Raw genomic sequence first — 70619 nt, 5'->3', positions numbered from 1 at the left:
CCTACGTCTCCTGCTTTGGCAGGTGAATTCTTTATCACTGAGCCACCTAGGAAGCTCCAGCTATTAAATGTGAGAGATTTATCATTCCTCCCATTGTTAAAGTAGCAATTCAGTTTCATAACCTAATAGACCTCAGTATTGGATATCATTTCTGCTTACATTTTCATGTAAATATAGGTGTCCTTAAGCAAAAACAGAAGTTGCCTGGGATCTCAGCTTGTCCATCATTAGTTACATAATATTTCACAGTGAAATTTCTCATCTAAAAATGTATGAATTAGTTAATGGCAGGATGTTTGCAGCTCAGGTTGTATAGCTCATATGGTATGCAATATGGATACATGTTCATATGTTAGCAATGCTGTACAATAAATCAAACACAATATGGAGTGAATTGTGGAATAGAATTTATTAAGAAACAGGTAAGTAAGACTCCTGCATCTAGGAAGACACACAAAGTGGTCTTAAGGAAGAAAGCAAGTTACAGGATCCCTGAGTACACTGATAAAGAAAATATGTTTATGAAGATTATGGTCAATTGCAGAAACCTATGAAAATGTTATGAGGATTTTTTTCGTAAATTATTTAGAATGACTAGGAAGTAGATCCTGACATCAGAGTTAATACCCAGACAAACACCATATCAAGGATGCATGAAGTTGATATATTATCCTCATACAGGGAAGGAAGAGATAGGGGGAAGCCATTTTCACTCCATTCAGCTGACTCACAAGCTTTTAAACCACAGATGAGTAACTGAAATTCTGGTAGAACATGCTAGTTGTCGGCAAAGTCTAGTAAGTGATTTTGTCCACACAATAGCAAGCTAGTTAACAAATGATGTTGTGTGGGGATGGGGAAACTTTGGTGAAGTGATCAGCAACAGGAAGGCTGGCAGCAGCTGGACACACAGCTAGGGCGACAGCAGGTGGTCTGACAGCAGACAGGGCGGCTACAAGGCTGGCAGCAGCTGGATCCACATTCCTGGGCTTGGCTCCCAAGGAGGCAGCAGCACGTGGGGTGGTAGCAGATTCTGTGGCAGTACACAGGAGCACAGCAAGCTGGCTGACAGCAAGGCTGGCTGCACCTGGACCCACTGAAGGTTTGTCCACAGCTGCTGGACCCACAGCAGGTGGGCTGGCAGCAGGTGGTCACACAAGTAGGCTTGCAGCAGGTGGTCCTACAGCAGGTGGTTTCACTAGTTTGATAGCAAGTTGGGGGGCAGGAGGGCTGGCAGCAGATGGTCTCACAGCAGGTGGGCTGACAGCAGGGTTTGCTGCAACAGGTGGGCTGGCAGCAGGAGGTCACACAAGTAGGTCTGCAGCAGGTGGTCCTGCAACAGGTGGTTTGACAGCAAGCTGGGGGGCAGCAGGGCTTGCAGCAGCTGGACTCACAGCAAGTGGTCCTGCAGCTAGTGGGCTGACAGCAGGTGGGCTGGCAGCACGGGGAGCAGCACGAGTGGGTCATTGTGTCTGTGATGAGGATGGACTCCTGTGAGTTTCTCAGATTCTGCTCACTCCTCCTGTTCTGGGGCTTTTATATCCTGGACCCCCAATGTTGGGACCAATAAGCAGGACTTTCCTCGTTGTTCTTTATGTTATTGTTGCAGTTTTTATAATTGTCATGGAGGAAGTTGCTTTCTTAGTGTTTTATAGAGAGGCCTCTGTAAATTAGTGTTTGATCTTTTCCTTAATTGGGTCTAGTACTTAAGAATCTTTCCTAGAAATGAAAAAGTCAGGAATCATCACCAGCAGCATTTCTGGTCCTGTGACATCATCTGGTCATGGGGAGTTCCTGCTGGCTCTGTGACGGTCAGAATAGTTCTCCTTTCTCAGCTTTGTTCCTTTGGCTCTACTTAGACTGGGACCTGCCTCCAAAGGGTCATGATGCTGATGCATTCTGTGATGAATGAAGCCTGCCTGAATTCAAGCCCGTCTCTGACAAAGTCAGAGTTAAGACTTCCACATGTATTTGTATATATCTGTATTTGGAAACTAGTTTGAAGTGTTTCCCAGTTTTATCAGGGTCATCTGAATAGAGGATGGTTGGCACATTGTTTTTCAAATGAAAATCAGTGCCAAAACTGGAATAGAGGCAAAAACTGAATCCTATTTTCTCAAACAGCATCCCTTCCTTACTGTTTCAGTGCTATTTTCTAGTTAGGTTAATGACCTCTGGTGAGACATACCAACTTGAATATACTTTCTTCTATAATTTGTGACAAGCAGGTTAGATAGGAGAATAACAAAGGTATGTTTGAATCTGTAAATTTATATATTCTGACAAATGTTGAATCTCAGCCACAATTTCTTAAAGCTTTTAGGCCCCATTTTCTCTCTTTTAGATGTATATGTTAGAGTATAATTGCCATGTAATGGGGAAACATATAGTCAACAGCAGTAGAAAGGATAAAATGATAATGTAATTCCAATGGCAGAAAAAAGGAAAAAATTTAAATTTGTGTGGAACCACAAAATATCCAATGCAATATTGAAAAAGAACAAAGCTTGAAGCATCATTTTCCTTGATTCCAAACAGTATTACAAAGCTCTATTAAACAAAACAGTATGGATTGGAAAAAACCAGCACTTAGATCAATGAAGTAGAATAAAGAGGCCAGAAATAAGTCCACACATTATATGACTTACTAATTTATTACAAAGGAGCCAAGAATATATTAATGCAATAAGGAAATTGCAATCTTTTAAACAAATAGTGGTGGGAAAACTGGGCAGCATGTGCCAAAGAATGAAACTGGACTCCTCTCATACACCATCCACAAAAATTAGCTCTAAATGGATTAAAGACCTGAACTTAAGACCTGAGATTATAAAACTCCTGGAAGAGAAAATAGATAGTAAGCTCTTTGACACTGGTCTTAGTGTTGACTTTTTGGATTTGACACCAAAATAAAGGCAGCAGATCTAAAAGTGGGAATAATTAAATAGTTTATGCCTAGAAAAGGAAACTATCAACAAAATGAAAAGGAAACCTATTGAACTGAGAGAAAATATTTTCAAATCATATTTCATAAAGGGTTGATATTCAAAATATATAACTCAATAACTCACATGACACAACTCACATGACTCAATAGCAAAATTGAAACAACCTCATTTAAAATGGGCAGAGGTTCTAAAGACATACTTTTCCAAAGAAGACATGCAAATGGCCATCAGATACATGAAAAGGTATTTAATATCACTAATCAACAGGAATGCAAATCAAAACCACAATGAGATATCAGTTCATACCAGATTTAGCATGTCTATCATAAAAGTGTCAAGACATACAAAGTTTTAATGAGAATATGACAAAAGGGAACCCCTTTCCCTGTTAGTTGAAATGGGAATTGGTGCAGCCACTATGAAAAAAAAATGGAGTTCCCTCAAAATTAAAAATAGGACATGGGGAGAATAGAATATGATCTAAATATTCTACTTCTTGGCATTTATCTGAAGAAAACAAAAACACTGACTCAAAAAGATTTATACAGCCACATGTTCATTATAGCATTGTTTACACTAGCCAAGACATGGAAACAACCAAAGTGTCTGTCAATGGATGAATGGGTAAAGAAAACATGGAACATATCATATAATGGAGTGTTATTCAGTGATGAATAGAGGGATATCTTCCCATTTATGACAATGTGAAAGGACCTTGAGGGCATTAAGCTAAATGAAATAAGTTAGAGACAAATACCATGTGATTTCACTTGTATATGGAATCTTAAAAAATTTTTTCTAAAACTGAGCTCATAGATAGAACAGATCAATGGTAGCCAGAGGTGGGAGGTGGGGTGGGTGAAATAGGTAAATGGGATCACAAGGTACAGGCTTCCAGTTATAAAATAAATGCATGGGGAATGTGATGTACTGCATAATGACCATAGTGAGTAACACTGAAATCTTTGAAAGTTGCTAGAAAAGTAGATTTTAAAAGCTCTCATGCAAGAAAAAAGACTTTGTAGTTATCAATTGTGACAGATGTTAATGTTAACCAGACTTACTGCAGTGGTAACTTTGCAACATCTACGAATATCAAATTATTATGTTGAACACCTATAAATAATATAATGCCGTGTCAATTAAAGCTCAGTTTAAAAAAAAACAAACAAGGATAGATACATATCAGTAGAATTCAGAAGTTTCATATCAGGAGAGTACACAACACTACTGTAGTGAAATATTGAAACACTTTTATTGTTTCTACCCCTGTTGACTCTCTGCTTTCCCTATGACATGGCAATTACACTCTTACATATGTACCTAAAAGAGAGACAATAGGGCAGAAAAAACTCTAAGAAATTATGGCTGACACATTTGACATTTATTGAAATCTATAAGTCTATAAAGTTGTCATCCTATCTACCTATTTGTCACAAATTATAAAAGAAAGTATGTGCAAGTCGTGATGTCTCATCAGAGGTGATTGATCCAGCTAAAAATAGTTACGGGACATTAATGAATTGATATCTGAAAACAGGGTACAGCTTTGGTGCCGAATTACTAGTGAAGAACAATGTGCCAACATCTTCTACCTAAATGTACCTAATAAAGCTGGGAAATATTTTAGGTCAGTCACTACTGATTTGAAAGACATGTATATAGATACACGTGATCGTCTTGAATCTCAGACTTCGCCTGACATCACACTTGGACTTTAGCTGACTTCATTCATCACAGAATGCATCAGCATCCAGCAAGTCTCAACCTAAGTGGACTCAAAGGAACAAAGAAAAGATGACTGTTCTGACCCTTGCCGAGGCAGGAATAACTATCCCATGACCTGATGATGTCACAAGACCAGGGATCCTGTTGGGATCATTCCTTATTCTTTTTCCCTTCTGGAAAAGGTTCTTAAGTACTAGTCCTAATTAAAAAGAAGATCAAACACTAATTTACAGAGGCCTCAAAACACGAAAGAAATCATTTCCTCTTGGATAATTTCCCATTGACTACAAAAACAACATACACAACAAGGAAAGTCTTGCTTATTGGTCCCAACACTGGGGGTCCAGTGTATAAAAAGCCCCAGAACAGAAACAGTCATCAGAATCTGAGAAACTCACTTCTAACCAGAAGTCCACACTCCACCAGTGACAAAATGACTCACTCCTGCTGCTCCCCGTGCTGCCAGCCCACCTGCTGTGAGCCCAGCTGCTGCCGGCCTTGCTGCCCCCCAACTTGCTATCAGACTAGTGAAAACACCTGCTGTAGGACCACCTGCTGCAAACCCACGTGTGTGACCACCTGCTGTCAGCCCACCTGTGGTGGGTCCAGCTGCTGCCAGCCTTGCTGTCACCCTGCCTGCTGTCAGACCACCTGCTGCAGGACCACCTGCCTCAAGCCTATTTGTGTGACCACCTGCTGCCAGCCCACCTGCTGTGAGGCCAGCTGCTGCCGGCCTTGCTGCCCCCCAACTTGCTATCAGACTAGTGAAAACACCTGCTGTAGGACCACCTGCTGCAAACCTACCTGTGTGACCACCTGCTGTCAGCCCACCTGTGGTGGGTCCAGCTGCTGCCAGCCTTGCTGTCGCCCTGCCTGCTGTCAGACCACCTGCTGCAGGACCACCTGCCTCAAGCCTACTTGTGTGACCACCTGCTGCCAGCCCACCTGCTGTGGGTCCAGCAGCTGTGGACAAACCTGCAGTGGGTCCAGGTGCTCTCAGCCTTGCTGCCAGCCAGCTTGCTGTGCACCCGTGTACTGCCACAGAACCTGCTACCACCCCACATGCTACTGCCTGCCTGGGTGCCAAGACCAGAGCTGTGGATCCAGCTGCTGCCAGCCTTGCAGCCGCCCTGTCTGCTGCCAGACCACCTGCTGCAGGACCACCTGCTGCCGCCCTAGCTGTGTGTCCAGCTGCTGCCAGCCTTCCTGCTGCTGATCACCTTGCCAAGGAGCCACTGTCCCTATACAACACCTTCTGCTAATTGACTTGCTACCTGGGGACAAACAAAATCACTTCTTAGACTCTGCTGACAACTGGCATGCTCTACCAGAATTTCAGTTACTCATCTCCTTGCTTAAGAGCTTGTGAATTAGCTTCCTCCAATTGTCTTCCTCTGGTGTAGGAGGACCATGTGCCAACTGCCTGCATCTGTGATAAGGAAGCATGTCTTGGTTTTGACTCTGAAAATAGGATTGACCATCTAGTTCTTCTGAGTAACTTAAGAAAACGAGATCTCAGAATGTTTCTATAGGTTTCTGCAGCCTATCATAATCTTTATAATCATATTTTCTCTTTTGCTATCCTCATAGTTCTTGTATCATGCTTTCTCCTTTTATGATCACTTGGAGGTTTACCCATATGTTTCTCAATAAATGGTGTACCACAATTCTTCTATATGTGTTTGATTTATTGCACCACCTTCCTGACATAGAAATTTATATATCATATGCCTACGAGCATCATATTAGCCCCCTTCCTAATTATTATCTCATTATTAAAAAGCCATTTCATTGTGTAGTGTGATTTACCTAATAATAAATAGACTCATCCAGGATGAAGTCTTCTGTTCCTGTTCAAGGGCACTTACATTTACATCCCAAGGAACTATTAATAGATGTCTGAACCTCAGTGACTATGTCCTTGGCAAGCTATAGTTGCTGTCATTGTTCATGTGGTTATCTACAGCTGGGCCTGGACACACCATGAGATACTCCAAGGAAATTATGCTCAGACTATTTCTCCCTGCCCTCTATCTTTTCACAATAATTATCCCTCAGCAATTAGTAACTCCTGTCTCTGCCCACTGGTCTATCTAGATGAGGAGTCCAAAATGACCAGGTGACAGTTTAAACATAGACTATATTCCCTAAAAAATGTGACTTTTATAGTATTAAGCCCTTCTATCCAGGAGAGTGTAGATCCATGGGGAGGGGAAGAACAGATTCCCATATATGTCACCGTGAGTTAAAGTGAGAGGGTTCACTGCCACTTCACTTTCTGAAACCATGTATACTACCTTTGTGGATATACATGGTACTACCTATTTGGGAACCACATAGTGGCCATTAGGTCGAAGTATGTACTGTATTCAGAAACAACATATCAACCTCGTGTGTTGTCATCTCTAAGTTGGTTCTTACTGCAGTCTACAAGACCATCTAATTTTCCATGGGCCAGCCATCTCTTGATGAAACTGAAAGAGGCTCAATACTCTTGGCTTAAAACTCAACATTCAGAAAACTAAGCTCATGGCATCTGGTCTCATCACTTCATGGCAAATAGATGGGGAAACACTGGAAACATTGAGAGACTATTTTGGGGGGCTCCAAAATCACTGCAGATGGTGACTGCAGCCATGAAATTGAAAGACGCATGCTCCTTGAAAGAAAAGTTATGACCAACCTAGACAGTATATTAAAAAGGAGAGAGTTACTTGTCAACAAAGGTTCATCTAGTCAAAGTTATGGTTTTTCCAGTAGTTATGGATAGATGTGAAAGTTGGACTATAAAGAAAGCTGAGCCCCGAAGAATCGATGCTTTTGAACTGTGGTGTTGGAGAAGACTCTTGAGAGTCCCTTGGACTGCAAGGAGATCCAACCAATCCATGCTAAAGGAAATCAGTCTTGACTATTCATTGAAAGGACTGATGCTGATGCTGAAACTCCAATACTTTGGCCACCTGATGTGAAGAACTGACTCATGAAAGGACCCTGAAGCTGGGAAAGATTGAAGGCAGGAGAAGGGGATGACAGAGGATGAGATGGTTGGATGGCATCACCGACTCAATGGACATGAGTTTGAGTAAGCTCCAGGAGTTGGTGATGGACAGGGAAGCCTGGTGTGCTGCAGTCCATGCAGCCACAAAGAGTCAGACATGACTGAGTGACTGAACTGAACTGAACGAGAGAATTCTAATTTTCCATGGGTCAGTTATCTCTGTCATGTGATGTATGGTAGAACAAGTCGATCTCATGTTCATTTGCCTCTTGTTGATCTTGTTCATTAAAAAGTGGGTCTGTGGGTCCCAAGTTTTACTATTCAGAATCCTATGTCAATATTACTATAAGCTGATGGATAGTACTGTTGATAGGAACAACAATCCAAGTTTATAACATGGAATCTTAGTAAAGAAGAATTGCTGTCTTTTCCATGCACATGTAATCTAAGAGGAAAACTAACTTGCTTTCAAGTTAGATGGCTAGATTTCCTGAGGGATATTATTCTCTGCTTCTGACAAGCAGCATATACAGCAGTGCCTGCCGTGGTCAGAGCAAGCCTGTGCTGTTGGTCCACACAAATCTTCCATCCGTGCCACCATGGACTCTGTTCCTTCTCTCTTGTATAAGTATTGATGTACCTAGTGATAGAGATGGGATAAGCTATCCCAAACTTGCAGCTGTCCAGTGTCTCCTTTGTGGTAAACACTCTGGAGGTCATTGATGTGGGACACAGTGGGAAACACTTTCTGCCCTCACACGTACCTCCATCTAAATAATTCTCCAAATCCCTTTACTTGCTCCTCCCTTGGCTCAATCCAATCAGTCAGTCCTTTTACCACTTGCAGATAGGCAAAAAGCATCATTTCCTCAAAAAAAAAAAATATATATATATATATACACACACACATATATATATATATATATATATATATATATATATATATATATAATGGACATGCGTACTGACTCACTCTTCACTGTGAGTATTTTCTCTCTCCACTACCCTTGCACAGCAGAAGTGTCATCTGTCATAGTCAAAATTCTCCATTTGGCTTAAAAGCTTCTACTGAAGTTAACAGGTGATGAAATTTAAGATATTGAATGCTCATATATTATGACCAATTTGATTTTGTAGAAATCAAATGGAATTGGGATGGTAATTATTTTAAATATTATTTTTAATTAGAGGATAATTACAATATTGCAATGGTTTCCACCATACATCAACATGAATCAGCCATAAGTATATATATGAAAGAGGAAACAGACAGAACAGGCTCCATCTTGAAAGTAGGCCTCTATCTTGGGCCGGACTGTGGACTTTGAGCTATATGACCAGTATCTATAGAAACGACATACCAACTGGAAAAGCAGACCCCCTGAATGGAAGAGCCCCAGGGTTCATACCTAGACTCTCTGTTGCATAAAAGAATACCCTAGTTATCTGTGTAGCCAAATAGAATCATAAATTCTATTATGCTTATTAGGGTATGTCCACAGGCCTATTGATAATTGTCTACTGTTAACTACATAGGCTTAAGGTATATGAATCACAGGTTAACTTTGACTGTTTCTTTCTTTTCCTTTGTTCAGACTAGTTTCAGGGAATTTGGGGAGGTGGGTTTGGGCATGTACACTTAGGGTATATATGGTTTCTTTTTTTTTTTTTTCCATTTATTTTTATTAGTTGGAGGCTAATTACTTTACATCATTGTATATATGGTTTTCACAAAAACTGGTCGAGGTCCTTGGCTAAGAGGAGATGCTACCTTGGGCCCGCTGGTGTAATAAACTGCACTCCACTATCTGCATTGTCCTTCTGAGTTTGTTTCCAGGAAGGTGTGGCTACAACACATACATCCCTTCCTCCTAAACCACCTTCCCACCTCCTTCTCCATCCCACCCCTCTAGGTCATCACAGAGTACCAGCTTTGGGTTCTGCATCGTACTACAAATTCCCACTGGTTATCCACTTTATGGGCTTCCTGGAGGCTCAGACGGTAAAGAATCTGCCTGCAATGCAGGAGACCTGGGTTCAAACCCTGGGTAGGAAGATCCCCTGAAAAGGGAATGACTCCAGTGTCCAGAGAATTCCATGAACAGAAGAGCCTGGAGGGCTACAGTTCATGGGGTCTCAAAGAGTCAGACATGGCTGAGTGACTAACACACACACACACACACATATACACACATTCACTTCATATATGGTAACGTATATGTTTCGATGCTACTTTCTGGAGTCATGCCACCCTCTCCCACCTGCACTGTGACTATACATCTGTTCATTATGTCTGTATTTCCTTTGCTGCCCTGCAAATAGGATCATCAGTACCATCTTTCTAGATTCTATATATACACATTAATTTGTGATATTTGTCTTTCTCTTTCTGACTTACTTCACTCGTATAATAGGCTCAAAGTTCATCTGCTGCATTAGAATGGATTCAAATGTGTTCCTTTCTACAGCTGAGTAATATTCCATTGTATATGGAATGTACACAATTATGTACCACTGTTGTAGCCATGCATTCTGAGAAACAAACTCACTCAGAAGGACAATACAGATAGTGGAGTGCAGTTTATTACACTGGTGGGCCCAAGGCAAAGTCTCCTCTTAGCCAAGAACCCTGACCAGTTTTTGTGAAAACCTTATATACCCTAAGTGTATGTGCCCAAACCCACCTCCCCATATTCCCTGAAACTAGTCTGAACAAAGGAAAAGAAAGATACAATCCAAGTTAACCCGTGATTCATATGCCTTAAGCCTAGGTAGTTAACAGTAGACAATTATCAATAGGCCTGTTGTCATACCCCAATAAGCATAATAGAATTTCTGATTCTATTCAGTTACACAGATAATTAGGGTATTCTTTTATGCAACAGAGAGTCTAGGTACGAGCCCAGGGGCTCTTCCATCCAGGGGGCCTGGTTTTCCGGTTGGTATGTCATTTCTATAGATACTGGGCATATAGCTCAAAGTCCACAGTCCGGCCCAAGATGGAGTCCTGCTTTCAAGATGGAGCCTGTTCTGTCTGTTTCCTCTTTCACCACAATTTCTTTATCCATTCATCTGTTGATAGATATTTAGGTTGCTTCCATGTCCTTGCAATTGTAAATTAGTGCTGCAATGAACATTGGGGCAGATGTGTTTTTTCAGTTAAGGTTTCCTGAGGGCATATGTCCAAGCAGCTCAATACCAGAAAACCAAACAACCCAATCAAAAAGTGACCAGAAGAACTAAACAAGTGAAATGTTGTTCCTAAACCATGAAAGACGACAGGATTCTTGGCCTCTGGAGAAGAATTCAATCCGGGGCCGGTGACGAGGTTTGATTGCTCAGAGCTTTTGTTTCATAAAGTTTTGTTAAAGTATAAAAGAGATAGAGAAAGCTTCTGTCATAGACATCAGAAAGGAGCAGAGAGAATGCCCCCTGCTAGTCTTTAGCTGGATATTACATAGCTACTAACAGTCTGCTAATCAGAGAAAGGAAATGTCTCAAAACTCAGAGAATGGCACCAGGCCCCTCACCCACCGCATGCATTTTGAGATAACATTGGCACCAGGTGAGTCATCCCGGGCCATAAAACGATTGACATGAATCTTGAAGAAAGGCAGTTTTCCAAGCAAATATATAGTTTCATTAACATAGATTAGGAGAACAATGTATGAGTAAAACATACTGGCTTGTCAAGTTGGTTCTGAGTCTTAGGTGGAACTGACTTGAAGACAGAGTCTAGGGTAAATGCATAGTACATTAACATAGCTTAAGACAAACATCTCCATAAGAAAAATGCCTTGGTCAGCTCAAGGTTTGAGAAAAGTTAAGTTCAGGTGGAATCAGGTGTCATCATGGCAACACAGAATTTTAAGAGAAATCTCTTTTTAAATTTGTATCGAGAAGAGGGAAAAAAATCTTAACACTTGTTGTTTGCTTCCTCCTGCCCCTTAAGAGAGAGATAAAAAAATGTCTGACATTTGCAGCCTACTTCCTCCATTTGGAGACCGCTGGCCTTCCTGCCTGTTACCCTCTCACAAGCATTTCTCTAAAGAAGACATAAAGATGGCTAATAAACACATGAAAAGTTGCTCAACATCGTTCATTATTAGAGAAATGCAAATTAAAACTACAATGAGTATCATCTCACACCACTAATGTTGGGACCAATAAGCAGGACTTTCCTGGTTGTTCTTTATGTTATTGTAATAGTTTAGGGTAATTGTCATGGAGGAAGTTGCTTTCTTAGTGTTTTATAGAGAGGCTTCTGTAAATTAATATTTGATCTTTTCCTTAATTGGGTCTAGTACTTAAGAATCTTTCCTAGAAAGGAAGAAGTCAGGAATCATCACCAGCAGCATTTCTGGTCCTGTGACATCATCTGGTCATGGGGTAGTTCCTGCTGGCTCTGTGAAAGTCAGAACTGTTCTCCCTTCTCAGCTTTTCTCCTTTGGCTCTGCTTAGATTGGGATGTGCCTCTAAAGGGTGGGGATGCTGATGCTTTCTGTGATGAATGAAGCCTGCTTGAGTCCAACGCTGATCCCTAGAAACTTGTGTTCAAGTCTTCCACATCCGTCCATATCTGGGACAACTTACTCAATATGTTTCCCAGTTTTATCAGAGACATTTAGGTAGAGAATGGTTTGCACAATGGTTTTCATGAGAAAATCAGCACCAAAGCAGGAGACTAGAAGCAGGCATAGAAGCAGTACACTGGATTTCAGATAGCATCAACCAATTAATATTCCATCCCTATTTTGTAGCTGGGTCAGTGATCTGGGGTGAGACCTCCAACTTATGCATAGATTTTTTTAAATTGATGCAAATATAATGATAGCCAAGGTATATTTGAATTTGGTAATTTACATATTTTAACAGATGTTGAATGCATGAGATATAATTACTTAAATTTTTTCCTGTGTAATTCTCTCCCTCTCTCTCCTCTAGTTACAAATGTAGGAGTGTAATTGTCATGTCATAGGGAAAGAATTTGGGCTTCCCTGATAGCTCAGTTGGTAAAGAATCTGCCTGCAATGAAGGAGACCCTGGTTCAATTCCTGGGTTGGGAAGATCCACTGAAGAAGGGATATGCTACCCACTCCAGTATTCTTAGGCTTCCCTTGTGGTTCAGCTGGTAAAGAATCTGCCTGCAATGCAGGAGACCTGGGTTCAATCCCTGAGTTGGGAAGATTCCTGGAGAAGGGAAAGGCTACCCACTCCAGTATTCTGGCCTAGAGAATTCCAGGTACTGTATTGTCTATGGGATCACAAAGAGTTGGACAAGACTGAGCTACATCCACACACAGAGGGAAAGAATATAGTCAACAATATTAAAAAAGAATAAAACAGTATTTTAACATTTCACTACCAGCAGAATTATATGCTCTCCTGTCTATTATAAGCTTTCTGAATTCTACTGGTATGTGTCTATCTTATTTTTATAAATTGAGGTATAATTGTCATAATACATTATATTAGTTTCAAGTGTAAATCATAAGGATTTGATATTTGTATATATTGCACAATGATCACCACAATAAGTCTAGTTAAACTCCATCACCAACTACAGTTACAATTTTTTTTTGAGTGATGAGAACTTTTAATATTTACTCTCTTAGCAACTTTCAAATATGCAATAGAGTGTTATTAACTATAGTCACTACTGTACATTACCTTCCTCATGAGTTTATTTATAACTGGAAGCTTGTACTTTTAACTCACTTTACCCATTTTGCCCACCCTCCACCACCCCACTCCAACTCTGGCTACCATTAATGTGTCCTCTCCATCTGTAAGCTCAGGTTTTTGTTTTTTGGGGTTCTTTTTCATTCCAAATATAAGTGAGATTATATAGTATTTGTCTTTCTCTGTCTGACTTGTTTCACTTAGCATAAAGTATTCCAGGTACATTTTTATTGTCACAAATGGGAAAACAGCTTATATTTTACTGCTGAATTGTATTCCATTGCATAATACATAACATATTTTCTTCATTCATCCATTGATGGACACTTTTGTTGTTTCCATATCTTGCCTATCGTAAATAATGCTGCAATGAACATGTGGGTTCTTATATTGTTCCCAGTTAGTGTTTTATTTTCTTCAGATCAATACCCAGAATTGGAATTGCTGGATTGGATGGTAGTTCTTCTTTTAATTTTTGAGGAACAGGCATAATCTTTCTCATAGTGGCTGCACCAATTTATGCTCCCACAAACAGCCCATAAGAGTTCTTGTTTTCTCCACATTCTCACCAAGACTTGATGTAGCTCATCTTCCTGATTATAGTCATGCAAAACCATGAGGTAATAAATCATCATGGTTTTGAGTTGCATTTCCCTGATGTTTAGTAATGTTGAGCAACTTTCTAGTAACTGTTGGCCATCTGTATGTCTTATAAGAAAAAAAAAATGTCTATTCTGAACGTCTGCCCATTTTTTCAGTCAGATTGTTTTTGGGTTTTTTTTTGCTATTGGGTAAAGAGAGTTCTTTATGTATTTTAATATCAATCCTTATCATGTATATGATTTGCAAGTATTTCCCCCCAATCAGTAGGCTGCATTTTCATTTTGTTCACTGTTCACTTTACTGTGTGGAAGCTTTTTTTCTTTTTGCCATACCAAGTGGCTTTTGGAATCTTAATTCCTGGACCAGGGATTCAACCCAGGCCCCTGGCTGTGAAGCACAGAGTCACACTCAGTAGACCACCAGGGAATTCCCGTTTTTTGGTTTGATGTAGTCCCACTTTACTTTTGACCTTTGTTTTTAGTGTCTTTTTAAATTTTTTTTTAAAGCACCAAGACCAATGTTAAGGTCTATGTTTCCTCCAGAAATTTTATGGTTTCAGATTCATCTTTAATCCATTTTGAGTTTTATTTTCTTTTTGCCAGTGTTGGTCTTCATTGCTGTGTGCAGATTTTCTCTAGTTGTGGTGAGTGAGAGCTACTCTCTAGTGGAGGTGTGCAGGCTTCTCACTGTGGTGGCATCTCTTTGCAGAGCACAGACTCGAGAGTGCAGGGGCTTCAGGAGATGTGGCAGGTGAGCATATTTGCTCTGAGGCATGTGAAATATTCCCAGACTAGGGATCAAACCCATGTCCCCTGCACTGGCAGGTGGATTCTTGACCACTAGACCACCAGGGAAGTCCATTTTGAGTTAATTTTTGTGTATGGTGTAAGATAATAGTTCAGTTTTACTCTTTTGCAAGTGGCTGTCAGTTTTTTCAACACCATGTATTGAAAAGATTTTCTTTTCATCATTGTATATTCCTAGTTCCTTTGCTATAAATTAATTGGCTGTAGAATGTATGGATTTATGTCTGGGCTCTCTATTTTGTTCCATTATGTATGTGTGTTTTTATGCCAAACCATACAGTGTTATTTACTATAGTTTTGTAACACACTTTGCCATCAGTGAGCATTATGTCTCCAGCTTTGTTCTTCTTTATCAAGATTGCTTTGGTTATCTGAGTTTTCTATGTTTCCATACACATATTATACTTTTTTTTCTTATTTTGGTGAAAATGCCATTGGATTTTTAATAGGGATTGCAGTGAATCTGTAAATTCCTTTAGGTAGTAAGGGTATTTCAACAATATTAATTATTCTAACCCCTGAGCAAAAAATTTGTTTGTATTTTCTTCAATTTCTTTCACCAATGTAATATTATTATAGTTTACAGTGTTTACACTGTAGTTTGCAATGTTCTTTCATTTCTGATTTTATTAAATTTGACTCTTCTCTTTTTCTTAGTGAGCCTAGATAAAGTTTTTAGTTTGCTTACCTTTTTTAAAATAAAAACAGCTTTTAGTTTTGTTGATCTTTGCTCTTGGTTTCCCCCTCCCCCTTTTTAGTCTCTGTTTCATTTATTTCCACTATGATCTTTATTTCCTTGCTTCTACTCACTTTGGACTTCCTTTGTTCTTTATCTAGTTCCTTGAGTATTAACTTAGGTAGTTTATTTGAAATGGTTTTGTTTCTCAATCATTCATTGCTATGAGCTTCTCTTTTAGAACTTCTGTTTCTGCCCCCCATAAATTCTGGTATGCTGTAATTCCATTATTATTTGTCTCAAGGTATTTTAAAATTTCTCTTTTGATTTCTTCTTTGATTCATTGGTTGTTCAGTTGCATTTTATTTAATCTCCACACCGTGAATTTTCCAGTTTTCTTTCTAATGTTGGATACTACTGTGGCTTCCAAGTACACTTTTTATAGTTTCAATCTTTTTAAACTTATTATGAGTTTGTTTAGTGAGCCAACATATGATCTATCCTGAAGAATGTAAAATGTGTGTTTGAGAAGAATATGTATTATGTTGCTCTTGAAAGCAATATTCTATATATGTCTGTTAAGATGGATTTATATATGGTGTCATTTAAGGCCAATATTCCCCTGTTTATTTTTTGGTCTGGATGATCTATCCAGTGGTGAAATTAATGTCCTCAAGTGGAATATTAATGTCCTCAACTATTATCATATACCTGTCTACTTCTTCATTAAGTCTGTAAATATTTGCATTATATTAATATATTTAGGTTATCCAATAGCATAAACATTTTGACCACAAAATTCCATAAGCAATTCTATAATTAGTGTTTTCCAACAAAAATGCAAATATATAAAAATTATGTAAGTAAATATATATTTATATGTAATATTTATTTATATATTTATCAAAAGACATACAGAAATGTTTTTAGTTAAACTAGTTTAACATCTTTACTTTTTCAATAGTCTCAAACTGCAAACTATAGATATATGATATAATATTTTTGGATGGAAAGCATTTTATAGCTGCAATTTAGAATGCAGGGAGCTTTTTTTTGGTCCTTAGGTGTTGTCCAGCCACTCATGCATTCATCTTCATCAAATATTTGTAAGCATCCAGTGTGAGAAAGAATATCATCTAAAGAAATGTTCTTTGACCTGAGAATGTGATGACCGAGTAGAAAGAATTAAGTATCTTCCTGCAAAATATATTATGCACCAAAGAAGTCTCTGAATGGATTCTTGCATACTCAGAAATCTGCTCTGATTCACACACCCCTCTCGTTGAGCATAATAATTTTATCTATTCCATAAACTAATATGCCAATTTATTAACCACAATTGGGCTTCCCTGGTGGCTCAGCTAGTAAAGAACCCACCTGCCAATGCAGGAGACACAAGATACATGGGTTCAATCCCTGAGTCAGGAAGATCCCATGGAGAAGAAAATGGCAATCTACTCCAGTGTTCTTGCCTGGAAAATGCCGTGGGCAGAGGAGCTAGAAGGCTATAGTCCATGGGGTTGCAGAGAGTTGGACACAACTGAGCACACATGTGCACACAAACACATTAATCATAATTATAACTATAATAACTATAGTTTTGACAGTCTATTAGATCGGTCATTTCTCTGTGCAGGAATATCTAAAAGGAAAGTCAAGTAGTAACTAGAAGTTTATTTTGTGAGAACAAAGAATCAAAATAAGTATTAGGAACAACAAAATGTTGAGTAGTATCCCATGTACTCATGTCAAACACGTGGTCTTTCCTAAGGGACTGGAAAACTCAGGAGCAGGGCCCCTCGCACCTGTGCATTGTCAAACCTTGTATGTGTGCCTTTCCTGACTCTGAACTTCCATGGCCAACTATCCCATCCCCATTTAAGAAACACACATTCATTTTTCAAATCCTCTTCAAGCTTGAAGAAATTCTGCTAGTCTTGATATCACATTTTCTCTCTAAAGTGTCTTTGTATAAACTGGTTCTAATCTATTTATGTCTGTAAATGCAACTTTAGAGGTGAAATCCTGTCAACTGCAGTTGATATGACTATGTGTGGAAAAAAATTTTTTTAAAGCCCGTCTATTGATAAATGTTTAGAAATAATTAGGAAGTTTGGTTATAATATCAACACACATAAATTAATTATGTTTATATATGTCAGAAATATTGAGAAATTAAAATTTTAAGTTGTACCCTATAGTAGCATAAACTATCAAGTAATTAGAAAGAAATATAATAAAAATGGGAAAGACCTCTACAGAGAACAGTATAAACACTTTGACCAAGCAGTTCTACTTGTAGATATTTATCCAACAGAAATGTTTATATATGTGCAGCAAAGGACCTGTTCATAACAACATTACTTTTATTATCCCCAAACTGCAACCAATCCACATATATATCAATAGTAAATAAATAAAATGTATCATATTCAATCACTGAAAGATTATACAGCAAGAAGAATGAATGAACTACCCGAAAATGACAGGGATGAGTGTGACAATCATAATATAAAGGGAAAGTGACCAATTCTGTAGTATTGAGAGTTATATTTGAAAGGGATGGGGTTAAGTTCTATTTCTTAACCTGATAATAGTGACATGTGTTCACTTTGAGATAGTTTATCAAGTTGGAGATTTTCTCACATGAGAAATGGAAGAAATAATTTGTGGGGGATTGTATGAGCTCAGAATGAATAATACATATCAAATGCATATGTGTATAAATCCTTACATCATGAATACTGTTGTTGTGTAGTAGCTAAGTCATGTCTGACCCTTTTTCGACTCCATGGACTATAACCCTCCAGGTTCCTCTGCCCATGGGATTTCCCAGGAAAAACTACTGGAGTAAGTTGCTGTTTCTTCCTCCAGATGCTGTATAATAACAAAAAACACAGTATGGGATGAATAGTGGCACAAGATTTATTTAGAAATCCAGGTAAAATTCCCTGAACCTAGAGAGACAACTCAAAGTGATTATGAAAAGAAGAAAGTAAGATGCAAAAATAATTGGTATATTGAAAAGATACATGATTATGAAGATAAGTATTAGAAACTAAAGAAAAAGTCTTGAGGATTTTTTCCCTAAAATACATGTACCAAGAAGGTGAAGATCTAGATTTCAAAGTCAAAGTCAAGATGCTCCATTATAATGATGCAGGAAGTTGGCACATGACCCACACAGATAGGAAGGGGAGAATCAGGGTGAAGTCCTCTACATTCCATCAGGCTGATTCAGAAGCTTGTATATAGGTAGATGAATAACAAAAAAAAGTAGTAATAGATAGCTGGCTTTAGCATCATTTGGAAGTGAATTTGTCCTAGGAACAGCAAGGTTGATTTGTGAGATGGTAATTCTTTGGTGAGGTTTTCAGCAGCAGGAAGGCTGGCAGCAGGTGGACACACAGCTGGGGTAGCAGCAGGTGGTCCTGCAGCAGATGGGGTGGCAGCAAGACTGGCAGCAGCTGGATCTGCTGCAGGTTTGTCCACAACGGCTGGACCCACAGCACGTGGGCTGACAGCAGGTGGTCACACAAGCAGGTTTGCAGCAGGTGGTCCTGCAGCAGGTGGTCTGACAACAGACAGGGCGGCTGCAAGGCTGGCAGCAGCTGGATCCACAGCTCTGGTCTTGGCACCCAGGCAGGCAGTAGCACGTGGGGTGGTAGCAGGTTCTATGGCAGTACACGGGTGCACAGCAAGCTGGCTGGCAGCAAGGCTGAGAGCACCTGGACCCACTACAGGTTTGTCCACAGCTGCTGGACCCACAGCAGGTGGGCTGGCAGCAGGTGGTCACACAAATAGGCTTGCAGCAGGTGGTTTCAGTGGTTTGACAGCAAGTTTGGGGGCAGGAGGGCTGGCAGCAGGTGGGCTGACAGCAGGTGGTCACACAAGTAGGCTTGAGGCAGGTGGTCCTGCAGCAGGTGGTCTGACAGCAGGCAGGGCGACAGCAAGCCTGGCAGCAGCTGGACCCACTGCAGGTGGGCTGACAGCAGGTGGTCACACAGGTGGGTCTGCAGCAGGTGGTCCTACAGCAGGTGTTTTCACTAGTCTGATAGCAGGCAGGGCGACAGCAAGGCTGGCAGCAGCTGGACCCACCACAGGTGGGCTGACTGCAGGTGGTCACACAAGTAGGTCTGCAGCAGGTGGTCCTGCAGCAGGTAGTTTGACAGCAAGTTGGGGGGCAGCAGGACTGACAGCAGCTGGGCTCATAGCAGGTGGGCTGGCAGCAGGTGCTCCTGCAATAGGTGGTCCTGCAGCAGGTAGGTTGACAGCAAGGGGAGCAGCAGGAATGGGTCATGGTGTCAGGTGTGGAGGGGTGGCTTCTGAGCAGAGACAAATTTCTCAGAATCTGAATACCTCTTCTCTACTAGACCTTTTATACTCTGGTTCCCCAATTTAGGACCAATGAACAGAATTTTCCTTGTTATTATTTATAACATTTTTCATGATCCATGGAAAATTGCCTAGGGAGGAAGTGTTCCCTGAGTATTATGAATCTTCTGAAAACAGGATTATTTTCCTAGTTAATATTAAACCATAGGAACTTATTTCCAGAAACAGGAGAAATCATCAACATCCATACCCTTATTTAAGCATGAATCATCATTTCTCAAGACAGAATTCATCCTTTTGTCACCTGTCAGTTCAAGATAATTTGTAGATTTCAGAGCCATTGTCCCCACCTACATTTTCCTCTTGGAGCTACTTATTTTGGGATTCACCCCTCAAGATAGGTGAAACAAAAGTGATGAATTCAGCTCATATTTTAACACATTCTGAATTAAAGTTGCTTTTTAACAAGTCTTTCATCTATGCCACACAAAATTCAATGATAGATAAATCTATGAGTAGGAAGCTTTTCCACTTGGTATCTCATTTCCTAAGAACAAGGGACTGAACTCACTATATTAAACATTATCTTTCCATGCTCAACTTCAAATCTGCTGACAGACCTGATAACAAACTTGCTCTGGGGACGTTATCTTTATTATTTCCTTATTCCCTTTATTTAATGGCAAAGGGAAGAGTCTCAAAGCAGTTAATTTGACAACTAAAATATTTTTCTTTAAAGAAAGGCTATGGAGGACAGCAAAGTGGGTAAAGATGGGCAGGTGTTTTCACTAGTCAGATAGTAAGTTGGCAAAGGAAACCATACCTTTGATGATGATCATTTGGTAGTGTATACGGGAATCTAAATAGAATATGGTACAAGCAAAACTCAATGTTATAAGCCAATAAAAATATACAAATGTCAATAAATTATAAACATGCAGGAACAAAAGGGACACCAATGACTCAGTGGAGCAAAGCATAATATTTTGGATACTTAGCAATTTCCATATTTGTAATCTTTTGAAAGAAAGAGCATATTTATTTCACTGATTAACACTGTGGTTCCTGATACTTCATTTGCTCTGGCTTAACTGCAGTTATGGATTTCTGATGCCTCTGCTGCTGGGCTTCCTGATCTTGGTGGCGAAGTTGTATATAAACCCCCTGTTAGTAGATCCAGTAAATGGGTAATAGCATTACCAGTTCATCTGGTCTAATAATCTGCTGCTGTTCATTGAGTCAGAATGGAATCATAGCAGAAGTGGGATGGGTTGAATATCATCTTTCCCTTCTGTGCCTCTGTCCTGAGAATGGCTCTTAGAGGGTGGGAATCAACATGGATTCACTTGAATAAAGGAGAACTCCAAGTTTACTAGCTTGAAACTTGAACTAGAAGTAATTTGTAATAGGGCTGAGTAATTGGGATGTTGAGATGTTGGTTTGGAAAAGTGATCACCTCTATTTTGAACAATCTGAAGTCATGTGCCTTAAATCCAGTTATATTGCTTAGCTTCTTCATAAGTTATGAGTGTGTTATATGCTGATTTTGCCACCAGCACTTTGCTATAGTGTATTGAGTTCTGAGTTTTGGTGCATTAGTTTATTCATGTTTGGATTTAATTATTGTCCAAATAGCAAGAATTGTGATTGTGTGTCTGTCTTGGGTACAAGAAGTTAAATGTCTTTAAAGCTAAAGAATGATAATGTTCAGAGTATCAAATAACACATTTTGGAAAGTATAAGAGAGAGTAGATGAGATGAAGATGAAATAAGAAAAGAAAGGCAAATGCTTCTTTTTAGGGATAAATGATTAAATAAAGATATGTAAGCATACTCTTTAAATACCAAAGCTAACCAGATGTTGCATCAGAATGTCTGATAATTTCCCTTTAAACATGATAAACAACAGCTAGAAAATAATCTTGGACATGATCACATCTCCTCATCAGAGTATACAACAGGATTTGGGAGAAGACTTCCATTTGAGAACCTCACTCTCCTGGAAACCCAGAACCCTCTGACACCATGGTCAGCTCCTGTTGCGGCTCCATCTGCTCTGACCAGGGCTGTGGCCAAGGTCTCTGCCAGGAGAACTGCTGCTGGCCCAGCTGCTGCCAGACTGCCTGCTGTCACCCCAGCTGTCGTGTATCCAGCTGCTGAGACTCTAGTTGTTGCTGCCCTCTGTGGCTACAGTTCCAGTTGCTGTGTCCCCAGCTGTGCAGTGTCCAGGTGCTGCTGCCCAGTCTGCTGCCAGACTACCTGGTGTCTCCCAGCATTACAGATTTTCTTGTTGTTGAACTTCATTCCTCACCCCAGCCCTGAGTCAACCACCAGTATTCCAGTGTATTCATCTTTTTTTTTCTTTTCATTTCTTTTGTCCACAGCATCTGGACTGGCTCTGATCTGTCACTGTGTTTGTCCATCCCATCGATCGTGCCACCAAGAAACTGTTTTAAAAGAAGCAGTTTAAACTGAGTACCACGGGGAGACTCTCCAGGTTCTGTGCCTGTTACCTTGACATTCAGGCAGATGATCAAATGTCTACTCTAGTTCATGGGGACAGGCTCCTTATCTCATGACTGCTGTGCATGACCTGGCCTTTGCAGTGAGTTCTGTGTGATGGAACAACTACATGTCCATAAACACTTGGTATCAGAAATATTTTTGGCCCTTTATTTTATTTAGTGTTGATTATGAACTGGAGATAAACTTGTATTTCTGTCATGTGAACAAAGAAAACTGATTTTACATATCAATCAAATCCTGTATCAGAGAAAATGCTAAATAATGACTTTCCCCCCAAAAGTAGATTGTCCTCCTTGCCGGCAAGTTTATTGAGAGAAAACAAGAGCTTCCTTTTTACTACAGTTGAATTATGGACCACCCTTCAAGGTCCTTTGGGGAAGCACTAAGTCAAATGTGACCCAATTCCCATCCCAATGTAACTCACAATGAAATCTTGGATTCAATAGGAAGACACAGGTCAGGCAGAGTGTATTGGTGATATTGGTGAGAAAGAGAAATCATTCTGTTGGAGACAGGTAATGTATAAAGATGGATTCTTAGAAATAAAATGTGTCATGTGTGAAAATTTAAGGAATAGTGTACAGTTTACAACCACATAAGACAAAGTGAAGGAGTGAATCAGAAGAAAGCAGAGTGTCTATATTCTTATAATGTAATTATTACTTTAAAACTACTCCCTCAAAACACATTATAATCATTTTAAGAAGGAGGGATATTTCCTAGCTGTCTTCCTGCCTTCAGAAAGAACACCAACCATCTCCAAACAAATGACTGTAGAACTGTGGCCCAATTAGATAAAAATTTCTAACACGTGTTCTTGTCTTCACTTTGTGACTTCTTACTGATATATGAATTTATGTCTATATAAATTGTAGCTTTCTTGCTATCATAAATGCTTTCAAGCTATGTTGAAACTAAGTGCAAAAAACTATTATACCTGGTGAAAATTTATAAAACCACAATTATAGCAGAGACTTTAACACCTTATTTTAGAATGGTCATTTGAAGGAGGAAAATAAACAAGGAAATAGAGAATGTGAGCAGAACCATTACCAATTTAGATGTAATTGATATTCATATGCTCTCTCTCAGGTGACTCAGTGGCAAAGTATCTGCCTGCTGAAACAGGAGCCACAGGAGATGCAGGTTCAATCCCTGGGTCCGAAAGATCCCCTGGAGAAGGAAATGGCAACCCACTGCAGTATTCTTGCCTTAGAAATCACATGGACAGAGAAGCCTGCCAGGCTATAGTTCATAGGATCAAAGGAGTTAGACATGACTGAGCATGCATACCTGACAAATTTTCATATATATATCTATATATCTAGAGTATGTTCACAAACATATAGACTACAAACAAAACTCTTTTGGCAGAATAATACAAACTTCTATGTCTTACCCAAATGCAACGAAATTAGACTTAAATAACTGAAAAACAACACAACCAAACATGTTCATATAGTTTTGCTTTCTTTTTTACCTTCTTCCCTCCTTTTCGAAATTTTGTTTAAAAAACAATGTGTGTCTATATGGAATAGGGATGGTCTGTTTTGCTGTAAAAGTGTACTTCATTTTCCTTATTAAAATAATGTAAAAATTATAGAAAAGTTGCAAGAATAGCTAAAGAAGTGTTCCTCATGACAAAATGATGCTCTGTAACATGGACCCTGGTGTGTATTTTCTACATCAGAGACATTCTCCTCCATAGTCACAATACAGTTCAATTTCAGACTTTCATTCTTACCAACAATGCTGCAAGGATCATTTTGAATTTATATCCTGGAGCTCCTGCTTATGTGTATATGTTGAATATGTTTCTATAAGTGAAATTGCTCAATAAAATCTTATAGTTACTGCTGAATTACTTTATAAAGAATTTACTCCAGCTTAGACACCTAAGATATGAAAATATCTGTTTCCTTTTAAGCTCTCCAACTTATTAGAGTTTAAAAAATTAGATACTTTATATTTGTCATTTCATTTTTTTTTTCCATTTATTTTTATTAGTTGGAGGCTAATTACTCTACATCATTGCAGTGGTTTTTGTCATACATTGAAATGAATTAGCCATGGATTTACATGTATTCCCCATCCCGGTCCCCCCTCCCACCTCCCTCTCCACCCGATCCCTCTATGTCATTTCAAACTATTCACTGTTGTTATTCCCAGAGCCTAGAGCAGGACCTGGGACATAATAAGTGTTCAATATTTGGTTTACAAATGGATAAATTGTTCAATTAAAATTTTCAAAATTATAAATGAGACTGAAAATCTTTTAAAACCTTAAAAGGCGTTCATATTTCTTTTTCAGTGAAATGACTGTTAATATCCTTCCCTCAACTTTCTATTTGCTTGTTAGCCTTTTTTTTCTTACTATGCATGCATTAAGAAAATTAGGTCTTTTGGGTTATATTGGTTAACCCATTTGTTATTTACTTACAGCTTGCTCTTTTGTAGTCTTTTGGTTTTGTTTAAAGCTTTAAAATGACTAATAAGACATTAAAATTTTTCTGCTCTAAATTTTTTTAATCTTTTCCTTTATTGTTAGTAAGTTTTCTGTCTTAGAATAGCCTCTCCACTTTTTTAAGAAAAATGCCTCCAAGTACTCCAGTATGTTCACAGTTTATTTTTCTCAAACTGTTTTTAGAGAACAAGCCCCACTTGAGAGCTGGTATGAGACACAGCTTTAAGGATGATGCAGAGTGTTGACATTTAAATGATGTATTATATGACAACCAATTAGATGAAGAAGATGAAGAGTCTTTGAAATCAGATGATACATGTAAGAAAGAAGATGAAATGTGAGTCAAGAGGAAAGACTAGATTGGATGAACCACAACACAGAGAAAGGAAAAATGCATTCTACTCAACAAATAACTAACATGATAATTGCCTATCTACTAAGGTAAACAATAACAGGGAAATAGCCCTTAACATAGTGACAGTAGTCCCTCAGGTGGGTATAAAAGGGGACATGTTGCAATGAGACTTCCAAACTCAAGAATCTCACTCTCTAACCCACCTAGAATCTCCACCCTCCGACACCATGGTCAGCTCCTGTTGTGGCTCCGTCTGCTCTGACCAGAGCTGTGGCCCAAGTCTCTGCCAGGAGACCTGCTGCCAGCCCAGCTGCTGCCAGACCACCTGCTGCAGGACCACCTGCCGCCCCAGCTGCGGCGTGTCCAGCTGCTGCCGCCCCGTCTGCTGCCAGACCACCTGCCGCCCCAGCTGCGGCGTGTCCAGCTGCTGCCGCCCCGTCTGCTGCCAGACCACCTGCCGCCCCAGCTGCGGCGTGTCCAGCTGCTGCCGCCCCGTCTGCTGCCAGACCACCTGCCGCCCCAGCTGCGGCGTGTCCAGCTGCTGCCGCCCCGTCTGCTGCCAGACCACCTGCCGCCCCAGCTGCGGCGTGTCCAGCTGCTGCCGCCCCGTCTGCTGCCAGACCACCTGCCGCCCCAGCTGCGGCGTGTCCAGCTGCTGCCGCCCCGTCTGTTGCCAAACCACCTGCTGCCGTACAACTTGCTGTCGCCCCAGCTGTGGTGGATCCTTTTGCTGAAATCAACCATGAACCAGTCACTATCACATTAGTGTGGACATGTCATTCATTTTAAATTTTCCTTGTTTTAAATGATCACCAGCTTTAGTACCCTGTGGTACCACTAAGCCACAAGCAAAAGGGCCCCCATTCTGCATTCAGGACCATTCTTGTTCCCCACAGATCTCTTCCCTGCATCTAACCTCACGTGCATGATGCACTATAACTAAACCTCCAAATATCTGACTATTACACTTGCCTTGACCTTCTCAATCATGTTAACTATTTCTAAATAACAGTATCTTGATATAATAAATCCGTGTATTCTTCTTTAGTTATTTCTGAGAGTTGGTTTCCTATTTATTTTCCAGCATTCTTTTTCTCAAGATGAATAAAAGTGTGGGTTTCTATGGCCAGGAAAGAAAACTTGTTTTTCAAATATCGCCTAATGCCTGTATTATATAATAGAAATGACTTTATATATTTTCCCAAATAAGATAAGCCATCCTACCTAACAAGCAATAATTTTCTTACCAAGTCAGTAAAATGATCCATCCCTGGGCATGCTCTTGCACTGCTGGGCTCTGGAGATCATTCCAACATGTGTGAGGCATGGTTGCTTCCTATCAGGAGCTCACAATCCAATACTGGAGTTAAGAGGACCCTCCCAGGTAGGTAGAATATGTTGGGTAATATTCATGAGAAGGGGGAATTTCTGTGTGCATGTGTACATGCTAAGTGGCTTCAGGTGTATCTGACTATGTGAGACCCCATGGGTTGCAACCCACCAGGCTCCTCTGTCCATGGGATTCTCCAGGCAAGAACTCTGGAGGGTGTTTTCATTTCCTTCTCCAGGGGATCTTCTCAATCTCCCAGCATTATTATCAAATTTCTAATGTAATTATTAAGTACACCACTCTTAGAGAATCTCTGTTAAAACTCTAGCTCTCCAAAATCACTTACCACTCCTTAAACCTGTCTCTGCCTTTGTATGTGTCAGCATTTCTGGCTCAAGTTCACTCTCAAACTGTCTCCTTCTTGTTATTCAAGGTCCATGTCTAACATCACTTTTGTGCATCAGTTTTAGACAGTTAGTTACTTCTCCTACCATATGGAGGTTCATAACACTTGATTTTCTATATAGAATTATTCTTTGTGCTGTAACTATTTGTTTGTTTTTCTCTTTCCCTACACACACTGAGTTTTTCAAAGGCAAGGATTCTATGATTTATTCAACAGACACGTATACAGAGCCAGCTCTTGGCCATGCTGTGAACAAAGCATGGGGATTATAATAAAGACCTATTAGTATCTTGATAGCAAGCTCTGGAAAAGTGATAATAAAGCAATGTGAAACACACGAGGAGCATGCTCCTTGAATATTAGAAGAGGACTAGGGAATGGTGATTTGGGTGGAGAGTATCTGGAAGGGTTTATTGGAGGAAATAATGACAACTAAGTCTTAAAGAAGAAATAGGATGGTGGTTCATGCATAATGCCTAGAACAGAATAGGAGGCTCTCAACCACTGTTTGTTGAATAGATGAGTGACAATCTACAGCAATATGGGACTCCAGGTTTATAATTCTATCAAATCCAAAAGAGACCTTTCAAGGGGTACATTTATAACCAAGATCTTGCAAACATGGGCCTGATGTTGTAATTCCAACTATAGTCACTTGGGGATTTTTTAGGCCTCAACCTAATCCTTATATGACCCTGAGTACATTCTGAACACTGAAAACTGTGGGGTCAGTGACTCACTTTCACTCTCAGGAAAGTAATTCCTTGCTAAGGGTATTATACATTCCTGAGAGTGTTATAGGTCAGTGCAATAATCCATCACTTGGTTGACGTAGTACCTGAATCATTAAGAAAGGATTAGGACAATGTCCTGAATGTCTCCGACATTCTTTAAGTCTCTTCCTTTGACATTCATACAATAAAATCTAGTTAATTTGGGCACATCCCACTTTGGACATGTGTAGCTTATTTTTCCTGACCTGCATTTCTATAAAATTTGGCTTCTTCCATAAAATGATTGTTTGTAAGGCAAATTAAAGTGAATATAATTACAGAAGATATATTTAACTCAATGTGGACCTACTTAGCACTAATTATGAATGAATCATATCACTCTCTACCTAAGCCTTGACTTATCACTTAGAAGCATTCTTTAGCTATGATTCTCAATTATGTTTTAAATGTACTGGAAAGAAGGTAAAAGATATTTTTTTTTAAGTTCTAGCTAATCAGATTAGACAAGTTAGCCTTTTTGAAAAATTGAAGCATAGTTGACTTACAATATTATATTAGTTTCAATGTACAGCATAGTGTTTTGATACTTCTGTAACTATACATTATACAAAGTTATAACATTATTGACTATATTCTCAGTGCTATATATTGCATCTCAGTGACATTTATTTTATAACTCATAGTTTGTACCTCTTAATTTCCTTCACCTATTTTGCTCTCCCCAAACCTCCTTTCTTTCTGGCAACCACTCATTTGTTTTCTGTATCTATGAGTCTGTTTCTATTCTGTTACATTTGTTTGTTTTGTTTTTCAGATTCCACATATATGTGAAAACATACAGTATTTGTCTTTCTCTGTCTGGCTTATTTCACTTAGATAATACTCTCTATGTGCATTCATGCTATTGCATGTGGTAAGATTTCCTAATTTTTTATAATTGAATAATATTCCACTTATACATTCTTCATCCATTTACATGTCAATGGACACATAAATTATTTCCCATATTATGACTACTGGAAATAATGCTGCAATGAACACTTAAGTGTATGTATCTCTTTGAGTTAGGGTTTTCCTTTTCTTGGGGGCAAATACCAGGAGTGGAATTCCTAAATTGTATGGTAGTCCTATTTTTAATTTTTTTAGGAAACTCCATACTGTTTTCCTTAATGTAAATGTTACCAATTTACAATGTACCAACAGTGCACAACAGTTACCTTTTCTGTATATCTTTGCCAAGAATTATTATTTTGTGTCTTTTTAATGATAGCCATTCTGACAGGTATCAGGTGAATCTCAATGTGGTTTTGATTGCATTAGTGATATTGAATATGTTTTCATGTGTCCACAGACCATATATGTGTATATATATATATACACACACATACATATACAAAGTGGAAAAATGCCTATTTAGGACTTCTACCTATTCTAAAATTATATTTTCTTGTTCTTTTGATATTGAGCTATATGAGTTCTTTGGCTTCCCTGGTGGTTCAGACAGTAAAGAATCTGTCTGCAATGTAGGAGACCCAGATTTGATCCCTCGATCAGAAAGATCACTGGAAAAGGGAATGACAACCCACTCCAGCCTGGGAAAAACCATGGACAGAGAAGCCTGGTGGGCTACAATCCATGCGGTTGCAGAGTTGAACACAACTGAGCGACTAACACTTTGACTTTCATTTGTATGAGTTCTTTACACAGTTTGGACGTTAATCCTTTATTGGCCTTTTCATTTGCAAATATTTTCTTTCATTCACTAGGTTACCTTCTCATTTTGTTAAGGTTTCCTTCACTGTACAAAGACTTTTTAGTTTGATGTCATCTCACTTTTAATTCTTTTTGCTTTTGTTTCCCTTGCTTAAAGAGAAAGATAAAAAAAATTGCTAAGGCCAAAGTCAAGGAGAGTACTGTCTCTTATTTCTTCTAGGAGTTTTATACTTTCTGGTCTTAAGTTTAAGTCTTTAATCTATTTTGAGTCTATTTTTGTATATGGTGTGAAAAAAAATCTAGTTTTATGTTCTTCCTTGTAGCTGTCCAGTTTTCCCATCACCAATTATTTAAGAGACTGTCTCTCCCCACTTTTCCTCAATGTAAATTTCTTCCCCCTTTGTCATAATTTAATTGAGCATATGTGTATGAATTTGTGTGGGGGCTCTTTATTCTGTTCCATTTATTTATGTATCTGTTTTTGTACCAATATCATACTGATTTGATTACTATAGCTTTGTAGAATAGTTCAAAGTCATGGAGAGTGATAACTTCAGCTTTGTTCTTCTTCCTCAAGATGGCTTTGGCTATACAAAGTTTTTTGTGGTCCTATACAAACTTTAGGATTATATGATGGGGTTATGTCATGATAAGCCAATTGTAATTTGAAATATCATAAGTTAGTGCTAAGGGTAAGGTTTATAGCATTACAGGGTACCTCAAGAAACAAGAAAAAAGTCAAATAAATAACCTAACTCTACACCTAAAGCAACTAGAGAAGGAAGAAATGAAGAACCCCAAGGTTAGTAGAAGGAAAGAAATCTTAAAAATTAGTGCAGAAATAAATGCAAAAGAAACTAAAGAGACCATAGCAAAAATCAACAAAGCTAAAAGCTGGTTTTTTGAAAAAATAAACAAAATTGACAAACCATTAGCAAGACTCATTAAGAAACAAAGGGAGAAGAACCAAATTAACAAAATTAGAAATGAAAATGGAGAGATCACAACAGACAACACTGAAATACAAAGGATCATAAGAGACTACTACCAGCAGCTCTATGCCAATAAAATGGACAACTTGGAAGAAATGGACAAATTCTTAGAAAAGTATAACTTTTCAAGACTGAACCAGGAAGAAATAGAAGATCTTAACAGACCCATCACGAGCAAGGAAATCGAAACTGTAATCAGAAATCTTCCAGGAAACAAAAGCTCAGGACCCGATGGCTTCACAGCTGAATTCTACCAAAAATTTAGAGAAGAGCTAACATCTATCTTACTCAAACTCTTCCAGAAAATTGCAGAAGAAGGTAAACTTCCAAACTCATTCTATGAGGCCACCATCACCCTAATTCCAAAACCAGACAAAGATGCCACAAAAAAAATAAAACTACAGGCCAATATCACTGATGAACATAGATGAAAAAATCCTAAACAAAATTCTAGCAAACAGAATCCAACAACATATTAAAAAAATCATACATCATGACCAAGTGGGCTTTATCCCAGGAATGCAAGGATTCTTTAATATCCACAAATCAATCAATGTAATACACCACAATAACAAATTGAAAGATAAAAATCATATGATTATCTCAATAGATGCAGAAAAAGCCTTTGACAAAATTCAACATCCATTTATGATTAAAACTCTCCAGAAAGCAGGAATAGAAGGAACATACCTCAACATAATAAAAGCCATATATGACAAACCCACAACAAGCATTACCCTCAGTGGTGAAAAATTGAAAGCATTTCCCCTGAAATCAGGAACAAGACAAGGGTGCCCACTCTCATCACTACTATTCAACATAGTTTTGGAAGTTTTGGCCACAGCAATCAGAGCAGGAAAAGAAGTGAAAGGAATCCAGATAGGAAAAGAAGTGAAACTCTCACTGTTTGCAGATGACATGATCCTCTACATAGAAAACCCTAAAGACTCTACCAGGAAATTACTAGAACTAATCAACGAATATAGTAAAGTGGCAGGATATAAAATTAACACACAGAAATCCCTTGCATTCCTATACACTAACAATGAGAAAACAGAAAGAGAATTTAAGGAAACAATACCATTCACCATTGCAACAAAAAGAATAAAATACTTAGGAGTATATCTACCTAAAGAAGTGAAAGACCTATATATAGAAAACTATAAAACACTGATGAAAGAAATCAAAGAGGACACAAATAAAAGGAGAAATATACAGTGTTCATGGATTGGAAGAATCAATACAGTGAAAATGAGTATGCTACCCAAGGTAATTTATAGATTCAGTGCAATACCTATCAAACTACCAATGGTATTTTTCACAGAACTAGAACAAATAATTTCAAAATGTGTATGGAAATACAAAAAGCCTCGAATAGCCAAAGCAATCTTGAGAAAGAAGAATGGAACTGGAGGAATCAACCTGCCTGACTTAAGGCTCTACTACAAAGCCACAGTCATCAAGACAGTATGGTATTGGCCCAAAGGCAGAAATATAGATCAATGGAACAGAATTGAAAGCCCAGAGATAAATCCACGAACCTATGGACACCTTATCTTTGACAAAGGAAGCAAGGATATACAATGGGAAAAAGACAACCTCTTTAACAAGTGGTGCTGGGAAAACTGGTCAACCACTTGGAAAAGAATGAAACTAGAACACCTTCTAACACAATACACAAAATAAACACAAAATGGATGAAAGACCTAAATGTGAGACCAGAAACTATAAAACTCCTACAGGAGAACATAGGCAAAACACTCTCCGACATAAATCACAGCACGATCCTCTATGACCTACCTCCCAGAATATTGGAAATAAAGGCAAAAATAAACAAATGGGACCTAATGAAGCTTAAAAGCTTTTTGCACAACAAAGGAAACTATTAGCAAGGTGAAAAGACAGCCCTCAGATTGGGAGAAAATAATAGCAAACGAAGCAACAGACAAAGGACTAATCTCAAAAATATACAAGCAACTGCTGCAGCTCAATTCCTGAAAAATAAATGACCCAATCAAAAAATGGGCCAAAGAACTCAACAGACATTTCTCCAAAGAAGACATACAGATGGCTAACAAACACATGAAAAGATGCTCAACATCACTCATTATCAGAGAAATGCAAATCAAAACCACAACGAGGTACCACTACACGCCAGTCAGGATGGCTGCTATCCAAAAGTCTACAAGCAATAAATGCTGGAGAGGGTGTGGAGAAAAGGGAACCCTCTTACACTGTTGGTGGGAATGCAAACTAGTACAGCCACTATGGAGAACAGTGTGGAGATTCCTTAAAGAACTGGAAATAAAACTGCCATATGACCTAGCAATCCTACTCCTGTGCATACACACTGAGGAAACTAGATCTGAAAAAGACACGTGCACCCCAATGTTCATCGCAGTACTGTTTATCATAGCCAGGACATGGAAGCAACCTAGATGTCCATCAGCAGACGAATGGATAAGGAAGCTGTGGTACATATACACCATGGAATATTACTCAACCATTAAAGAGAATACATTTGAATCAGTTCTAATGAGATGGATGAAACTGTAGCCCATTATGCAGAGTGAAGTAAGCCAGAATGATAAACACCAATACAGTATACTAATGCATATATATATATATATATATATATATATGGAATTTAAAAAGATGGTAACAATAACCCAATATGCAAAACAGAAAAAGAGACACAGATATACAGAACAGACTTTTGGACTCTGTGGGAGAAGGCGAGGGTGGGATGTTCTGAGAGAATAGCATTGAAACAAGTATACTATCAAGGGTGAAACAGACCACCAGCACAGGTTGGATGCATGAGACAAGTGCTCGGGGCTGATGCACTGGGAAGACCCAGAGGGATGGGATGGGGAGGAAGGTGGGAGGGGGTATCGGGATGGGGAACACAGGTAAATCCATGGCTGATTCATGTCAATGTATGGGAAAAACCACTACAATATTGTAAAGTAATTAGCCTCCAACTAATAAAAATAAATGAAAAAAAAAAAAAAAGACTAAATTGAGACTAAACCCACTTAAAAAAAAATGTAGTGTTCTTGGTGTTCTATGGAGTTGGGTGAAATCAAACAAGGAAGATACACAGGCAAACAGAAGATAAATAAAAGAAGCTAAAATCAGAGCCATGGGGGTATCTCACCATTTCAAGGTTAAGAGAAGGGAAACTGCAGCAAGGAAGATTTAAAAGGACAATCTTTAGAATTTTAGTGTGGGATAACAGGGACACAGAATTGTCTTTATAATTTTAAAAATGATTGCCAACTCATCCTCCAAAGAGTGTCATCAATTTACACTCTCACCTTACATTCTATAAGCCTTCCAGTTTCTATGCATTGCCACCAGCCCTGGTTATAATCAATACAAAATAGGATTTGGTTTTTTAAGTTGTATTTTCTTAATGACAAATTAAATAGTTTTTCTTATGTCTATTTGCTACATGCCTCTATTATCCAGAGGGGGAGCAGAGTGTGCCACCCCAAAATATGCCTCTTTGGCATACATACTATTTTAGGCTGATTATTCTTGAGACAGTAGATATGGGAGACACTGAGTAGAATCACCCTTTTGTAAGAGGCATTTACATTTGTAAGGGAAGTCTACATTTGTAAGGGTGTCTCCCTCTCTATACTAGGAAGAAAAAAGTGATTCTAAATTTCTAGAAACTGTTATTACTGGGCAAGGCAAATAACTTAAATCTGCAAAACAACCTTACCACTGTTTACTGTGTTTTTCCTGGTTAACTCCCATAACTAGCCTTTCCTGTTTCCAAAATCTTTTGCATTTAGCTAGAGATGATATTTGGAGAAGGAAATGGCAACCCACTCCAGTATTCTTGCCTGGAGAATCCCAGGGACAGAGGAGCCTAGTGGGCTGCCGTCTGTGGGGTCGCACAGAGTTGGACATGACTGAAGCGACTTAGCAGCAGCAGCAGAGATGATATTTAAGGTGGTGGCCTGGCGCATTTTGAGGAGCTCCTTAGTTTTCCTGGGTATCTCCCATGTACATAGAGGTATTGGTTCAGTTCATTTCAGTTCAGTTGCTCAGTCGTGCCTGACTCTTTGCAACCCCATGAATTGCAACACGCCAGGTCTCCCTGTCCATCACCAACTCGTGGAGTTTACTCAAACTCATGTCCATCGAATCAGTGATACCATCCAGCCATCTCATCCTCTGTCGTCCCCTTCTCCTCCTGCCCCCAATCCCTCCCAGCATCAGGGTCTTTTCCAGTGAGTCAACTCTTCGCATGAGGTGGCCAAAGTACTGGAGTTTCAGTCTCAGCATCAGTCCTTCCAATGAACACCCAGGACTGATCTCCTTTAGGATGGATTGGTTGGATCTCCTTGCAGTCCAAGGGACTCTCAAGAGTCTTCTCCAATGCCACAGTTCAAAAGCATCAATTTTTCAGTGCTCAGCTTTCTTCACAGCCCGGGGTATACATGTAATTAAATTTCTGTTTGGTTTTGCCTATTAATCTATTTTATTACAGGTGGGTCTCAGCCAAGAACCTAGAAAAGTAGGTTCTCTCTAGAAAGGTTTCCCTCTTGAATGGTAGAGGGAACATTATTTTTCCTCCCCTGCAATGCTCTCTCAATCTAATTCACAGCATGCTCCATTCTGATAGTTCCACATATACCTCTGCTTCTTTAAGTTGCCCAGTTGCTGCAGCACCAGGTCCAAATCTGGCATCTCATTCTGGTGTTTGAAGCTCTAGCCATGCACTGGAATTGCCTCTATAATGAATAAAGAGATGCTTCTCCCAGACCATATGAGTCAAACTATATGGAGGAGTACTGTGCCTCCTACCCAGCACTCTATGAACACCTCTAGTTCATAACAAGCCTCTTTCCTCTGGTGGAGCTTTGGTTTCCTGCCTACTAAGCAGTTTAAATGTACACTTTTTGTTGACTGCACTCACATGAAATGTATCATTGTCCACTCTTGGGTTTGTGAATTGGCATTACAGGGCAAAAATGAGATTCAAATTATTTATAAACCAGTAGTTCAAAGTCACCAAATAATCAGAATAGACATAAGGCTTAGCCCTGGAAGAGGAGCCCTTCTCACATTCTTGACTTTCTTTCTTACTGGATCACAAGGATGCATCATGGCAGAGGCACTCTGGGAGCTCAGGGCGTTGTTTCTTTACCAACAGAATATCATAACAGCCAGTACAGCTGAATTGGTGCTATTCTCTGAGTACCACACTAGCCTGGAACTCCCCCAATACCCAGCCCCAGTGGTTCACAGTGGAGATCTCTATGTAATGGCATGACATAGCTTTCTTAAAATTTTTTTCTGTTTACAAAAGAAAAACAAATCATTAAAGAAAAAACAAAGAAAAAGTATTAAGAAGAAAACTAAGTGTCCATAAGTCTATCAACCAGTGATAATTACTATGCACATTTTTGGTAATAATGTCAATATTTTTATTTATTTATTTATGTATTTTCATTGGAGGCTAATTACTTTACAATATTGTGGTGGTTTTTGCCATACATTCACATGAATCAGCCATGGGTGTACATGTGTTCCCCATCCCGACCCTCCCCCCCCACCTCCCTCCCCATCCCATCCCTCAGGGTCATCCCAGTGCACCAGCCCTGAGCACCCAGCCTCATGCATTGAACCTGGACTGGCGATCTATTTCACACATGATGATATACATGTTTCAATGCTATTCTCTCAAGTCATTCCACCCTACCTTCTCCCACAGAGTCCAACAGTCTGTTCTTTACATCTGTGTCTCTTTTGCTGTCTCACATATAGGGTCATCATTACCATCTTTTTATATATACATTTTTTTTTCACAATTCAGGTTACTCTGTATATTCTATTTTGATGTCATTGTTGTTCAGTCGCTCAGCTCAGTTGTGTCTGATGCTTTGTGATCCCATGGACTGAAGCACGCCAGGCTTCCCTGTCCTTCACCATCTCCCGGAGTTTGCTCAAACTCATGTTCATTGAGTTGGTGATGCCATCCAACCATCTCATCTTCTGTCTTCCCCTTCTCCTCCTGCCTTCAGTCTTTCCCAGCATCAGGATCCTTTCCAGTGAGTCAGCACTTCACAACAGGTAGTCGCTAAGTATTGGAGCTTCAACTTCAGCATCAGTCCTTCCAATGAATATTCACGGTTGATGTCCTTTAGGATTGACTAGTTTGATCTCCTTGCAGTCCAAGGGACTCTCAAGAGTCATCCCCAGCACCACGGTTCAAAGGCATCAATTTTTTGGCGCTCAGCCTTTTTCACTGTCTAGCTCTTACAGCCATACACAACTATTGGAAAATCCATAGCTTTGAATATATAATGGCAAAGTAATGTCATTGCTTTTTAATACATTGTCTAGGTTTGTCATTGCTTTTATTCCAAGGAGCAAGCATCTTTTAATTTTGTGGCTGCAATCACCATCTGCGGTGATTTTGGAGCCCTCCCAAAGTGAAGTCTGTCACTGTTTCCATTCTCTCCCCATCTATTTGCCATGAAATGATGGGACTGGATGCCATAATCTTTTTTTTTTGAATGTTGAGTTTTAAGGCAGTTTTTTCACACTCCTTTTTCACCTTCATCAAGAGGCTGTTTAATTCTTCTTCAGTTTCTGTCATAAGGATGGTGTCATCTGCATATCTGAAGTTATTGGTATTTCTCCCCGAAATCTTGATTCCATCTTGTGCTTCATCCAGCACAACATCATTTCACATGATGTACTCTGTATATGTTAAATAAGCATGGTGACAATGTACAGCCTTGACGTACTCCTTTCCCAATTTTGAACCAGTTTCAATTTTACTTTATACATAAATACAATTTTTTAAATAACATAAGCACTGTTTCCCACTCTAGTGGTGATTCCCGAAGGGCTATGTCCCATTGCAGATATATTGCTCTGTTTTTAAATTTTTTATTAGAGTAAAGTTTATTTACAATGTTGTGTTAGTTTCAGATGTTCAGCAAAGTGAATCAGTTATACATATATTCACTCCTTTTTTTTTCATTTATTTTTATTAGTTGGAGGCTAATTACTTGACAATATTGTAGTGTTTTTTGCCATACATTGACATGAATCAGCCATGGATCCACACGTGTTCCCCATCCTGAACCCCCCTCCCACCTCCCTCCCCATCCCATCCCTCTGGGTCATCCCAGTGCACTAGCCCTGAACACTTGTCTCATGCATCCAATCTGGAGTGGCCACTCTTTTTAAGATCCTTTTCCATATATGTCATTACAAAATAATGAGCAGAGTTTCCTGTGCTATACAGTACAGGGAACTGTACTGTTATTAGCTATCAATTTTATATATAGTAGTGTGAATATATCAACCCCAATCTCCTAATCAACCCACCCCTACCCCTGGGTGATCCTAAGTTTATTTTCTACATCTATGACTCTGTGTTTTGAAGATAAGTTCATTTGTACTCTTTTTAAGATTCCATATATAAGCAATGTCTTATGATATTTGTATATGTTGTTCTTTGAAAGCAAACAAACAAACAAACAAATCTGCCAACGTTTTAAGTTCAGGAAATGAGATGAGAACACAGTTTGTGTGTCCTGGGTTTCTCCTATCTATACACTGACCAATTCTGCTTAGAACTGACCACACTGATAAAAATTTTACCCTAACTTCTCATCTTACCTACAAGTCGCTCAGTCATGTCTGACTCTTTGTGACCCCATGAACTGTAGTCCGCCAGGCTCCTCTGTCCATGGAATTCTCCAGGCAAGAATACTGGAGTACTTTCCCTTCTCCAGGGGATCTTCCCAACCCACCCAGCGACTGAACCCAGTGATTGAACCGAGGTCTCCCACATTGCAGGTGGATTCTTAACCATCTGAGCCACCAGGGAAACTCATCTTAAGATTCCATCTTCTGAGATTTCCATTTGAACTGAATGTACAACTAAATCTTTTTCCTCCCCATAAGGAATGCTACAAAAGTTGTGAGCATGGTAAGATCCACAGATGTGGAAGGGTGACACGTGGACTACTCCAGGTGAAAGTTCATATGACAGTGCTTTGTGGAAGGAACTACAGTATCTGTAAACATAGATGATTCCTGCAAGGAAGGAATGACAAGATAATAATTCAGGAGCAAAAAGCAGATAGGTGAGAGTCAGCATATTCAGCTTAGAATGTTTAACCAGTATCTGTAGCAAAGGAAGACAACCAAATATGATGCAGGAAGGGTCACTGAGGTAAATATTCAGTCAGTTCAGTTCAGTTCAGTTCGGTTCAGTCACTCAGTCGTGTCTGACTCTTCTCATGAATTGCAGCATGCCAGGCCTCCCTGTCCATCACAAACCCCCTGAGTTTACTCAAACCTATGCCCATCGAGTTGGTGATGCCATCCAGCTGTCTCATCCTCTGTCGTCCCCTTCTCCTCCTGCCCCCAATCCCTCCCAGCATCAGGGTCTTTTCCAATGAGTCAACTCTTCACATGAGGTGGCCAAAGTATTGGAGGTAAATATTAATCCATCAGAAATAGGAAACTGTTTCCCATCCAATTTTGAAAACATAATTGCTTAATTTAATATTGCTCAGTTATTAGGACAAACAATAACAAGAAAAGAGCTCCTTCAGCAGAGTATAAAATGGGACCTGGAGCAAGAAGGCATTCAGATTCAAGAAATATACTCTTCTGAAAATCATCCCAGAACCTCTACCCTCTGACCCCATGGTCAACTCTCATTGGGGTTCCATCTGCTCTGACCAGAGCTGTGGCCAAGGTCTCTGCCAGGAAACCTGCAACCCCCTCCCCCCAGCTGCTGCCAGACCACCTGCTTCACAACCACCTGCCGCCCCCCCTGTGGTGTGTCCAGCTGCTGCCACCCTGTCTGCTGCCACCCCACCTGCTACAGGACCACCTGCTGTCACCCAGCTGCTGCGGGCCCACATGCTGTATCTCTAGCTGCTACCACCCCAGATGCTGTAAGACCACCTGCTGCCACCAAGTCTGCTTTAGGGGTTCTTGCTGCTGAACTGTCCTGTCCTGCACCATCAACCAACCCGATGTCCAAGTATTAGCTGAACCATGAGAGGCCAACTGCCAAACCTCAGTTCTAACAGATTCTTATACTGAATTTGGCCTCCAAATATATTGCCCCCTCTCCATCATGATATTTTCTCTCTGCTAAACAAGCACAAAGGATAAATTTTCTCTGAAATCTGTCAACCAATGCATTCCAATTATATATTTGTTTCCTACCAAATTTTCTTTTTTTTCCATTTATTTTTATTAATTGGAGGCTAATTACTTTACAATATTGTAGTAGTTTTTGCCATACATTGACATGAATCAGCCATGGATTTACATGTGTTCCCCATCCCAATCCCCTCTCCCACCTCCCTCCCCATCCCATCCCTCTAGGTCTTCCCAGTGCACCAGCCCTGAGCACTTGTCTTGTGCATCCAACCTGGGCTGGTGGTCTGTTTCACCCTTGATAGTATACTTGTTTCAATGCTGTTCTCTCAGAACATCCCACCCTCGCTTTCTCCCACAGAGTCCCAAAGTCTGTTCTGTATATCTGTGTCTCTTTTTCTGTTTTGCATATAGGGTTATCGTTACCATCTTTCTAAATTCCATATATATGTGTTAGTATACTGTATTGGTGTTTATCTTTCTGGCTTACTTCACTCTGTATAATGGGCTCCAGTTTCATCCATCTAATTAGAACTGATTCAAATGAATTCTTTTTAATGGCTGAGTAATATTCCATTGTGTATATGTACTATAGCTTCCATATCCATTCATCTGCTGATGTGCATCTAAGTTGCTTCCAACAGTATTTTTTCACAGAACTAGAACAAATAATTTCACAATGTGTATGGAAATACAAAAAACCCTGAATAGCCAAAGCAATCTTGAGAAAGAAGAATGGAACTGGAGGAATCAACCTGCCTGACTTAAGGCTCTACTACAAAGCCACAGTCATCAAGACAGTGTGGTACTGGCACAAAGACAGAAATATAGATCAATGGAACAAAATAGAAAGCCCAGAGATACATCCACATACCTATGGGCATCTTATCTTTGACAAAGGAGGCAAGGATACACAATGGAAAAAAGACAACCTCTTTAACAAGTGGTGCTGGGAAAACTGGTCAACCACTTGGAAAAGAATGAAACTAGAACACTTACTAACACCATACACAAAAATAAACTCAAAATGGATTAAAGATCTAAATGTAAGACCAGAAGCTATAAAACTCCTAGAGGAGAACATAGGCAAAACACTCTCTGACATAAATCGCAGCAGGATCCTCTATGACCTACCTCCCAGAATATTGGAAATAAAAGCAAAAATAAACAAATGGCACCTAATGAAACTTAAAAGCTTTTGCACAACAAAGGAAACTATAAGCAAGGTGAAAAGACAGCCCTCAGATTTGGAGAAAATAATAGCAAACAAAGCAACAGACAAAGGACTAATCTCAAAAATATACAAGCAACTGCTGCAGCTCAATTCCTGAAAAATAAATGACCCAATCAAAATATGGGCCAAAGAACTAAACAGACATTTCTCCAAAGAAGACATACAGATGGTTAACAAACACATGAAAAGATGCTCAACATCACTCATTATCAGAGAAATGCAAATCAAAACCACAACGAGGTACCATTACACGCCAGTCAGGATGGCTGCTATCCAAAAGTCTACAAGCAATAAATGCTGGAGAGGGTGTGGAGAAAAGCAAACCCTCTTACACTGTTGGTGGGGATGCAAACTAGTACAGCCACTATGGAGAACAGTGTGGAGATTCCTTAAAAAACTGGAAATAGAACTGCCATATGACCCAGCAATCCCACTCCTGGGCATACACACCAAGGAAACCAGATCTGAAAGAGATACGTGCACCCCAATGTTCATCGCAGCACTGTTTATAATAGCCAGGACATGGAAGCAACCTAGATGCCCAACAGCAGACGAATGGATAAGGAAGCTGTGGTACATATATACCATGGAATATTACTCAGACATTAAAGAGAATACATTTGAATCAGTTCTAATGAGATGGATGAAACTGTAGCCCATTATGCAGAGTGAAGTAAGCCAGAATGATAAACACCAATACAGTATACTAACACATATATATGGAATTTATAAAGATGGTAACGATAACCCTATATGCAAGACAGCAAAAGAGACACATGTATAGAACAGACTTTTGGACTCTATGGGAGAAGGTGAGGGTGGGATGATCTGAGAGAACAGCATCGAAACATGAATATTATCAAGTATGAAACAGATCGCCAGTCCAGGTTTGATGCATGAGGCTGGGTGCTCAGGGCTGGTGCACTGGGATGACCCAGAGGGATGGGATGGGGAGGGAGGTGGGAGGGGGGATTCAGGATGGGGAACACATGTGGATCCATGGCTGATTCATGCCAATGTATGGCAAAAACCACTACAATATTGTAAAGTAATTAGCCTCCAACTAATAAAAATAAATGAAAAAAAAAAACAACTTAATCAACAATGTGACCTGGTAGTAGCAGGATCCATAAATTATCTGCCAGGGTTTTTTTTTTTTTCCATTTATTTTTATTAGTTGGAGGCCAATTACTTTACATCATAGAATATCAAACATGATCCAAAGTTTGAAGCATCCAAGAATATCCATTCCAGTGGCATAGAGTTCATCAGTGTCATACACATAGAACTATCCCTTCACCACTGCTCAAAAATGACCCACAGAACAGGGCTTTTTCCTCATGTCCCATGCCAGGCGCCATGCTGTGCAGATGGGATTTCTTTCCCATTGGTCATGGGAAGAAATGTACAACAAGAAATAAGACTTCCCAAATCCCGTCCTGGTGGAAACATAGGGGGGAAGAGGAAGAAATGTAATTCCAGACGCCAAATGCCACATGACAACCCTCTGTGGAGGACAATGAGTGTGGGCTAGAAGATGCCAGTGGGTCTGAATCAGAAAGAAAAGCAGATTGGATAGAATTTACTGTATCCAGAAAACAAGTTTTGTTTCCAGTAAGGTTAAGTCATTAAATAGGCAACCTTAATTGTATATTCCGATAATTACTTAAATGTTATGTAAACAAAAAAAAGGAAAGCATTTTGACAACTCACCCTGTTCTGGAAGTACTTAAGAGACTATGACACAAGAAGGCTTCCAAACTCTTGAAATTCACTCTCCTGGAAACCCACCCAGAACCTCCACCCTCTGACACCATGGTCAGCTCCTGTTGTGGCTCTGTCTGCTCTGACCAGGTCTGTGGCCAAAGTCTCTGCCAGGAGACCTGCTACCAGCCCAGCTGCTGCCAGACCACCTGCTACCGTCCCAGCTGTGGTGTGTCCAGCTGTTGCAGGCCCCAGTGCTGCCAGCCTATCTGCTGTCGCCCCTCCTGCTGCATCTCTAGCTGCTGCTGCCCCTCTTGCTGTGGGTCCAGCTGTAGGTCCAGCTGCTGCAGGCCTACTTGCTGCATCTCCAGCTGCTGCAAGCCCCAGTGCTGCCAGCCTGTGTGCTGCCAGCCCACTTGCTCTCGCCCCACCTGCTACACTTCTAGCTGTCTCCGCCCCTCCTGCTGTGATTCCAGCTGTGATTCCAGCTGCTGCAGGCCCCGCTGTTGCCAGTCTGTGTGCTGCCAGCCCACCTGCTCCCGCATCTCCAGCTGCTGCCGCCCGAGCTGCTGCCTGCGCCCAGTGTGTGGCCGGGTCTCCTGCCACACCACTTGCTATCAGCCCACCTGTGTCATCTCCACCTGCCCCCGCCCTGTGTGCTGTGCTTCTTCCTGTTGCTGAATCTCTGCCCATGATTTTTGTCATACTAAATATGTCCTCAAAAAACATATAAAATGTGTTGGAGCCAGCCAGTAACTGGGGAATGGGCACAGTGGCCAACTCCTTCTGATTTGGCCTTCAGAGTTGGTGCTCAGTTGTAGGGAGTGACAGATGAAAACACATTTGTCATTTGATTTTAACTCAGGCTCAAATACATCTATTCTTAGACCAGTAATGTCTTCATCTGAAGTATACACTGATTGTGATGGTCTCATAGAAAGATGGTAACAATAACCCTATATGCAAAACAGAAAAAGAGACTCAGATGTATAGAACAGACTTGTGGACTCTGTGGGAGAAGGCGAGGGTGGGATGTTTCAAGAGAACAGCATCGAAACATCTATATTATCTAGGGTGAAACAGATCACCAGCCCAGGTTGGGTGCATGAGACAAGTGCTCGGGCCTGGTGTTTTTATGTGTTCTTAATAAACACCCATTTCCCTAATGCTAAAATCTCCTGATTTGGTAAAGATACAATGTGTGTGTGTGCTTGTGTGTATGTGTATACATCTATCACTTTACATCAAGGATCATCTTGCTTCAAATGCAGGGGAGTATGTTCAGGAACAGTTACTTATGTTAGGAGTCCTCCTCAACCTACCCCAAGTCCTTTTTTCTCCCTTTTCTTTCCTTTCCTTTCTTCTTTCCTCTCCTTTCCTTTCTTCCTTTCCTCCCTCTCTCCTTTGCTCCTTCCTTCCTTCTTTCTCTCCTGTCTTCCTCTCTAAACATAAGACTTTTTCAGAATACTAAGTATACCTTCTAAATCCAGACTTCTGGGAATTAGTGAAGATCATGGCAATTTTTCCATAAAAATTCAAAACTTTCTAGTAATAGATGCTCAAAACTTAAGTATTTCCAGACTGAAACCACTTTATAATTTTAGTCTCTCATATTTCTCAGATTTCTCCATCTTCTTGTTGGTTTTATTCTTCCATTTTAGGCTTTCATCACCTTCCTTTGTCTTACTTAAGAGTGCATGGGCACTTAAGAGTACATGAGTCTTTGAGACTCAGTTTTCTCATCACCAAAACTCAAGTAAGCATGATCCTTCTTAGCTGTGAAAATGTATCAGAATATATGCAATAGTACTATTTCTATACAACTGTAAGAGTCTATATGTTTTGTTTCATAATCAGAAGTATATTAAAAACATTTTAAACTCAAAATTTGTTTATATTAGCTGTGCTATATTTCTAAATAGCGAACATAACAAAGAGTTTATTATTAGTTCTAGAAAACATTAAGATGTTAACAGACAAAATGGATAGAAGCTGACAGACATCATGTGGGTTTCACCCCAGTGTAGATTTGGAGCTATATTATTAGCCTACCATAGAAATGTCTATACACATTTTCAGATTCACCTTTTTCAACTTATCTGAAATGTTTTGCAGAGTGTAGCCGTCTCTTTTCATACACTAGAATTAACAAATGTTCTACCGTCCTATGTGTTTTTTTTTTTGACAACTGCTAATTAAAGGATACAGACCATGACTTTAACATTATGCTTTATTAGTGCTAAACCAAAGAATGGAGGTGTATATGTCTTTTTCAGTATTAAAATATCTGAGGCTTATAATTTCCTGTTTTTACAACAAGAACTGGGTCACAATGGGAATGAGATGGCCCCTGTATCTAGATAATAAAAGAACTTTTTACAAAGGCCCGATTGAGTTTAGGGAAAGCAGCACAGAATAGCTCAGTACCCAGGGCTCAAAATAGCAAGGAACAGCAACCCCTCACCCTGTGCAATGACTTGGGTGAAGTAACCCAAGGGTGACATGCGAGACTTCTTAGGGTTGCTTTATACAGGCACTTAATGTACAATAATTGCCACCAGGGAGAGTTATAGCACTTTAAAAGATCCAAAAGTGACACTGAAGATATTGTAGAAGTAAAAACCATGAGATAAAATTATGAATCAGAAAGTGTGGCTGGAGTGATTATTCTGTGGTCCAATCAACTTTACCTTGGGATGGATTTTAAGTGAATAGAGCATCCACTAAGTGTACCCTTCCCCCAGTTTCATTTGGCCATGCTAATACTCTATGTTTGGAATTGTTCAAGCCCTTCTAGATGGAAAATAGTAAGCAATAAATCATTTCAGAAGAGTAACAATTCCTGCAAAAAGCTCTGCTTCAGGAATAGCTAAAGCAAAATCATAACTCCCACAAGCTCCTTTTAATAGTCCTGTCTGGCTAGTATGTGGGAAGACAGTTCTCAGAAATTAACAGGAGACTTTCAGGGATAAAACAAGACCATTCCTCTGAACTGTTCAGATGTAATTAATATACAAGAATTTACGGGAAGCACAAGTCTAGCAAGACTAATATGTCATCACAGACGTGGATAGTGTCTTCTTTAAAATGCCAGCCCCAGAGTCCAGCCAGGTGCAATTTATTTTCTCATGGCAGGGAACCCAGTATACATTTACTATTGTGCCACATACAGATATTTGAGTTAACTAGCATATTACCACAATTTTGGACTTGAGCTTGTAGTCATTAAGATCAAGTTAATATTATACATATTAATACCCTAGTGCATGAAAAGTCATTAATGAATTTTAAAAAACAAGTCTAAAATTAGACACAAATACATAAGAGAATTTAGTATATAATATTGATATTACTATTTTCAACATGTGGGAGGAAATATATTACTTAATAAATGGTGTTGGGCTATGTGCACATCAGATTAAAAAATGTTTAAACTGCATATTCTATAACTGTATAAATACCTAATATACCAGTTGAGGTATTTCAAATTCTAAAAGATGATGCTGTGAAGGAACTATACTCAATATGTCAGCAAATTTGGAAAACTCAGCAGTGGCCACAGGACTGGAAAAGGTCAGTTTTCATTCCAATTCCAAAGAAAGGCAATGCCAAAGAATGTTCAAACTCCTGCACAATTCCACTTATCTCACATGCTAACAAAGTAATGCTCAAAATTCTCCACACCAGGCTTCAACAGAACATGAACCAAGAAGGTCCAGATGTTCAAGATGGATTTAGAGAAGGCAAAGGAAACAGAGATCAAATTACCAACATCTGTTGGATCATAGAAAAAGCAACAAAGTTCCAGAAAAACACTTACTTCTGCTTTATTGACTACACCAGAGCCTTTGACTGCGTGGATCACAACAAACTGTGGAAAATTCGTAAAGAGATGGGAATACCAGACAACCTGACCTGCCTCCTGAGAAATCTGTGTGCAGGTGAAGAAGCAACAGTTAGAACCGGACATGAAACAACGGACTGGCTCCAAATTGGGAAAGGGGTACATCAAGGCTGTATATTGTCACCCTGCTTATTAAACTTACATGCAGAATACATCATATAAGCTGGAATCTTAAGCAATCTTAGGCATCATATATATAAGCACAAGCTGGAATCAAGATGGCTGGGAGAAATATCAGTAACCTCAGATATGCAGATGAAACCATCCTTATGGCAGAAAGCAAAGAGGAACTAAACCGCCTCTTGATGAAAGTGAAAGAGGAGACTGTAAAAGCTGGCTTAAGAGTCAATATTCAAAAAACAAAAATCATGGCATCTGGTCCCATCACTTCATGACAAATAGATTGGGAAACAATGGAAACAGTGAGAGACTTCATTTTCTTGGGCTCCAAAATTACTGCAGATGGTGATTGCAGCCATGAAATTAAAAGACACTTACTCCTTGGAAGAAAAGCTATGACCAAATCTAGATAGCATATTAAAAAACAGAGACACTACTTTGCCAACAAAGTCTGTCTAGTCAAAGCTATGGCTTTTCCAGTAGTCATGTATGGATGTGAGAATTGGACTATAAAGAAAGCTGAGCACTGAAGAATTGATACTTTTTGAGCTGTGGGGCTGGAGAAGACTCTTGAGAGCACCTTGGACTGCAAGGAGATCAAATCAGTCAATCCTTAAGGAAATCAGTCCTGAATATTCATTGGAAGGACTGATGCTGAAGCTGAAACTCCAATAATTTGGTCACCTGATGTGAAGAACTGACTCATTTGGAAAAGACCCTAATGCTGGGAAAGATTGAAGGCAGGAGGAGAAGGAGACAACAGAGGATGAGATGGTTGGATGGCATCACCAACTCGATGTACATGAGTTTGAGCAAGCTCTGGGAGTTGGTGATGGACAGGGAAGCCTGACATGCTGCAGTCCATGGGGTCACAAAGAGTCAGACATGACTAAGCAACTGAACTGAACTGAGAACAATATTTGAAAATATAAAACATGAAACTTTGAACTTCACAAAAGAAACTATGGGACAATGTTTATGCAAATTTACAACTGGATAGATCTTTCAAAGTGTGACGCTTGCCCTGGGAGCCATAAAAGAAAAGAAAAGTTTAATAAATTTGAGTGTAAATTCAATGCATGAAGCAGGGCACCCAAAGCTGATGTTCTGGGACAACCCAGAGGGATAGGGTTGGGAGGGAAGTGGAAGGCAGTTTCAGGATGGTGAGACACATGTACACTCATGGCTGATTCATGCTGATGTATGGCACAAACCACCATAATATTGTAAAGTAATTAGCCTCCAATCAAAATAAATGAATTAATTAAAAAAGTAAACATCTATGTGGTAAAAACACAGAAGGAAAATTAAAGAACAAAGACAAACTAGGAAAAAATTTGAAATTTACATTATATAAAAAGGCTAATTTTGAAATTATAAAAAGAGCTCCTACAAACATCACTGTATAAAGGCTAAACACAGTGAAAAACCAAAAGCATACTTATAGATATTAGGGAATTTTTTCCTATAGTGTTCCTTGTAGAAAAGGAAAAATTCCAATAGTTCTTAAACATATGAACTCTTTAACATATGAAGAATTGTCTAATCTCCTTTACAATAAGAGTAATGCAAATTAAAATCACATGGAGAAACCTTTTCACCTACCATCATGTTGACCAAAATACATACATAAATAGATGCCTATATATACAAATATATGTCTACATGAGTATCTACAGATCTGCCTGCATGCCAGAGATCTGGGTTCGATTCCTGGGCTGGTAAGATCCCCTAGAGAAGGAAATGGGAACCCACTCCAGTGTTCTTGCCTGGAGAATCCCATGGACAAAGGAGGCTGGCAGGCTACAGTCCATGAGGTCACAAAGAGCGGACATAACTGAAGCAGCTTAGCATGTAGCACGTAGGCATATATTGTGCCAAACTGTGCCAACTGTGCAACAAGTGCATAACTGTGCCAAATATTCCATTCTAATTTTTTGATGCATACACCTTTTCCGTATCTCCAAGTGATTTCAGTTCCTCTTCTTCTTCTTCTTCTTTTTTTTTTTTAACACAGCTTACCATTTCTGTTAGTCCATCCTTTAAATTTTTAGATTAATATCCCCTAGGAGGTAGGATGGAGAAGGAAATGGCAACCCACTCTGGTATTCTTGCCTGGAGAATCCCGTGGATGGAGGGGCCAGGTGGGCTGCTGTCCATGGGTCACACAGAGTCAGGGATGACTGGAGTGACTTAGAAGCAGCAGCAGCAGGAGGTAGAAAGCTTAAGATATATATATATGTGTGTGTGTGAGGGTGTGTGTATGTTCAGTGTCTGACTCTTTGCAGCCCCATGGACTGTAGCCCACCAAGTTCCTCTGTCCATGGAATTTCCCAAGCAAGAATACTGGAGTGGGTTGCCATCCCTTCCTCTAGAAGATCTTTCCAATCCAGGGATCGAACCCACATCTCTTATGTCTGCTGCATTGGCAGGTGAATTGTCTACCACTAGTGCCATCTGGGATATGCGTGTGTGTGTGTGTATATATACTATATATATTTTATATATTTATGTATATTATATATATTATATATATAATATACATAAACTGTATAAATGGTTAAACTGAGATATCTTTTATAACTCTTATGAAGATCCCTCCTTATAGCTCTATTTTCACTTTGGTCAAAGTATCTGCTGATACTTTCTTTGTAATAACTCTATGATGCTTATTGCCATCACCTGATTCTGTGAACTCACCTCTCACTCTGCCCCAGTTCAACCTTTTAAGCAATGTCTCCCTCATTTTTGCATTTCTAAAGGCAGATCAAAAATTAAAATAATTCATATATAGTGTATATATTTTATTATCTTCCCACCTAAAGACTTTTAATAGATCTACCACTTTTTTTTTGAGAATTCAGGGCTACACAAGACCTCTCCCACATACCAGGAATCTCAACTTCTCTCTCATTTCTTCTCAAAATAGACTTTCCAGACATCCCTCTTTCACTATCACAAACCAGGGTTATGCCCATCTCAAATAGAGCTCCCTCTTTTAAATCCCCCTTCTGCCCATCTATATGAATAACACGTGTTCTCAAGGTCAGTGTGTCTTCTTTGATGGCCTAGACAAAACCTTCACTCGTTACACAGACATCTCCTTTATCAAAAACTCATCTCATTTCAGTCCCTGAAGATATGAAGATGAGTAAATCATAGTCTTTGTACAAATGGAATTTATATTTTAGAGTGAGCCAGATACATAAGTGCATTTCTGGTAGAGAATATTTGGTAGAGCCCACGAATACTCAAAGCACAGCAGAAGTGTAGCAGAGGAAGGACTTGACTTCATGGCATCAAAGAAGATTTTGGAGGAAGATGGCAGTTGAACTCACTGGTAAAAGATCACTAGGAGAATGCTGAACTCACAAGATTTTGCAGGAAGAAGGAATATCAAGAAGATTACCTTCTCTTTCCTGCAATGTTGTTTTTCTCTAAATGCCTGTGGCACTAAAAAGACCTCTAATTTAGCAGCCTAATCATATCTGGTTTTGGTTATAAAGCTCTTTATGGATGCAACTTTTATGTAAGTACGGGTAAGATAGTGAATGTTATTTATATTTCCCTTAATGCATCTAAGAATATCTTAATCACAAGTAATACTACAAAAACTGCTAGGCATTTTAGCTCAGAATATTTGAAAAAGAGTTTAATAAAATGTCCACAAAGCATAAATATGACATATTTTGATCCAAAACTATTGTGTCAATTACTGTACCCTAGCCTAGAAGACACGTCTGAAGATCAAAGACATTTCTGATTAATCTCAGATGACTGCTGCTTAAAAACACCAAGTCACAGCTAACTGTTTCAAAGTTCATCAAGGTGATGAGAAATAACACAGTTTGGAATGTCATTAGCTCAGTGACCACCCAGAATACACCCAATGAATCATAAGTTTTCTCACATTCAAAAAACAAAGCTTACTTCCATTTTCTTGACAAACATTCCATCTGATTGAAATGTGAAATTTCCATGAGAGATCCTAATCTCATTAGAAATTCTCCCAAAGTCATATCAAAGTGAGAAATAAACAAGGAACAGAGGCCCACCAATGTCACATGATACCCAGGGACTAAAGTCTTATAACCTTACAAACTAAAGAAGAAACAGAACAGGTGATTCATGTGAAAAGACTGGGGAACTTGAGAAAAGGGAAATGATTATTTTCTATATATTGCCAAATTTTACTGGAAAAACACATATGACTTACTAATTGTATTTTAGTCATATAAGCAGAAAGAAGGAACTACTCTCTTCATAATCACAGAAATCCCTCAGCTGAGTATAAAAGAGGACATGTGGAAGGGAAACTTCCGAATTTGAGAAACTCACTCTCCTAGAAACTCACCCAGAACCTCCACCCTCTGACACCATGGTCAACTCCTGTTGTGGCTCTGTCTGCTCTGACCAGAGCTATGGCCGAAGTCTCTGCCAGGAGACCTGCTGCCAGCCCAGCTGCTGCCAGACCACCTGCTGCAGGACCACCTGCTGCCACCCCAGCTGTGGTGTGTCCAGCTTCTGCAGGCCCCAGTGCTGCCAGCCCACCTGCCCTCACCCCACCTGCTGCATCTCTAGCTGCTACCGCCCCTCTTGCTGTGGGTCCAGCTGTGGTTCCAGCTGCTGCAGGCCTACTTGCTGCATCTCCAGCTGCTGCAGGCCCCAGTGCTGCCAGCCTGTGTGCTGCCAGCCCACCTGCCCTCGCCCCACCTGCTGCATCTCTAGCTGCTGCCGCCCCTCCTGCTGTGGGTCCAGCTGTGGTTCCAGCTGCTGCAGGCCTACCTGCTGCATCTCCAGCTGCTGCAGGCCCCGCTGTTGCCAGTCTGTGTGCTGCCAGCCCACCTGCTCCCGCATCTCCAGCTGCTGCCGCCCGAGCCGCTGCCTGCGCCCAGTGTGTGGCCGGGTCTCCTGCCACACCACTTGCTATCGGCCCACCTGTGTCATCTCCACCTGCCCCCGCCCCGTGTGCTGTCCCTCCTCTTGCTGCTGAGCCACCTCTCTGAACCCACCCTCTCCTCTTCATCCATCTTATCACAGAAGCAGACTCCACACAGACACCAGAGCAGAGGCCATTCCCATAGTCTGTGTCTACAACCTGGCCTCAGGCCAGACTCTCTCCTTTGTTGGCCTTTTCCTTGCTAGCAAATGAAACTAGGTGGTATTTATAGAAAGAAATTAGCAGAGTTGCCCCTGTTCTACACTTGACATTTTGATGTGGGGGTACTGGGTCTTCCAGTCCCAAACATGAAAATTCCTGCAGGGCCTATAGGGGCCCTGATGTCACAGCTTCAGATCTGAAAGTCTGGGGGCTACATCCTATAAGCCTTTTAAGGGATATTTCTGTGTCTTGTTGCTGCTTCTGAATAAAGCTCCACTTTCCTGGCCCATACAAAGTTCTTGTGTTTGCTGCTTTATGATGATTGTCCTCATTTTCTGGGAAGTGGTATTCAACATATTAATATAACTTTATCAAGCTTACCAATTTCTGCTCTCATCTTTAGGACAAATCCAACATGCAGTGACATAGAAGAAAACAAACAATCCCAGAAATAACACAATACATAACACAATATCTCCAAGAGAATTGAAAAATAATAATTTTTTTGAAAAATTTAAGTTTATGGAGGAGATGGATTATACCCCACAGCAAACCTTTCTTAAATACTTTTTTCATTTATTTTTATTAGTTGGAGGCTAATTACTTTACAATATTGTAGTGGTTTTTGTCATACATTGACATGAATCAGCCATGGATATTACTTTTAAAGCATGTGCTGTGTGCTCAGTCATGTCTGACTCCTTTCGACCCCATGGACTGTAGCCCACCAGGCTCTTCTGTCCATGGGATTCTCCAGGCAAGAATGCTGGAGTGGGTTGTCATTTAGTTCTCCATTTTAAAGCATGTATTTCCCTAAAATTCCACTCCTCTCTTAGTTGGGTCATTCCTCCATTTTCCTTTCTTCCTTTTTTTCCTTCCTTCTCTCCAAATATACTGCTCTGCCCTTGCTCTTCTTTGGAAAACCAGAGTCTTCCCTTGGGTTTATCTATCCCACATGTAACCCAATTTATTACACTCTCAGATTTCTTATTTCCTCTCCATCCACTGACAACAAAATAATTGTTTTGGGCAAATCAACCTTCCTGAGAAGTTGAGGGCTAACAGACTATTGAAAATATTCAAATTTTAGTATTTTCTTATCTTAATGACTTTTCTAGGATGTGTATTTGACAGCATGGGTCTTGGGTACCTTGTCAACAAATCCTATGAGAAATGTGGAAACTAGTAGGGAATCCAATTAATGGACCAATTTTTAACTTAGGTTAACTCAGAACCCTCCCAAATTCCTATGAAGTCTATCCTAGGAAAACAGGATAAAAGCAAATTCCTGATGAATTTGGAAGTAGGAGAAATATATAGAAAGTTTTGTATATGCATATTCTAAGAGTTATAGGGTAAATAAGTATTTCAATGGTAATGAATAATGAATGTGTTTGACTTCCATAAATTCTACACATAAATAACAATGAGATAATAATTTAAGTTGTATAGGGACATTATTCCTCATTCTTACTCAAAGCACAGAATTCCAAGTGGATCTGAGATGCTAGGTGTGAATTGATTGCACCTTCTCTTGGTCTCAGCATAAGAAAAATTTTTCGTTTTACTTTTCTCTGGAGTGAGGGGCTCTTTCAGTACTTTTCTTCACAATAAAGAAAGATTTGCTTATTTAATTATTTTTGTTAATTTATCTTTAATTAGAGGATAATCGCTTTATAATGTTGTGTTGGTTTCTGCCCTACATCAACACGAATCAGCCAAAGGTATACATATGTCTCATCCCTCTTGAATTTTTCTCCCAGAAACAGAATATATGAAGAACTGGAAAGAAAATAAACCAATAAATCTATCATTATTTGCAAATAATATGATTATCTTCATGGAAAATGTAGTAGACTTTCACAGACCAGGAATTGGTATGTGTATTAGTTACCTAATGTTGGTTAACAAGTTATCCCCCCCCAAAAACATTTATTATCTCATGGACTTTCTGAGGGTTAGAAATCTGGAAGTGGCATGTCAGGATCTCTCATGAGGTTGCAGGCAAGTGGTTGGCCAGGACTGCACTCTTATGAAGAGAGGAAAATCCACTTCCAAGCTCACTCACATGGCTGTTGGCAGGAAGACTCAGTTCTTCACCACATGGACTGATTACTCAAGGTAGCTGGCTTCCTCCAGAGTGAGTGACCTAAGAAAGATCAAGAAACAGAAAGAAAACCAAAATCTTACAATAACCTAGTCTGGAAAGCCCAATGTCCTCATTACTGCTGTATTCCATTCATTTGAAGTGAATCACTATGTACAGCTTACACTCAATGGGAAGGCGTTACATAGGACATGAGTCAGAGGAGGTGGGATCCTTGAGAGTCATCTTAGTGTCCTCCTACCACAGTCTGCAAGTGAGGCACTAATAAATCTAAAATGATTTTTAATGCCATGGGACTTTAGGTGTTTTCTTGGGTCATAGGAAGTTAGATGTCTAAAGAGAGGATACATATGGCCCAAGCTAATGGAAAACTCCAACATTTGTAAGTTGAAAGAGGAGCAACAGCAACCACAAGAGAATGGAAAGGGATAAACAGAGAGGTAAAAAGACAGCTAGTAGACTGCAGGGTCCAAAAGAGAGTGGCTTCTTGAAAAACTAAAGGACAGAATGTAACTTCCAGCTATGACAAAGCAGATACAAGACCAAACCTCTTGATGAGAATGGCTGTGAGAAATGGATAAAGTTAAGAAAATAGTCATACAGTTGTGAGAGCTGGATCATAAAGAAGGCTGAGGGCCAAAGAATTGATACTTTTGAATTGTGGTGCTGGAGAAGACTCTTGAAAGTCCCTTGGGCTGCAAGGAGATCAAACCAGTCAATCCTAGAGGAAATCAACTCTGATTATTCATTGGAAGGACTGGTGCTGAAGCTGAAGCTCCAATACGTTGGCCACCTGATGCAAAGAGCTGACTCACTGGAAAAGAGCCTGATGTTGGGAAAGATTGAGGCAAAAGGAGAAGGGGGCAACAAAGGATGAGACAGTTAGATAGCATTACCGAGTCAAGAACATGAATTTGAGCAAGTTCCGGGCGATGGTGGGTTATAGAGGAGCCTGGCATGCTGCAGTCCATGGGTTCATAAAGAGAGGGGTAGGGTATGACTTAGTGGCTGAACAACAATCTTTGGGAGTTGACTTATGCAGGTAGTATTGAGAACCCACAGTCCAAGAAGAAAATTAAATCTGTTCCAGGTAGAAGATAAAAATCACCTCAAGCCTCTACAGCTTTTCATATATGTTTGGCATTCAATAAAAATAATTACCAGGTATATAAGAATCAAAGGACCAAATTATTAAAAATGAGGAAAAGGCAACAGAAATGGACTCAAAAATTTTTTGTGGGGAATATTTTGTAACATTTTCCCTTTTGGGCAACTCATGAAGTCTATGAGTAGTCTTAGAAGTTTATTTCTCCTCGCAGTTAACATTATTTTATTTTGTTTTTTAAGGGATTATTTCTCTTTGCTATAATTTCTGCTTTTGTCTCTGATGTTTCCAAGGATATTCACTATTTTGTTAGAGTTTCTCAACTTGAGATTCCTCCCCTATTCATTTAGTGTGAATTGGAAAGCTTAGTGATACTGTTGTGGTTTATATGTTCATAGGCACTTTGGTTACCACTTACAATTCCTAGTGGGGAGATAAGGTTTTCTTGTCCCCATCTTACTAGGTGCCTCTTTAAGAATGCAAACTGTGGATAGAACTCTCCCTTCCCAGACCTTGTCTTGTGAAAGTTTAAAGTCATTTCTTGCACCTACTTGGGTTTCAACTACCAGCCTCCCATTTTGAAAGCTTATAACTAGATACCAAACCTTCACAATCCTGGATCAGCTATCATATGCAGTTGGCATTCTCTTTTTCTTTCTGGAAAATGAGAATTTTTCTTTCCCTTTAAGTTTGGCTATGTAATGGAAATATTTTAAAATATTTCTCAAGCATTTCTATTTGCTTGATCTAGAAGGTGGGTCTGTTAGCATCAACTCGATCCTGCCATGTTGTTAAAAGTCCTATATTTTCAGGGACCCAAGAAGATTAAAAGATTATGATATTAGTTAGAGATACAAGAAAGGCTTCTTATAGTAGAAGCTCCTATTAAGTAAGATTTATCATAGACTTTAATATTTCCCCCCAAAGACACAAACTACTTCCTCTTAATACACTAACACCATGGGAAAATATTTTTCATCTTAATTCATTTAAATATTTTTCTACTTTTTATTTTTTTCACCTACCTCTGTTTATTTGTTATCATTTAAATAGTCATTTGCTTATTTATGAAGGATGTTAGATTATTTTGTCATATTTTCTTTTTCTTTTAATTAATTTATTTATTTTAGTTGGAGGCTAATTACTTTACGATATTGTGGTGGTTTTTGCCATACATTGACATGAATCAGCCACACATGTATATGTGTCCCCCATCCTGAACCCCCCTCATGCCTCCCTCCCCAAAACGCAAATTGAAACCACAATGAGGTACCAGTTGGAATGACTGCTATCAAAAAGTATACTTTTTATTTTTAAAAATATTTCAAATTTACAGAATAGTTCAAACAGTAATACAAAGAACTTCTTTATACCATATAGTTTTTACCTATATTCAAAATCATGCCACATTTTTTTCTCTCATAGATGGATATAGGTAGGTAGGTAGGTAAATAGATGATAGGTAGATATAGATAGATAGATAGATAGATAGATAGATAGATAGATAGATAGGTAGATTATGATATGATTTAGATAAAGATAGACTTAGGGTTAGGATTAGGACTACATGAATCAAGTTTTACTATGAGGATGGTAGACAGTGATTTTTAATTCCCTTTTTCTTTCTATATTTATTAGTTGACATTCTACTGTCATGGATAACTTTCCCTTATTTTTTTACACAATGGGCCTCAGTATGGACTCATGGATTTTTATTTAACGGGTTAAAATCCTTTATTGCCATTTATTCATTGTGTTGTTCAAGTTGCTCCTTATTGGGTCAGTGAGAGTCCCTTCAAGGTGGTTCCAAATACTTTTTCATACTTGAAAAAAAATGAGTCATTGGTAACAGTTTCAAATTGGATACAGGAAGTAGTACCTGACACATCCTTTGAAGAACCGGAGACAGTCCACTATCTAGTCAGCATTCATGACTCACGGATTGGATCTGTCTTCCTCATGGCATACAGGTAACTCACAAGGATGGCCATTTTTCTCTCTATTTGCCTACAATAATTCTGCTTCTCTTTTGACATCAAAAGAGATCTTGGCATCATGAGGACAATCCATCCAAACAACATGATGGAGTGATACACAGATCACAGGTGAATTCCAGTGATGGAATCCACGACAAACAGGGAAATAGTAAAATTTATTCTGTAAGAAAGGCTGGACTAGAAAATTTTAACACACTGGGAAAAGGAAATCTTATTATTCTTCATTTTAAAATAATTAACCAGAAAAACATGATGATCTAACATAATGACTAATGTTTCTTTAGGAAAATGAACTAGGAAACAGCCTAGGACATGAACACAGCAGTCTCAGTGGGGTATAAAAGAGGACAGGCAACAGAGATACTTCAAATCACTAAGTTCACTTTCCTATTAACATCAGAACCTCCACCCTCTGACACCATGGTCAGCTCCTGTTGTGGCTCCGTCTGCTCTGACCAGAGCTGTGGCCGAAGTCTCTGCCAGGAGACCTGCTGCCAGCCCAGCTGCTGCCAGACCACCTGCTGCAGGACCACCTGCTGCCGCCCCAGCTGTGGTGTGTCCAGCTGCTGCAGGCCCCGGTGTTGCCAGCCCACCTGCCCTCGTCCCACCTGCTGCATCTCTAGCTGCTACCGCCCCTCCTGCTGTGTTTCCAGCTGTGGTTCCAGCTGCTGCAGGCCTACCTGCTGCATCTCCAGCTGCTGCAGGCCCCAGTGCTGCCAGCCTGTGTGCTGCCAGCCCACCTGCCCTCGCCCCACCTGCTGCATCTCTAGCTGCTGCCGCCCCTCCTGCTGTGGGTCCAGCTGTGGTTCCAGCAGCTGCAGGCCTACCTGCTGCATCTCCAGCTGCTGCAGGCCCCGCTGTTGCCAGTCTGTGTGCTGCCAGCCCACCTGCTCCCGCATCTCCAGCTGCTGCCGCCCCTCTTGCTGTGGCTCCAGCTGCTGCCGCCCGAGCTGCTGCCTGCGCCCAGTGTGTGGCCGGGTCTCCTGCCACACCACTTGCTATCGGCCCACCTGTGTCATCTCCACCTGCCCCCGCCCCGTGTGCTGTCCCTCCTCTTGCTGCTGAGCCCGCTGCCCTGTGACCACTGTCTCCACTTACCTCTGTCCCCATAGATCCAGACCCTCCTTTGGGGTTGATGTTGCTCAGCTAAACTGGGCTTCATGATTCCAGTGAGGAACCAGACCATGCTGTTGAAGGAGACGGATATGGCATGGAGCACTTCTCCAGTAACAGATTTTCCCCTTTCACCTGACACTTCTTTTCCTAAGACTTTTCTTTAACCTGGTCTATTTCTGTACCAAAATAAAGTGATACTTTCCTGCATTAAAAATTCATCGTGATTTTTTTCTCCTTTAAGATTTTGTCTTTGGTTGCTAGACAAGTGTATTTAAACTATACCTGTAGGACACACAGCAGGGCCTTGCCACTTCTCAGTGAGAAGTTCCATTATTCACCATTCAATTCTTTCCTCAGTTCAGTTCAGTTCAGTTCAGTCCCTCAGTCGAGGTGCCTGCTGATTTCGTGAGCAAATCATCTAACACTATAAATGTTAACCCCAACATTAAGAAAAGAACAAAAAAAGTGAAAAGTAGTTTGGAGAACTTCTCGTATACAAAAGCAAAAAGAACACAGTATATGGTTCAGGCATCACATCAGCTATGATAGCTACACAATATGCTATTTAACACAGCCTGCAAGTTTATATTCAGACTTGCACTAAGTGCTAGGTGTCATCCATGCAGCAAACCAAGTGTGCACTGGTTCTCCCCTGTTTACAATAAGACCTCATTTGTGGTTCTTCTTTTTTTTTGAAGGAAGTTTCAAGTCCACATGCACTCAATTACCGATAGGTGACCTAGACAAGTAAAGTAGGTCTTTGATAAGACAATATGTTTGGTGGAAACTGGCAAACTGCAGTCTGCATGACCACATCTGAGAGTAGCATTGAGCTCCTGTCAATTGTTTCTGTAGGAAAATGGGAGCCAATATTTTCACTGAAAAGTGAGTCTGCTTTCAGTGGTTCCTTCCAGATGCCATTCTCTTCTTTCATTCATTATTGAATATTTATTAAATGTGAGACACAGTTAAAGGCACTGAAGTATCTGGGGAAAACAACACAGAACAAACTCTCTGCACCAATGGAGTGACGTTGAAGTGGACTTTCTCAGCAAAAAGCACTGTTTGATGTGTTTACTTGTAAATATTTTTTCTATACATTTATCCACTCAGGTTTATGCATAGTTTTTTTTCTCTATGCTTTTACTTATACAAATACAATGAGATTTGGAGCCATTCTTTAGATGCAGATATTAGTGCTACAAATGGGGACACAGTCCCCTTTTCAAAGGTTTTAAAAGTTTTTTCTGAAAGTAGAGAATCAATTGACAGTAACCTATAAATTGGGCTCATAGAATATTATATAAAGATATTTATATAAAGACTATTGTCAGTGCAAAATACAAACTTTCCTAAATATCAAAAGATATACTAAGAGAGAAAGAAAATAAAACAAATAATGAAAGATTATATACAAATATACAGAAAGAGATATATGTATTAATATATACATTAAATATATATATATATAATTCACCATACATTATATATCACCGTTCATTACATATTTTGTTGTTGTTCAGTTGCTATGCTGCATTTGACTCTTTGTGTCCCCATAGACTCAGCACTCCAGGCTCCCCTGTCCTTCACTATCCCCGGGGATTTGGTCAGATTCATGCCCATTGACTCAGTGATGTTATCTAAACATCTCATCCTCTGCCACCCTCTTCTCCTTTTCCCTTCAATATTTCCCAGCATCAGATGACTCTTTTCCAATGAGTCAGCTCTTCTCAACCAGTGGCCAAAGTATGGGAACTTCAACTTCAGCATAAGTCCTTCCAATGAATATTCAGGATTGATTATCTTTAGGATTGACTGGTTGAATCTCCTTGCAGTTCAAGGGACTCTCAAGAGTCTTCTCCATCACCACAATTCAAAAGCATTAATTCTTTGGTGCTCAGCCCTCTTTATGGTCCAACTTTCACATATTGGAAAAATCATTGTTTTCACTATATGGACCTCTGTCATCAAAGTGATGGCTCTACTATTTATTAATAATACAGTCTCTAGGTTTGTCATAATTTTCCTTCCAAGGAGCAAATGTCTTTTAATTTCATGGCTTCAGTCACCATCCACGGTGATGCTGGAGCCCATGAAAATAAAATCTGTGACTGTTCCACTTTCCCCCCTTCTATTTGACATGAAGTGATGGGACCAAATGCCATGATCTTGGTTTTTATAATGCTGAATTTTTTTTTTTAATGTTGAGTTTTAAGTCAGCTTTTTCACTCTCCTCTTTCACCCTCATCAAGAGGCTCTTTGGTTGCTTTCATCTTCTGTCATTAAGTGGTATCATCTGTATATCTGAGGTTGTTATTTCTCCCTGCAATCTTGATTCCAGCCTGTGATTCATCCAGCCTGGAAATTTGCATGATGTACTTTGCATATAAGTTATATAAGCAGAGTGACAATATACAGCCTTGACATACTCTTTTCCCGATTTTGAACTAGTCCGTTGTTCCATGTCCAGTTCTAATTGTTGCTTCCTGACCCTTATACAGGTTTCTCCAGAGATAGGTAATGTGGTATGTTTCTCTCACCTCTTTAAGAATTTTCAACAGTTTATTGTGATCCACGCAAAGGCTTTAGTGTAGTCAATGTAGCAAGAAGTAGTTGCTTTTCTGGAATTCCCTTGCTTTTTCTGTGATCCACAAATGTTGGCAACTTGATCTCTGGTTCCTCTGTCTTTTCTAAATCCAGCTTGTACATCTAGAAGTTCTGAGTTCACTAACTGCTGAAGCCTAGCTTAAAGGATTTTGAGCATAACCTTGCTAGCATGTGAAATGAACACAATTGTACAGTAGTTGGAACAATCTTTGGCATTGCCTTTCTTTGGGGTTGGAATGAAAATAGAACTTTTCCAGTCCTGTGGACACTGCTTTTTCCAAATTTGCTGGCATATTAAGTGCAGCACTTTAACAGCATCATCTTTTAGGATTTGAAATAGCTTAGCTGAAATTCCATCACCTCCACTAGTTTTATTCATAGTAAATATTCCTAAGGCCCACTTGACTTCACACTCCAGGAGGTCTGACTCTGAGTGAGTGACCACACCATCATGGTTATCTGTGTCATTAAGACCCTTTACATACAGTTCTTCTGTGTTTTCTTGCCCCCTCTTCCTGAATCTCTTCTGCTTCTGTTAGGTCCTTACTGTTTCTCTCTTTATCATGTCCATCCTTGCATGAAATGTTTCCTTGATATCTCCAGTTTTCTTAAAGAGATCTCTAGTCTTTCCCCTTCTATTGTTTTTGTGTATTTTCTGCAGTGTTCACTTAAGAAGACCTTCTTATCTCTCCTTGCTATTCTCTGGAACTCTGCACTCAGTTGGGTATATCTTTCCCTTTCTCCCTTGCCTTTCACTTCTCTTCTGTCCTCAGCTATTTGCAAAGCCTCCTCAGACAACCACTTTGCCTTCTTGCATTTCTTTTTCTTTGGGATGGTTTTGGTCATTGAATCCTGTACAATGTTACAAACCTCAGTTCATAGTTCTTCAGGCACTCTGTCTACTGGATCTAATCCCTTGAATCTATTTATCACCTCCACTGTATAATCATAACAGATTTGATTTAGGTCATACCTGAATGGCCTAGTGGTTTTCCCTACTTTCTTCCATTTAAGCTTGAATTTTGCAATAAGGAACTGATGATCTGAGCCACAGTCAGGTTCCAGGTCTTGTTTTTGCTGGCTATATAGAGCTTTTCCATTTTCAGCTGCAAAGAATATAATCAATCTGATTTTGGTATTGATCATTTGATGATGTCCATGTGTAGAGTCATCTCTTGGGTTGTTGGAAAGGATGTTTGCTATGACCAGTGTGCTATGTGTTCTCTTGACAAAACCCTGTTAGCCTTTGCCCTTCTTCATTTTGTACTCCAAGGTCAAACTTAGTACAGGTATCTCTTGACTTTCTACTTTTGCACTCCAATCCCCTACAATGAAAAGGACATCTTTTATTTTTATTTTTCTTTTTGGTGTCAGTTCTAGAAGGTCTTGTAGGTCTTCATAGAACCAGTCAACTTCAGCTTCTTTGGCATCAGTGGTTGGGGAAAAGCCTTGGATTACCGTTGAATGGTTTGCTTGGAAATGAACCAAGATCACTTTGTCATTTTTGAGATCATGCCCAAGTACTGCATTTCAGACTCTTTTGTTGACTATGAGGGCTACTTCATTTCTTCTAAGGGATTCTTGCCCACAGGAGTACATATGATGGCCATTTGAATTAAATTCACCCATTCCCATCCATTTTAGTTCACTCACTGATTCCTAAGATGTGGATGTTCACCCTTGCCATCTCCTGCTTGATCACATTCAATTTATCTTGATTCATGGACCTAACATTCCAGGTACCTATGCAATATTGTTCTTTATAGCATTAGAGTATACTTTCACCAGTAGTCACATCCACAACTGAGTGTCATTTCCACTTTGGTCCAGTTGCTTCATCTTTCTGGAGCTACTAGTGATTGCCCTCTGCTTCTCCCCAGTGGCATACTGGATACCTTCCCACCTGAGGTCTTATCTTCCAGTGTCATATCTTTCTGCCTTTTCATACTCTTCATGGGGTTCTTCTCATAACAAGAATAATGGAGTGGTTTGCCATTTCCTCCTCTGGCAGACCATATTTTGTCATAACTCTTCACTACGGCCCGTCCATCTTGGGTGGCCCTGCATGACATGGCTCATAGCTTCATTGAGTTACTCAAGCCCCTTCACGTGACAAGGCTGTGATCCATGAAGATGTCAGTATATTTTATATATATTTTACATTATGTGTCACTATATATATTATATATAGTAAAAACTACTTGATTAAAGCCAACAAATTGATCAATTATGATACCAATACATGTAACATACTAAATAAGCCACATTATGCCCAGAGAATGGGCAACTTTGTGGCTGAGAATGGAATGAAGAATATCTGAACATACTAATATAAAGTAATCTTTGGGATAAATGGTTAAATGAGAAAAAGCAATTTGGAGTCAAGTGTGTATATTATATAACCACTTATCTAAGAAACAAAAGAGATACAGATATGCAAAAATGGTTTTGAAATAGCAATAGGAAGGAAAACTTTAAATTATAAAAATGACTATCTATAGGGAGCAAGGGAATGCATAGAGAGATTAGGAATAACTTCCTTGGATAAGCCTGACTTTGTAGAATTTACTTTGGAGACACACACACTTTGTGTAATTATACAAACAAATTTAGAAAGAGATTCCTAGAAATACAAAGAAAACACTGGTGATGTGCTCCATTTCATGCACGTTGGTGATGATGTATGGTCCAAGTGTTCACCTCAGGTATTTACTGTCCAGCTGGAGACAGACATTTAGATATAGTCTGTTGTGCAAAATTCTAATGTTGCAAATGTAATCAAGTAGAATGGAGGAACAGATGATTTTTCTTTAAATATGTCAAGGAAAACCATAAGAAGAGACTTCTAAGCTGAAACTCAAAGGAAAAATAAAAAAGTACTGAGTTGTTAAAGGAAAAGGAACATTTGAAGGAGATATAACAGCATGATCAAAGGTGAGAAATTAGTGCTATTTATACTTCATAGACAGGCTTCCACAGTGTCTCAACTGGTAAAGAAACTGCCTGCCAATGCAGGAGACACAAGAGATGTAGTTCAGTCCCTGATCAGGAAGATCCCCTGGAGAAGGAAATGGCAACCCACTCCAGTATTCTTGCCTGAAGGATCCCATGAACAGAGGAGCCTGGTGGGCTACAGTCCATGGGGTCACAAAGAGCTGGACAAGACTGAGTGCTCATGCACACATACACATACTTTACAGACAATATTACAGGATTTGCAACCTTAATTCATTCTTATGTGGACTCTTAGAGAATAGCAAGTACCTCATGGGTTCTTTGAGAAGAAAAATCAAGATAATAATTACAAAGCATTCAGCAGAATATTGGGCACATGGCAAGCACTTACAAATAGTAGCCCTCTATATTATCTCATTTTTCATTGGAAGTATGTAATGCTTGTTTTATTTATTTTTGGCATTTTTCTGGCCTTTTAATAGATGATATATTATTGGAAAGAAAGAAATAACAAATGTAAAATATATAATTTTAAGGCACAAATAGCATTTTAAGATTTTAAATTTTTCATTTATTTTTATTAGTTGGAGGCTAATTACTTTACAATACTGTAGTAATTTTTGCTATACATTGACATGAATAAGCCATGGATTTACATATGTTCCCCATCCCGATCCCCCTTCTCACATCCCTCCCCATCCCATCCCTCTGGGTTTTCCCAGTGCACCAGCCCTGAGCACTTTAAGATTTAAGAGTAATCAGAGAAAACTGTATAGGCTAAGGCCAAGGATCTATAACTATTATGAAAAATCAATATTAGTTCAAATATATTGGGTGGAAGGTTTTCCCAGGATATTTCATATCATAATATTTTATTGGAGTATAGTTGATTTACATTGTGTTAGTTTCTGTTGTACAGCAAAGTAAGCCAATCACACATACACATATGAAAGTGAAAGCAAAATTCAGTCAGTCATGTCCAACTCTTTGTGACCTCTTGTACTATATAGTCCATGGGATTCTCCAGGCCAGAATACTGGAGTGGGTAGCCATTCCCCTCCCCAGGGGATCTTCCCAACCCAGGTATCGAACCCATGTCTCCTGCATTGCAGGTGGATTCTTTACCAGCTGAGCCAGTAGGGGAGACCAAGAATACTGGAGTGGGGAGCTTGTCTTTTCTCCAGCAAATCCTCCTGAGCCAAGTATTGAACCAGAGCCTCCTGCATTGCAGGCAGATTCTTTACCAACTGAGCTATCAGGGAAGCCCACACATACATATCCACTCTTTTTTAGATGCTGTTTCCTTACAGGTACTACAGAGTATTGAGTAAAGTTTCCTGTGCTATTCAGTGGGTACTCTTTATGTTAGTTATCTATATACAGTAGTGTATATATAACAACCCCAATTTCCCAATTTATCTTTGTTTTAAACACATCATGCTTGTTTTGGAAACTCATGCTTTGGTGTTTTGACTACTTGTCAAAATCTTGCCTTTTAATATATTTGACTATTTGTAGGATAATGAGCATGGAGAAGAAAATGGCAACCTACTCCAGTATTCTTTCCTGAAAACTCCTATGGACAGAGGAGCCTGGAGGGCTACAGTCTGAAGGGTTACAGAGTTGAACATGACTGAGCGACTAAGCTTGAGCAGGAGGATAAAAAGCAAGGCTTGCCTATTTATAGCCTCTTTATCCAGAATGACTTGAATTCAAATTTTTGAAAGAGTACAAAAAAAAAAAAAACCGCTTTAAATGAAACCTTCTGAATAATGCAGAATTCATTGCATATGTTGGCTTATGAAGATAGGTCAAACCCATTCACTTTTAGCACACTACAGGAAAAAGTTCATCTTTGTGAATGGTTCTTACCACTGAAAAGGAAAAATTAAAAGCTAACTCTTGGGGTAGCCATTACAATGAGACTGGAAGTCTTTTGTAACCCCCTGACTCTCTAATTAGCCAGGAAACACACCCTAGTCTTCTCTCATTGTACAAAAGTGTGTCAACAAGCCTACCTCCCCACCAGTCTCCCCACACTGAACACAAAATCCCAGCAAGAGTCTTTTCTCTTATTTCCTTATCAGCATTCTGCCTATCAGTAGCATGCATTATTTCCACTTTGACATAAAAAGAGACACGGCCATTCTCAAAGTATTATCATGGAGTTATACACAAAGAAGGAAAAAAAGTGACACATAAAAACTCAGTAATAAACATGATATTTCCAACTTAGAAGACACATTAGAGGAAGAAAAACAAAGTGGTTACACACAGTTTAACAAGATTCAGTGAACATAATAGTAGAAAAGGAAATGATGCTTTAGATATTGATGCTTAGATATTGGCATAATTAACTTCATAAACACAATTATGAACTTAGTAGTATTTTTAACTGATTATCCAGTAGGAAAAATAACAAGGAAAAAGCATTGCTCATGGTAAGACCAGCTAAAAGCAGAGTATAAAAAGAGACAGGGGTAAGGAAACAGTCAAAAACAAGAAACCACCCTCTTGCAAGCCCACTCGTGGAACTCCACTCCTTCCATTGACACCATGGTCAGCTCCTGTTGTGGATCCATCTGCTCTGACCAGAGCTATGGCCGAAGTCTCTGCCAGGAGACCTGCTGCCAGCCCAGCTGCTGCCAGACCACCTGCTGCAGGACCACCTGCTGCCGCCCCAGCTGTGGTGTGTCCAGCTGCTACAGTCCCGTCTGCTGCCAGCCCACCTGCCCTCGTCCCACCTGCTGCATCTCTAGCTGCTACCGCCCCTCCTGCTGTGGGTCCAGCTGTGGTTCCAGCTGCTGCAGGCCTACTTGCTGCATCTCCAGCTGCTGCAGGCCCCAGTGCTGCCAGCCTGTGTGCTGCCAGCCCACCTGTCCTCGCCCCACCTGCTGCATCTCTAGCTGCTGCCGCCCCTCCTGCTGTGGGTCCAGCTGTGGTTCCAGCTGCTGCAGGCCCCGCTGTTGCCAGTCTGTGTGCTGCCAGCCCACCTGCTCCCGCATCTCCAGCTGCTGCCGCCCCTCTTGCTGTGGCTCCAGCTGCTGCCGCCCCTCCTGCTGTGGGTCCAGCTATGGTTCCAGCTGCTGCAGGCCCCAGTGCTGCCAGCCTGTGTGCTGCCAGCCCACCTGCCCTCGCCCCACCTGCTGCATCTCTAGCTGCTACCAACCCTCTTGCTGTGGGTCCAGCTGTGGTTCCAGCTGCTGCAGGCCTACCTGCTGCAGGCCCCGCTGTTGCCAGTCTGTGTGCTGCCAGCCCACCTGCTCCCACATCTCCAGCTGCTGCCGCCCGAGCTGCTGCCTGCGCCCAGTGTGTGGCCGGGTCTCCTGCCACACCACTTGCTATCGGCCCACCTGTGTCATCTCCACCTGCCCCCGCCCCGTGTGCTGTCCCTCCTCTTGCTGCTAAGCCTGTAACCACTGTCTCTGTTTACCTCTGTCCCCACTAATGCAGACCCTTCTTTTGTGCTGATCATTAGGACACCTGGGCTGGGGCTGATGTTGCTGAACTGATTTGGGTCTCATGATTTTAGTGAGCCCACCGCAGGTCCACTATCTCTGTGAGCACATTCTGGTGTCAGTCTAAATTCTACTTGTCTGGACCTCTCCCCTTCATCCAAGTGTGAATTTGCTTGTATCAGTAACATTCTCCTTAACTTTTGGCCTTCAAGTCATCAAGCAGCTAAAGTTCAGTTGCAATATTTCTGCATTATGAATATTTATAGTTGCTCTCTTAATGGCTCCAGTGAAAATTCCCCTTTATCATTTTTATTCCCCAAATTTTCCTAAGTTGTAACTCTATGACAAAAATAAACCATCACTTTCCTATATGAAAAATGTAGTGTGATGATACTCTTCTTTGAGATTTTTTTATGCATTCTGGACAACTGTATTTTACCTACACTTATAGGATAGATAACATGGCTTTGTTAATTTCATAACAGAGGTTAAGCTCCCTAGTCACAGCTCAGGTTCCATTGTAAATCTCCTTAGTTCTTAGACAAAATAGATATTCTCAGAAATTCATGGATAAAAATCAAATAAATGATAACTTCTGCAAAATCTAGAAATAATTAATGCTCTATGGGACCTCTTTTTCATATTGTCTGCCTGTGAAATCAGTTAATAATTGCAAGAATAATGGAACTGAATGCTTGTAGCTGGGAGAAAACACAATGAAAGGTTAAAGGTGATATGTTAGAAATTAAAAGAAATGACAGATGTAAAAGCCAGAAGTTTCATTAAAGTCGAAGTCAAAGTGTTAGTTGCTAAGTCGTGGCTGTCTCTGTGCAATCCCATGGACTGTAGCCTGCCTGCCTTCTCTTAGTCCATGGAATTCTCCAGGCAAGAATACTGGAGTGAGTTGCCATTCCTTTCTCCAGGGGATCTTCTGACCCAGTGATTGAAACTCAGCCTCTTGCATTGCTGACAGATTCTTTACCACCTGAACCACAAGGGAAGCCCAAAGGAAACTTTCATTGGCAGCATAGAAATTGACTCTCATCTCCTGCAGCTAGAGAGTAGATCAAGCTGAGGATCAAGCCTAGTTCAGTTCAGTTCAGTCTCTCAGTCATGTCCAATTCTTTGCGACTCCATGGACTGCAGCACGCCAGTCTTCCCTGTCCCATTACCAACTCCGGAGCTTACTCAAACTCATGTCCATCAAGTTGGTGATGCCATCCAACCATCTCATCCTCTGTCATCCCCTTCTTCTGCTTTCAATCTTTCCCAGCACCAGGGTCTTTTCAGATGAGTCAGTTCTTAGCATCAGGTGGCCAAAGTATTGGAGTTTCAACTTCAGCATCAGCCCTTCCAATGAAAATTCAGGACTGATTTCCTTTAGGACAGACTGGTTGGGTCTCCTGTAGTACTGGTAAAACCATAGTCTTGATTAGATGGACCTTTTTTGGCAAAGTAATGTCTCTGCTTTTTAATATGCTGTCTAGCTTGGTCACAACTTTTCTTCCAAGAAGCAAGTGTCATTTAATTTCATGGCTGTAGTCACCATCTGCAGTGATTTTGGAGACCCAAAACCAAAGTCTGTCCACTGTTTCCATTGTTTCCCTATCTATTTGCCATAAAGTTAAGGGACCAGATGCCATGATCTTAGTTTTCTGAATGTTGAGTTTAAGCCAACTTTTTCACTCTCCTCCTTCACTTTCATCAGAGGCTCTTTAGTTCTTCATTTTCTGCCATAAGGGTGGGGTCATTCGCATATCTGAGGTTATTTATATTTCTCCTGGCAATCTTGATTCCAGCTTGTGCTTCATCCAGCCCAGCGTTTCTCATGATGTACTCTGCATATAAGTTAAATAAGCAGGGTGACAACATACAGCCTGGCGTCCTCCTTTTCCTATTTGGAACCAGTCTGTTGTTTCATGTCTGGTTCTAACTGTTGCTTCTTGACCTGCATACAGATTTCTTGGGAGGCAGGTTAGGTGGTCTGGTATTCCCATCTCTTGATTTTTACACAGACTGTTGTGACCCACATGTTCAAAGGCTTTGGCATAGTCAATATAGCAGAAGTAGATGTTTTTCTGAAACTCCTGCTTTTTCGACGATCCAACAGATGTTGGCAATTTGATCTTTGGTTCCTCTGCCTTTTCTAAAGCCAGCTTGAACATCTGAAAGTTCGCAGTTCATGTACCATTGAAGCCTGTCTTGGAGAATTTTGAGCATTTCTTTGCCAGCGTCTGAGATGAGTGCAATTGTGTTGTAGTTTGAGCATTATTTAGCATTGTTTTTCTTTATGACTGTAATGAAAACTGACCTCTTCCAGTTCTGTGGCCACTGCCGAGTTTTCCAAATTTGCTGCATATTGAGTGCAGCACTTTCACAGCATCATCTTCCAGGATTTGAAATAGCTCATCTGGAATTCCATCACCTCCCCTAGCTTTGTTTGTAGTTATGCTTCCTAAGACACACTTGACTTTGCATTCCAGGATGTCTGGCTCTAGGTGAGTGATCACACCATTGTGGTTATCTGGGGCATGAAGATCCTTTTTTGTATAGCTCTTCTGTGTATTTTTGTCACCTCTTCTTAATATCTTATGCTTCTGTTAGGTCCACACTGTTTCTGTTCTTTATTGTGCCCATCTTTGATTGAAATGTTCCCTTGGTATCTCTGATTTTCTTGACGAGATCTCTAGTCTTTCCCATTCTATTATTTTCCTCTATTGCTTTACATTGATTACTAGGGAAGGCTTTCTTATCTCTCCTTGCTACTCTTTGGAACTCTGCATTCAAATGGGTATATCTTTCCTCTTCTCCTTTGCCTTTCGTGTCTTTTCTTTTCTCAGCTATTTATAATGCCTCCTTGGACAACCATTTTGCCTTTTTGCATTTCTCTTTCTTGGGGATGGTCTTGATCACTGCCTCCTGTACAATGTCATGAACCTCCATCCATAGTTCTTCAGGCACTCTGTCTATCAGATCTAATCCCTTGAATCTGTCACTTCCACTGTATAATCATAAGGGATTTGATTCAGGTCATACCTGAATGGTCTGAAGGACAGAAATGGTAGGGACCTAACAGAAGCAGAAGATATTAAGAAGAGGTGGCAAGAATACACAGAGGAACTGTACAAAAAAGATCTTCATAACCCAGATAATCACAATGGTGTGATCACTCACCTAGAGCCAGACATCCTGGAATGTGAAGTCAAGTGGGCCTTAGGAAGCATCACTAAGAACAAAGCTAGGGGAAGTGATGGAATTCCAGTTGAGCTATTTCAAATCCTGAAAGATGATGCTGTGAAAGTGCTGCACTCAATATGCCAGCAAATTTGGAAAACACAGCAGTGGCCACAGGACTGGAAAAGGTCAGCTTTCATTCCAGACTCAAAGAAGGGCAATGCTAAAGAATGCTCAAACTACCACACAAATGCACTCACCTCACACGCTAGTAAAGTGATGCTCAAAATTCTCCAAGCCAGGTTTCAGCAATATGTGAACCACGAATTTCCAGATGTTCAAGCTGATTTTAGAAAAGGCAAAGGAACCAGAGATCAAATTGCTAACATCCGCTGAATCATCGAAAAAGCAAGAGAGTCTCAGAAAAACATCTATTTCTGCTTTATTGACTATGCCAAAGCCTTTGACTGTGTGGATCACAATAAACTGTGGAAAATTCTGAAGGAGATGGGAATACCAGACCACCTGGCCTGCCTCTTGAGGAACATGTATGCAAGTTAGGAAGCAACAGTTAGAACTGGG

General features: G+C 40.0%; 8 protein-coding genes across 17 annotated transcripts; 6 read left to right on the top strand and 2 right to left on the bottom strand.

Annotated features, from left to right (window-relative positions):
- Positions 1 to 394: 394 nt before the first annotated feature.
- LOC110152871 (keratin-associated protein 9-9-like) lies at positions 395 to 1489 on the bottom strand. Its single transcript, XM_020916689.2, has one exon. It carries the CDS (start codon positions 1465 to 1467, stop codon positions 877 to 879), a length of 591 nt encoding a protein of 196 aa, XP_020772348.2. The 5' UTR covers positions 1468 to 1489; the 3' UTR covers positions 395 to 876.
- Positions 1490 to 5069: 3580 nt separating this feature from the next.
- Positions 5070 to 6343, top strand: LOC139038964 (keratin-associated protein 9-9-like). Its single transcript, XM_070478441.1, has one exon. The coding sequence runs from the start codon at positions 5110 to 5112 to the stop codon at positions 5890 to 5892; it is 783 nt and encodes a 260-aa protein (XP_070334542.1). The 5' UTR covers positions 5070 to 5109; the 3' UTR covers positions 5893 to 6343.
- A 12009-nt stretch (positions 6344 to 18352) lies between these two features.
- LOC110152869 (keratin-associated protein 9-7-like) lies at positions 18353 to 19775 on the bottom strand. Its single transcript, XM_020916687.2, has one exon. It carries the CDS (start codon positions 19739 to 19741, stop codon positions 18815 to 18817), a length of 927 nt encoding a protein of 308 aa, XP_020772346.2. The 5' UTR covers positions 19742 to 19775; the 3' UTR covers positions 18353 to 18814.
- Positions 19776 to 21801: 2026 nt separating this feature from the next.
- Positions 21802 to 26166, top strand: LOC110152866 (keratin-associated protein 4-1-like). 4 transcript variants are annotated; one of them, XM_070478439.1, is made up of 3 exons: positions 21802 to 21907; positions 21969 to 22038; positions 25402 to 26166. In XM_070478439.1, the coding sequence occupies exons 1-3, from the start codon at positions 21802 to 21804 to the stop codon at positions 25853 to 25855; spliced, it is 630 nt and encodes a 209-aa protein (XP_070334540.1). In that variant the 3' UTR covers positions 25856 to 26166. The 4 variants fall into 4 exon arrangements, with proteins under 4 accessions (XP_070334540.1, XP_070334539.1, XP_020772339.2 ...); XM_070478438.1 differs by having other exon boundaries at positions 25390 to 26166; XM_020916680.2 differs by lacking the exon at positions 21969 to 22038 and having other exon boundaries at positions 21802 to 21921; positions 25412 to 26166.
- A 16303-nt stretch (positions 26167 to 42469) lies between these two features.
- Positions 42470 to 43074, top strand: LOC139029636 (keratin-associated protein 4-8-like). Its single transcript, XM_070479445.1, has 2 exons — positions 42470 to 42794; positions 42882 to 43074. The coding sequence occupies exons 1-2, from the start codon at positions 42505 to 42507 to the stop codon at positions 43072 to 43074; spliced, it is 483 nt and encodes a 160-aa protein (XP_070335546.1). The 5' UTR covers positions 42470 to 42504.
- Positions 43075 to 50754: 7680 nt separating this feature from the next.
- LOC110152864 (keratin-associated protein 4-7-like) lies at positions 50755 to 51813 on the top strand. The gene has a single exon (XM_020916674.2). The coding sequence runs from the start codon at positions 50796 to 50798 to the stop codon at positions 51408 to 51410; it is 615 nt and encodes a 204-aa protein (XP_020772333.2). The 5' UTR covers positions 50755 to 50795; the 3' UTR covers positions 51411 to 51813.
- A 5311-nt stretch (positions 51814 to 57124) lies between these two features.
- Positions 57125 to 57978, top strand: LOC139029616 (keratin-associated protein 4-11-like). The gene has a single exon (XM_070478437.1). The coding sequence runs from the start codon at positions 57148 to 57150 to the stop codon at positions 57790 to 57792; it is 645 nt and encodes a 214-aa protein (XP_070334538.1). The 5' UTR covers positions 57125 to 57147; the 3' UTR covers positions 57793 to 57978.
- Positions 57979 to 65917: 7939 nt separating this feature from the next.
- Positions 65918 to 67241, top strand: LOC110152868 (keratin-associated protein 4-11-like). 7 transcript variants are annotated; one of them, XM_070478436.1, is made up of 3 exons: positions 65918 to 66098; positions 66216 to 66518; positions 66606 to 67241. In XM_070478436.1, exons 1-3 carry the CDS (start codon positions 65962 to 65964, stop codon positions 66811 to 66813), a joined length of 648 nt encoding a protein of 215 aa, XP_070334537.1. In that variant the 5' UTR covers positions 65918 to 65961; the 3' UTR covers positions 66814 to 67241. The 7 variants fall into 7 exon arrangements, with proteins under 7 accessions (XP_070334537.1, XP_070334536.1, XP_070334535.1 ...); XM_070478435.1 differs by having other exon boundaries at positions 65918 to 66128; positions 66216 to 66251; positions 66354 to 67241; XM_070478434.1 differs by having other exon boundaries at positions 65918 to 66128; positions 66216 to 66266; positions 66354 to 67241.
- The last annotated feature ends 3378 nt before the right edge of the window (positions 67242 to 70619 follow it).

This window comes from Odocoileus virginianus, chromosome 17, assembly GCF_023699985.2.
Source record: "Odocoileus virginianus isolate 20LAN1187 ecotype Illinois chromosome 17, Ovbor_1.2, whole genome shotgun sequence".
In the NCBI taxonomy this organism is placed as follows: domain Eukaryota; kingdom Metazoa; phylum Chordata; class Mammalia; order Artiodactyla; family Cervidae; genus Odocoileus; species Odocoileus virginianus.
Note: the sequence above shows the minus strand (reverse complement) of the source record. Positions and strands in the feature narration are given on the sequence as shown.

What these genes read in the sequence shown, in the direction of transcription:
- LOC110152869 (XM_020916687.2), bottom strand. Translation starts at nt 19,741, where the DNA reads ATGACCCATTCCTGCTGCTCCCCTTGCTGTCAACCTACCTGCTGCAGG.
- LOC139029616 (XM_070478437.1), top strand. Translation starts at nt 57,148, where the DNA reads ATGGTCAGCTCCTGTTGTGGCTCCGTCTGCTCTGACCAGAGCTGTGGC.
- LOC110152864 (XM_020916674.2), top strand. Translation starts at nt 50,796, where the DNA reads ATGGTCAACTCCTGTTGTGGCTCTGTCTGCTCTGACCAGAGCTATGGC.
- LOC139029636 (XM_070479445.1), top strand. Translation starts at nt 42,505, where the DNA reads ATGGTCAGCTCCTGTTGTGGCTCTGTCTGCTCTGACCAGGTCTGTGGC. An exon ending in CCCCAGTGCTGCCAGCCTGT is followed by an intron (nt 42,795 to 42,881) that starts GTGCTGCCAGCC and finishes CTGTGATTCCAG; the next exon opens with CTGCTGCAGGCCCCGCTGTT.
- LOC110152871 (XM_020916689.2), bottom strand. Translation starts at nt 1,467, where the DNA reads ATGACCCACTCGTGCTGCTCCCCGTGCTGCCAGCCCACCTGCTGTCAG.
- LOC139038964 (XM_070478441.1), top strand. Translation starts at nt 5,110, where the DNA reads ATGACTCACTCCTGCTGCTCCCCGTGCTGCCAGCCCACCTGCTGTGAG.
- LOC110152868 (XM_070478430.1), top strand. Translation starts at nt 65,962, where the DNA reads ATGGTCAGCTCCTGTTGTGGATCCATCTGCTCTGACCAGAGCTATGGC. An exon ending in CCCCAGTGCTGCCAGCCTGT is followed by an intron (nt 66,267 to 66,341) that starts GTGCTGCCAGCC and finishes CTGTGGGTCCAG; the next exon opens with CTGTGGTTCCAGCTGCTGCA.
- LOC110152866 (XM_070478438.1), top strand. Translation starts at nt 21,802, where the DNA reads ATGGTCAGCTCCTGTTGCGGCTCCATCTGCTCTGACCAGGGCTGTGGC. An exon ending in CTGCCAGACTGCCTGCTGTC is followed by an intron (nt 21,908 to 21,968) that starts ACCCCAGCTGTC and finishes TCTGTGGCTACA; the next exon opens with GTTCCAGTTGCTGTGTCCCC. An exon ending in GTCTGCTGCCAGACTACCTG is followed by an intron (nt 22,039 to 25,389) that starts GTGTCTCCCAGC and finishes CTCTGACCAGAG; the next exon opens with CTGTGGCCCAAGTCTCTGCC.